The sequence below is a fragment of the Xenopus tropicalis genome, chromosome 6, assembly GCF_000004195.4.
Source record: "Xenopus tropicalis strain Nigerian chromosome 6, UCB_Xtro_10.0, whole genome shotgun sequence".
NCBI classification, from domain to species: domain Eukaryota; kingdom Metazoa; phylum Chordata; class Amphibia; order Anura; family Pipidae; genus Xenopus; species Xenopus tropicalis.
In genome coordinates, this window is record NC_030682.2 from 95435594 (window position 1) to 95507682 (window position 72089).

A 72089-nucleotide genomic window follows, 5' to 3' on the forward strand; every position below is an offset into this window, starting at 1 on the left:
AACATGGAGTCTCTTTTGCCACAGGAGGTGCACGACGTGGAACACATTCTCACCCAATATGAGAATACGCAGCAAGCCCGGAGAGTAAGTTCCTTGGTCACTGTCTAGAAGGCTTTTCTGTGTGATTTGTTGTTACATTTTACAGGATACACTCAATGTTGGTCAGGTTATAGGGAACACTATGTAGTATTGTGTGTGTGTTGAAAAAGAAGCTTAATGGACATCTGTGCAGGTTACAGAAACAGGGGGATATTGTAGACAACGGCAATGCCTTAACTCATAGCAACCAACTGCTAATTACATAATTTGGATGAGTATTCAATCCTTATTTGCATACTGCTATAGGTTCTGTTATCTGGATACCTGTTATACAGAAAGCTCACAACTAATTGAATAATAGGACAGTACTATATAAAGAGTCAATGACTGTCAAGCACCATCTTGGCCCCAAGTGTACAGAAAATGCCATAGGGTATGTGGGCATATGCACCACCTTCCCCAATACTGTTTATTGTAAGTTAATGCAGACCATGGATACATGGATATGTACCAATGTATAATTTCTTTCCTCCTTTCTCCCCCTGCTCACAGATTTTGGGCCCTAAGCTCGAAGCCTTGAACAACAAGATCGTGGCAAGGCAAAAAGAGCTGGAAGAAGCTGCGAAGTATGTATTTTACATGTGACGCCTATTACAATTTTGACACACAGCAAAATAAAGAAAAAAGTTTCAGCTGCCTGTATACCTGTAACCAGAGTCTTACAATTCCCATAACGACAGAGCAAATAGCTAAGCAGAATTTTGGAACAGCAACAAAATGTGCCAAAGCCCCAAATTTTAGACATTGAAAATCTCAGTCAACTCAGAAATACAAGCAAAATAAACATATGCAGCATCTAATATAACTCAAAAATGGGATAAAGAAACAATTGTTCTCTGATCTAATTGCATTATGTTCCCATCCTTAACAGAGAACTGTTAATGCTGAAGCCTTTATATCCTTCCACTGAATAACAGTTCCATGCACTAAAAGTAGAAAAATAAGACTGATTAAAAATCCTTATTGGAGCAAAGTGTAGTTAGTAACCACTAATATCAGCCCCATGGTCTCTGACTCTCAGAAGGCCAGTCCCTATCTGTACTTGTCAGTTTAGCTTTCCTTATTATTAATCCCTGGATCCCAGTGAGCCCCTCCATCTACTTTCTCAATGCTATGAGACCCATTCCTACACCAGAACCTGTAACCTATAGCACATTTATTCAGCTCAGTAGTTACCCACATTTGGTACAGAGGATACAGATTTGCTGCATGTATATTTGTAATACTATGGTAAATGTCTAGCAGTGTATACATCAGTGATAATATCCCTAGTCTAAAACTTTTTGAAACAGAAAACAACATTAGCTCATTATTCTTTTTTTCAGGACGACACAGGAAGAACAAGAAGAAGATCCTCCAGTGATAGAGGTGCCCAGGCTGAGCACCAGGAAGAGGCTTGTAAAAGCCATATCGAGAACATTTCGGAGGATTTGGGTAATGTCTCTGTAATTCTCTTTTAGACAATCTCAATAATACCATGGGATTCACTCATAGTTGCATAATTATATATAAAGACTGAAGGACCCATTCTACATATAAAGGCTTTTATAAGGGCTTATTATTATTTACTCAGTATACTAAGCCGTATCTTAAAGGGCCACTGTAACGAGGTGATTAATATAAGAATGCACAGTGCCATTCCAAATGTTGTAATGTAATGTATTCTCTTTTTTAACCCTTTAACCCTTTTTGTTTTCATTTTTTCCAGCGTTTCACCAGAAGACGCCTTCCAGGTTTTCTCCCTCCTGATCCATGATCCCCCTTCCTTTCTCCCACCCCATCTCCAAAACCCTCCTGCTCCCTGATCCTCCTCCCTTTCTCCCACCCCATCTCCAAAACCCTCCTGCTCCCTGATCCCCTCCCTTTCTCCCACCCCATCTCCAAAACCCTCCTGCTCCCTGATCCTCCTCCCTTTCTCTCACCCCCATCTCCAAAACCCTCCTTCTTCCTGATCCTCCTCCGTTTCTCTCACCCTATCTCCAAAACCCCCCTGCTCCCTGATCCTCCTCCCTGTCTCCCACCCCATCTCCAAAACCCTCCTGCTCCCTGATCCTCCTCCCTGTCTCCAACCCCATCTCCAAAACCCCCCTGCTCCCTAATCCCCCTCCCTTTCTCCCACCACATCTCCAAAACCCTCCTTCTCCCTGATCCTCCTCCCTTTCTGTCACCCCCATCTCCAAAACCCCCCTGCTCCCTGATCCTCCTCCCTGTCTCCCAGCCCATCTCCAAAACCCTCCTGCTCCCTGATCCTCCTCCATGTCTCCCACCCCATCTCCAAAACCCTCCTGCTCCCTGATCCTCCTCCCTGTCTCCCACCCCATCTCCAAAACCCTCCTGCTCCCTGATCCTCCTACCGTTCTCCATCCCTGATTCCTCTCCCTGTCTCCATCCCTGATAATAATAAATGGTAAATGTCATAGCTACACATGATTCAGGGTGTAAAACCGATTGCCATTTGGAGTCAGGAAGGAATTTTTGCCATATAGTGCAGATTGTCCCCTTAGCGCTAGATGGTTTTTTGCCTTCCTCTGAATCATTGCCTGTTTATGGCCCTGTGCATTCCATAAAGCCAGCTGCTGGTCCCGGCATCAATTCAGCTCCTTCCATCGTACAGGCCTAGCCAGAAGTCCATCCCTAGGGCAGGGCTAGAGAAAGGGCAGGAGGAGGGAGAAGGTTGGTTTGTTATGGGCGCGATACCCAATCCCTGCCCTTTGGTTGAGCCATGTTTGGGAGCTGCACCTGGCATTAGGGAGTGCACAACCTCTATTTATTTATGGCTACTGATTTCAATAAATCCTGTGATTCCAACTGATTTAACCATAACCACGTCTCTGTGTTTTTCTTTAATACATATGGTAAATATTAAGGGGGTGAGGGAGGGCTTCAGTGCCTTATTGTGCTAAAGGTGACTGAGCTAATGTGTGACAAGGGTAATTAATACTTCTAGGAGCTGATCAAAATAGACCAAGCTACCTGCTTCTGGTGTCATTCCTCTGTCTACTGAATTTGGAGCCCTGGGAAATTTCCAATAAATATCCATTTGGGTGTAAGTACTCTCTGTATAGAATCCTTTAGCCAGTTCCCTTTCTATGCACAAAAATGAATTATCTCCAAGACCAACAGACACACCTTAGTTTGGAAAGGAATAATTCAGTTGGCACTACTCATGCTGGTTACTACACATGGTGGCATTCTCCAAGTCATACTGCTGTGTAATGTAATTGCTACAGAAAAACCCTCATTTAAATATCCCAGTACAAATGTGATAACAGGCCTAATTACCAAGGTACCATTAATTCTTCTGTTATTTTCAAGACTTTAAGTATCATCTTCCTATAGGAAACAACTCCTTTCTCAACGGGATTTCTAGTGAGAAAACTAATGCTAAAATGTTTAAGTTCCTGAAAGAGGGACAAATAATCCAAGTAGTGGATATGTTAGGCAGTGACTGAATGGTATGTGCACTACTCGGATTGTTTGCAGAAAATAGGAATCAGTTTCCATACAGTAGGAAAATGGGCACAAACAGCTGCATTTACTGCAGTTAAAAGATATTCTAGTAAAAGCTTGTGCCACACGTTATAGGGCAAATTAAATTAGGGCAGAATACATTTGAAATCATATTTTCATATGGGGAATAAAAATTAATTTAACATGACTGAAATGCATGTTTATCGGGTACATTAAAGTAGCAATGTGGCCTATGGGGGAAGTAGAAATTATTTGGCTCCACAGAAACATCATTTTAGTACTAAAAGCCAGGAATAAGACATTCATTTCATGAACATGTATCAACACTACATATTAGTCAGTGCCCTACTGGGCCCCCAATACCTCCCGGGGCCCCCAAGCAGTTGCAGGGCTTGTTTTCTCTATGTAGCACAATGAACCTCAGTACAAGGTGAGCTTACAAGAATGCATGGAAGCCTTTTAGTTGCCCCTTATCCCTATCTTTGTATTGGAAGTGGAAACTGATCAACCAAGGGGAAACCACAGACCCCCTTTTTCCCCCCACTCATTGCTAATGGAGAAAAAGAAGGAATATTAAGCCTGTAATTGTAAGCTGTAAAGCATTTACGGCAGTGATCCCCAACCAGTGGCTCGTGAGCAACATGTTGCTCTCCAACCCCTTGGATGTTGCTCCCAGTGGCCTCAAAGCAGGTGTTTATTTTTGAATTCATGACTTGGGACGGGAGCCCCGGTGGGCCCTTCATACCCCAGTCCGACCCTGGAAACAGATCTTCTGAAAATGCCTTCATATTGGCACAAGTTTGGCAAGTTATCCGACAATCCTTAATCGTTACTCCTTAATTGTAGAAAATTGCTGTGAGTAATGTGTTTAACTTGTGGTGATTTAAATGTTAGGCAATGGGAAGGCATTTGCGGGAGATTTGTTGCCCCCACAGATTTTCCATCTGCTAGGAGCCTTAAATGTGTGGTGCTAGAAAAGGGCAATACAGTGACAGACAATGAAGTCTGCCTGTCTGAGTGATCCTTTGTTCAGTCATCTCTGCTTTGGTCAGTGTGGTCAAGCATTTATCATTGTTGACCACTGGATACAGTGTCCAGACCAGGCCAGGAGGAAACCAATGAAAAAGCTGGTGGGCCCCGCCCACCTCCCACTCACAGCCAGGTGCTCCTCCCCCAACTCTAATCACAGCCGCAAATAAGCAGCGTGTTTTCTAGGTGTAGGCCAGTGGCAAGTTTCAAGAACTGTGCAAAACGGGGGGGGGGGGGGGGGGGCTTGGGGTGCATTAGCGCAGGTGTAGGGGAGAGGTAGCCAACCGGGTTGCCTAGGGCGCCAGGTCCGCCAGGCCCGCCCCTGACCCTTGGTCCCGAGCATTCTGGATAACGGGTCCTATACCTGTATACCTTTTTATGAAGTTAACATTTGATAGATATTGCATTCCCCCAGGGTGGCTCAACTAACTGTTTAGCTATTGCCTGGCTACAGGGAAAAGGAAAGGGGAAGAGTACATCTAAAACCTTTATTTGTGATGTGTCATATTTACTGCAAGCATAATTAGACTGGGATATTTTTAGCTATCATTAGAAGATTAGGTTGGTTAGATGTGGAGCTATGGCTAAGTAGCCAATTTGGATTCCACTTGTATATTCTATTTATTGACACTAAAGTATAAAACCAATTGCTTTTACCTTTTTCCTTGTGTGAGTGTACATTTCCAGTAATGAACAATATATTAAAAGAAAACAATACCAAGATGTTTGGATAATAATTCATGCACTCCTCAATATATCATTTTATTCAAAAATGATTTGATTATTTCAGTAGCTGAAAACATTTTAATCAAATAATTCAGATTTAAAAAAATGATTTCCTTTTTCTCTGCAGTAATAAAACAATACCTTGTACTTGATCCCAACTAAGATAAAATTAATCCATAATTGGAGGTAAAACACTCCTGTTCGGTTTAATTAAGGTTTTAATGATTTTTAGTAGACTTAAGGTATAGAGATCCAAATTACTGAAAGCCTGCTGATCCAGAAAACAACAGGTCCCAAACATTCTTGATAATGGGTCCTATACCTGTGTTGTTTAATATAAAGTAGTAATATTGCCACACAACTGGTGTCATTTTATGATGATTTTAAGGCTGTATAGTAGTTCCATGAGCAAAACACAATCAATAAATTGCCTTGCTAATAGCTTTTTGGATTAGGAGATCCTTTTTGCCCCATTGTGGATTTTTATCATATTCTGACGGGAAGTCACTGAAGAATAGCTAAAGAAAAATCCTCATAGACTGCCAGACCTCTTAAATGAGAAGCACCATTGATTAAAAATAAACTCCTAACATTGTGAAGGCTGCTTGAACAATCTAATTGATTATAGGGCTTTTTTTCCCAAGTGCTGCCAATCGCCAATGGCAAAGAAATGACAAAAGAGCCTTTCAATAGCAAAACCTTAGGCTTCAAGTCATAATTATTGTCTGACCCTATCTAGGTCATTACCTGCTCAAAGGTCATGCACCACCATGCACATAATCTATCACTTCTTAAATATACTGCTGTGAAAAAGTCATCTTTCCTATGTTATGCCTTTCTCAATGTTTTTATTGATCATATTAAAAATTATTATTTGTAGGTGGAATTATATAGAATGAACATATTACCTTCCACTTCAAGAAACAAAGATGCATCTTGTCGACTCGAAGATGTGGTTTTTGTTTTATATCTCATACATTCTGTAACTATAAATTAAACCAGGCAAAACAAGGGGGTAAGTTAAAATGGCAACACAGCTTCAACTACACTGAGAAGCTTTTCTCTGCCACTGTGTTTTGGTACCATGTGGTTGGTTAGAGCCAGTAATAAAATGCTGCTAAAATTTATGCTGCACCACTGGTGGCTTGGAGTAGCAGACCAGTACTCTTGATATTGGAGACAAGATGGGCATACACCAGTGATCCCCAACCAGTGGCTCAGGGGGAACATGTTGCTCACCAACCCCTTGGATGTTGCTCTCAGTACCCCTCAACTAGGTAGTTATTTTTGACTTGGTGGCAAGTTTAGGTTGAATAAAAACAAGATTTACTACCAAATAAAGCCTCCTGTAAGCTGATAGTGTGCATAGAGGCTGCCTAATAGCCCATTGTAGCCCTTATTTGGCACCTCCATGAACTTTTATGATGCCTGTGTTGCTCTCCAAGTCTTTTTACATTTGACTGGGGCTCACATGTAAGAAATGTTGGGGACCCCTGGCCTACACATTTAGGGGTATATTTATAAAGGTGTGTAAAATAATTTACACCAAGCTGAGTAAAATTTACTATGTGATACAAAGCATATTTACAAAGTTCCATTGTAGTCTACTTTCACTGTTTTTCTAGTTATTTTTGATTGGGTGCCTTATATCTTTCCTATTTGTTCTGAAATAGTTTTTTTAAAGGGACAGTAGACACAAAAATCCTTATTAAAAATTAGCCCAATAAATAAGACTTATTGAAATACTCGTGCTATTGTTTTGATTTAAAAAGTGATATTTTCCTAAGTTTTGCCATTATAAAGCTCTTAAAAGTTGTTTTTTTTTCACTGAACTTTTTCCACCCTTTCTATTTATAAATAGTGCCATTTGTTCAGAGTTTCTTTTCTGCTTTTAAACAAACCTCACCCTTTCGTAAGCTGCAGCCTTTAAACACATAATTAGAGGGCTTCAGCTTCTCCATTGTTCAACAAAAGCATGAAGTGACAGGAAGTGGTAAAGTGAAACCATTTTCATTTCCTGGTTTAGAAGTAACAAAAAATCATACCTATTTATTAAAAAAAAAAATAGGCAAAAAATATGTGCAGCACAAACCCTATTAATTGAGATCATGTTGAAAAGGGATCTACTGTATACTGTCCATTTAGGAAACCCACTGCAATTGTAACATATGCTGGAAGGCTAGTCATCATTTATAGATTGCAGTGCAGCATTCCTAAGCGCCATCTTTGCTTTTGTTTTCTAACTTGTAGATGCCCGTTCAAATGTAATGCCGTGATGTCAATGTCAATATAATTATTCTGCAGAAACCATTACCATACCTGAGTAAACAGCTTTAGAAGCTTTCTCCATTTGTTTAAGATTGCAGCTGCCATTTTAAGTAGCTTCCTGCCTGCAGTCTAGTCATTATAGCTGAGATCACACATTCCTAAGGGAAGGGGGAGGGAGTTCTTAGCATTCTGGTGGGAGGGGGAGCAGGAGAGGGGAGAGAAGAGAGAACTGCGCAGACTCTGGCCCAGGGAATCAAGGAGTTTTCTGAGAGAGGAAGTCAGACAGTGGAACATTATGTTTACAAAAAAAGAAACAAGAAATCCTGTGTTTCTTTTGATAGCGGACTCAGTGCAGCATTACTGTAAGTGCTTTTGGCTGTATTTACATAGACCTTTCTGATAAAGCTTACTTAGTTTTTACCTTTCCTTCTCCTTTAATGAATATGCCCCTTAGGGTACAAGGTACAAATGTGCAAACCTAGCTGCAATGTGCTATATAGAGGCCTGTGCTTTGTCACTCTGAGCAGTAAAAGTCTATTCTTGGGCATTATTTTTTTTGTTTATTGCAATTTTGCCGTTGGGAGAAGCCTGGGGCAGTTTTAGGTGTTATTATCCAAAAAGGAATCCAGTGCTCCCAATGCTACTACTCTGGCAGCTAAATACACCAGCGGAGAAAGCGATCTGCATACCTTTTGGTTATGTGGCTTGCTTGGGTCAGGCAAAATTATGCTACAGGGCTTATTTATTAAGCATGACTTGCACTGAAAATTGCACTTAGCACACTGCACTTACATTCATAAATGACCCCTAATTTGCTTACAGGAAGATAGAAAAAATTTGTGGCGACTCCAAAATGCACAAAATTTATGCTATGAGAAACCTCTATAGTGCATTGTGCCCAGAGCAAATGGCAACTCTGGGCTGTATATGCCCTCTTCTCAGAAGCACCAGTAAAAAGTTTTCTCATCTCTGTCACTTGTGCCCCCTCATGGCTTGCAGGGTATGGGTAATCATTTTGTGAAATAATGGAGAGGGGGGATAAAGAATATATATTTTGTTCTTATTCCAGTTTTATTGTCCAAATGTAGTGAAGTCACAATGTATATATCTACTAATATAACTAACTCTATGCCATAACTAACAAATGAACTAACTAACTAACTAACTAACTAACTAACACTATTAATCCCTCCAAATTCTCTCAGCAGCAAAAATGGTTCTTTGTTGAGCCCAATTAATTCCCTCTAAAAGATCTACCACATACATTACTTGTATAGCAACAGCTAATAAACTATAGTTCCCCCAATAACCTATAGCTAGGCTAATCTCCATCACATTTTCAATTTATACACCTCCATGTAAAGGGACATTGTGCTACTCAGAGCTAAATATACAACTTAATAAGGTGTTACTAAAAGTGTATCAGCATATCAATACATATATACAGAAAGCAGCATTGAATTAGCTACTGCAGATTTTATTTTGCTGACCATAAAACACCCTACAGTCCATCAAACTACATCCTGTAATTAAGCCACGGAAGCATATTTCTAACAATATAATCATTTACTTCACATGCAGCACACTGCAGCTCTGTAACTGAGCTAAACAAGTCTTAATTCCAACAATTGTTTACAAATATAGATTGATCAATATCTACTGTAAGTAACTTATACATCGAAATATTGTAATGGCAACACAGGTCATTTTTAAAGATATCTCAGTAAATGTGATAGTGGCAATGAATTATTAAACCACAAATACTGTAGTGAAATGGCACCTTCCAGTCAATATTATTGATAGATTTTACAGTAAAAACAAGTTGTGTTACTTTATATCATGTTTTAGATTGGATGAAATGTAATTTTCTAAGCATGATGATAAAAGTACAGGTATATATTTATATATCTATGTATTTGTGTGTGTGTATATATATATATATATTTATATAAATGCAAAAAATAGCTGCACTCACTTATTGGAGAGAAAGGAAGCCCTGAAGCTATAAACGCAGGGGCTGCATGACAAGGGATCCGAATGACCAGCAGCCAGATTACACTGGTTTATGTTTAAAGATTGAAAAATTCAGATGCAGCTGTGATTGGGTGAGAAGCAGTATGTTAAGGAGGGGGAAAGCTGGGCTGGGGGTGGAGAAGGATAGGGATATGATGTCACAAAAGAAGGAGTTCACTTCCTATCTTCTGAACAGGTAGAAACATCCCACCCACCCTCCCCTCTTTTTTGCATATTTTGTAAAATGCCAGGATATTTTCTTCTTTATGCTCTCATATTATCTGTTGATAACAGAATGTGAATGTTTTCCTATATGCACTGTTATATTGTGGTTTCGGTAACACTATACAGTATGAATGGGAGAGTCTGCATGGTATTATTTATGTTAAATAAAAGTCAAATCCTTGATCCAGGGAATTTTCCGATCGCCAGGTGGGGTCAGGAAGGAATTTTTTCCCTCTTGAGGCATAATTGGCACAGGCTTCAGGCTGGGTTTTTTGCCTTCCTCTGGATCAAAACAGTGGATATATGTTAATGTATTTTAAGTTGTTTCTGTCACAGCAGCAGTAGGACCTTGCCAGAGTACTGCACAGGAAATTTTAGAAGAGGGAGAAAGGAGCTTCTCTCCTTTGACTGCACGGTGGGTTGATTGATACAGACGCTACTACTGCTTGTGCTAGGTGACAGCCTGCTTGGATTTCCTATCATCGAGGCACTGCAGATTCAGGACCGGCAGCAGGGCTGCTGAACTTCTCTCATGGTGGGAGATGCAGCTCCTGCTGGTAGCAGAGTTTGGGGCCATCCTCTCTGTAGGTAGAGGCAGCCTAATACTCAGTGGTGGATATAATGACATAGTGCTGATCTCAAGTCTTCAGTAAGGAACAGCAGAGCATAGTAGCGATCTCTTATGGAATTCTGGCTTTGAATATTGCCTTGGGGTGAGGCTGGCAAGGTCCTATTTATTTGATAAAATGTAAATAAATGCTGTGGCCTCTTTTTACCCATTTCCGTCTCCTGGTGTTTTATTAATGTATGTAACAATGGGGTTCAGAGGGATGGCTGAAGGCGAAGGGAAATTGAGGAGTCCCCTTGTCATGTCTGGGTGCACACTGCAAAAAAGTATTATAGAACGTCATATATAAAGCAGGGCACTTAAAAGTATGGTGAAAAAGAAATAGTTTATTTGTTATTCCAACGTTTTGGTCTTCCAGCCATTGTCAAAGTATATATATTACACATAAAGCATAATAAAGAAGGCATTTACTATCGTTTGTACTTTTTTTCACAATTCATGTTTTGTTCTAAAATGCAAATTTTTCAAGTAAAAAAAAACCTGTGATTTATTAAGCGTCAAAACCACAAAACCCACTAATACAAAACTTTGCCACCTAAAAGCTGTTGAGGTCATGTAGAAGTCAATAAAAGTTGTCTTAGGAAAATTGGAATAATCGTTATTAATTTTGTTCTAGAAGTTTGGGGGGGGGTATAGTTGTATGAAAGTCCACAAAGATTCATGGAAAAAAAAAACACAAAACATTTGCAGTTTTCATATTCTTTTCATTTTCCTTCCACAGTTTAATTAGTTTGTGCTTTTTCATTTTGGATCTTTTAATAAATGACTAGACATTTTGTGGTTTTAGTGGAAATCAGTTTAGTTGTGGTTTCAAAAACCTCTAAAATAATGAAAATGAGAATGTTGAGAAATGGTCCTCCCTGTATTTGTAGTTGTTTATGTATTTATTTATTTTTTAAGGTTTTTGCAGTATTTGTGAGAATTCGGTCTTCACTTGGAAATAATGCCCTCTTGTGCTGCTCTAAAGATCATCATCAGCAACTCCAGTAGCCCAATGACCCGTAGAGAAACGTAGGGAAGCAGGGGCATGACTGATTGCTTTATATGTTACTCTGTATGTCCAATGTATGTAACCCACATATTGTACAGCGCTGCGGAATATGTTGGCGCTTTATAAATAACTGTTAATGTAATGTAATGACGTAGCTGTAGGACAGACATAGCCACTCCCAGTTTTTTATCTGATTGGTTGTTTCGTATTGGAGTATAAATAGCTGGAAAACGTTCCCGCTCCTCATCCATTTTAGGCAGCATAGGAAAACGCCCACCCTCCCTCCCTATAGAGGTGGAGGCAACGAGTGGTGTTGGCGGGGTGATTCAGTTGGGGGAAAACAATGGTTGGGTTAGGAAGGGAGTTTGTTAATTGTTTGGGGATGGCATGCCTGGAACCTCAGGGGTAAGTAAGTGGATTAGGAGGTGAGTTTTGTTGGGTAGGGGGTTCCGGGCTGGAAGGGCAGCTGGCAGCGCCAGTTGCGCTGCGCAGTTATTGGCTTGTTATGGTGTATGTTATGGTTTATGTTTATTCAAAGTTGGTTGTTTGTTGGTGTTCATGAGTTGTTTTCTATCTTATTTGTTCTTATGATATGTTTTAAATTAAAACTCTAATTGTTATTAATAAATTTTCTGCGGCCATTTTATCCCAAGAATTGGTGTCCGTGTGTTTATTGGGTTGGTAAGTAAAAACAGGCAAAGGGGTTAAGGTTGGGAGAATGGCGGGTCAAGATCCGACGTTGCTCACGTCATGGCACTTAGCATTGGTTGATGGCAGCTGAGTAAGTGCCAAAAGATATAAGGGCTAATTTATCTCTCACAGGGCAGGGTAAAAAGTGTAAAAAATGGCAGAAGTCACCATGTTTTTTGTACTTTGCAACCTTCCCTATGGATTCCCTAGAGGCACAGGTACTTGTGATTTGAAATGACGCTGCATATTGGACAACAAGGACCTGTGCTACTGCATTATGTACAGTGTTGCCTACATTCAGCATTGCTGTATTCATACAGCGTGGGCTGAGGCAGGTATGTAGGCTACCCCTTAACTTGCACTTTATTCAGTCATACAAGTTAGGCAGGATGTGAGCAATATAGCATCCGAGGCATTAATAAATCTCTCCAGAGTCAATCAAGTTCAACCCATACAAGTAAACCCAACACACACAACCTATACTTACCAATCTATACGCTCACATACATAAACTATATATACAACCACTAATATTAACTGTAGATATTAGTATCACAATAGCCTTGGATACTATGCTTGTTCAAGAACTCATCCAGGCCCCTCTTAAAGGCATTAAAAGAATCTGCCATTCAAATGGAAGCTCCTTTCCTCTAATCTAAAGGGGTGACCTCTGGTGCGTTGATCGTCTTTATGGGAAAAAAGAACATCCCCTATCTGCCTATAATCCTCCCTAATGTACTTGTACAGAGTAATCATGTCCCCTCGCAAATGCCTTTTTTCCCAGAGAAAACAACCTCAACTTTGACAATGAGGCAAATAACGCAAAGAGTGCTTTTTGGATGCCACCAGGTGTTTTCCCCCCACTATGCAGCATCTTAGACCTACTGTATAGGATCACTTTCTTGCTATGCTCCACTAGACAAAGCCTTAAGCCAAAAATCTTAAGCACTTGTTCAGACATATTTTTACAAGAAACTTTACATGGACTTTAAGGCAATGTCTATATAGGCAGTTTCTCTACTAAGTGCTCAGTTTTCAGTTCTGTTTTTTTCTCTGGAGCAGTTTTTGAAGGGTATACTGCCCTCTAGTGAAGTTATAAAAACATGTCTGTGGCAGAAAATATTATAAGTCACGTGACTTTCTGATTTATTAATGGAAATTGGCTGCTTTACCTGACCACACACCATCTTAACACACATTTTCCCAAAATAATTGTTTTTCTAAAAATGTGTTTTCCTGCTTATCATAATTTAGTTCTGGTTGTAAAACGAAGTCCTGCAGGCCAATAAAGTGCAGTGGATACTGTTCAAGAGATCAGAAAAAAACTTGTAGGAAACAATTGTTATAGTATATAAAAAGGATAGGAAATGATACGTAAATAAGCAGGAAGAGGAAGAACATGTCCCATTCCACTAAAACAATAAAAGCAAATGTGGGATACGTTACAGAAGGGAATTTACAAACGCCTACATAAAGACATAAATCAAATAAACAACTTATATACATTGTTTTGTATTTTAAGTCTATAACAAAGATAGATTATACAAAGTTTACACAGTGAGAAAGAACAGTAGTGTATTTAGATACAGCGCTGTACATACAATAAGCAAATAGCAATAGTAGCAAATGAATAGATAAATGGGGTCATGCACAAGTGTCCTTGCTCCAAAACAGATGCAATGGAGAATGCTGATGAAACTGATTAAGGTACTTAACTCCTGCACCATATGCATGCATCCTAACTCTTATAATGAATGGTGTCCAAGTGTGCCTATTGATGCTGCTGATCCCTGGAGCTAATGCTACACTAAACCTGGCAATAGCTTCAGTGTGCACCAGGCTGGTACCTAGTCACTAGACCTAGACTTGTTAGGGAGCTGCATAGGACACCTGCACCCTGGGACACTATGCTGTGCATCTCACACTGGATAAGAAATGGTACAAAGTGTAGCCATGCCCTGGGCAGAAGTGCTCTGTGGATGGGCACAGAAAGGGTTGCCACCTGGCTGATACTTCACCAACCTAGCCAGTAACAACCAGCTGGGCCAGTACCAGTATTAGAAATGTATTCATTTGCCTGCAAATTTGCAATTATTAGTTATTCTGCCTCTGACACACCTTCAGTCCTTTCCCGTTACACCTCTATCCTGCCCAAAGAGGAGAGGGAGAAGGCAGAAGAGGCAAATAATTCTAAAACTATAAAAAAATACAAAATAACAACAAATTGAAAATTTAATAAGAACAGGACATTTTCTAACATACTGAAAGTTAAAGGTGAGCTACCTCTATAAGTGACAGGTTCATTAGGACAAAACAAAAAAGTCCACTAGTAAATAACTGTTTTACCAGAAAGAAATAACACATTATATATTTTGCCAAGGAAAATATACACTGCATGTTCTCATTACTAATATTACTTCAACCAGTTTAGTAGAATCTTAAAGTAAATATTAGGATACAGGATTTTTTTGCCAAGAAAAGTTTACATTATTTTTGAGGGAGCTGAACAGTAACTAATAAATAGGGAAAGGACCTGGATATTGTCACATGTAATGACTTACAATTGAGAAAATGCTGGGGGCATACAAGGTTATGTAGAAACAAATGTTTATCATGCAGCCATTCCTGTAATATAACATTACCATTCACCCTTATCTAAATGTATGCTGCCTCATTCTGCAGTTGAAAACAACTTGTTTTGAATAAGATAGGCACACCGATTGATTTTCACATTTAACTTTCCCAGTGCATTTTCCATTAACACATCAGTAAACTTGTTTTCATGAATTCTATGTTCATATTTCACACAAAACAAATTTTGATATAATGAGTGACCATAGGTGAGCATAGGGTAGTCCCATTAAAGTTATGTAAGGCGTATGAGTTGGTCAGAATTTCCTATAATACAAGTGACCCCCTTATTACAAAAGGGAGGAGGAGGCAGGAACCCAATGAGCCAAAGTGGAGATGCAGCAGCATTACAAACTGGTAATGCATGAGCTGACTCAAAGGAGTATTATTAGGGTGGTATAACCAGCATAGGTGCATACATTTTAAGCTCAGGGTAGATATTATTCTCCTAGAAGAATTCTATATGTATTCCAGAAAGCCAAGACACTGGGTAAATGTTTTTGAGCACTATCCCCTGTATTACCTGTAATTAAACATGCAGAGGTGCCAGAAGAATCAAACTTGTACCCTATTTTGGTACCTTTCCCCCGGTATCCCGGCCCCCCATGGCATTCTCATGATTTTTCAAAATTTTTCCCAAAGTTCTGTGCAATTTCTGGGTGCGCCTGCACAGTCAAGACATCCTAAGGCACTGCACATGTGTGGGTAGCAAATTTTTTGCATATTTGCTCATGTGCATTATGTAACTTTCAAGGGTGTGTGCTTACATGTGACATCACTTCCCCTGGGTGCCGCACCTTCAAGGTTCACAGCTCTGTGTATGTATAACCTGCACTGTGTTTTCTTCTCCATTTTTGTAAGAAATTGACAGAAGGTTTGTATATAATTCCAACATGAGATGACTTAATGGCAAAAGGTGCTCAAGGAACAGATTTTTATGTAATATTATATAAGACATTACAGTTTAAAAATATGATGAATGGGAAGGGTAATCACACATAAGGTGACTTTTGTGGTCATAGAGGTTCTCTCAGTATTGTTAGTAAGTGTGTACAGGTATGGGATCTGTTATCCAGCAATCTCCAAATTACAGGAGTCCATTTTAATCCTTTTTCTCTGTGATAATACAACAGTACATCATACTTGACCCCAACTTAGATATAATTAGTACTTATTAGAGGCAAAACAATCTTATTGGGTTTATTTAATGTTTCAAATATTTGTTAGTAGACTTGAAGCATGGAGAACCAAATTATGGAAATATTCCTTATCAGGAAACCCCCAGGTCCCATGCATTCTGGATAACAGATCCCATACCTGTATTTAAAATCTACGGGTATAAACCAGTAGTTAGTGTTTGTTGGAAAAGGGAAAGAGGCCAATGAAAGGCATTCATGTTTTTGAGGGTTTAGATTGTAACCTTAGATGATAAAGTGGGTTTAAATGGGTGCTTGAAAGCCTGAAAGCTATTGGAATGTCTAAGGGCTCTGGTACACGGGCGAGGGCGATTTCGGGAAATCGCCGAAAAAGCCTCGCGAGTCTTTTTCGGCGATTTGCGCCGCCGCGTCTGCCATCCCGCCGGCGACTTACATGTTCGCCGGTGGGATGCCAGGGGGAAGGCAACTCGGGGAGATTAGTCGCCCGCAAGCAGGGAGTTTTGCCGCGGGCGACTAATCTCCCCGTGTACCAGAGCCCTAATGCCATAAATTCCAAAGACCTAGAGGTGGGCAGTAATGAATGACGAGGAGAGAAAAAGATTTGTGTAAATCAAAGGTTTTCCAATGGGTGTTCTAGGTAAATAAAGAGGTGATATATGGTGGTGCAATATTGTTTAGTGTTTTGTAAGTTAGTAAATGAACTTTAAAGTAAATTCACTGTATGACAGGAAGCCAGTGCTGGGACTGATAGAGCAGAATAACATTTTAGAGCAAGTGAAGAAAATATATGATTCTGGAAGCAATGTTCTTGATGGACTGAAGGATGGTAGGTTTACACACAGAGCGGTGTAATACACTTATCTACTAATATAATAAGGACATGGATTTGGTCTCCTGTGTGTGGAAGGATTAAATACAGAAATAGTTTCTAAGGTGACAGTGGCAACATTTTGTGGTGTGGGGAGTGAAGGAGATAACAGGGTCAATAATTACTCCCAAGTAGCATACCTGGGTAACTTGGGATATGTGGTTATAAAATTCAGAATGTGGTTTAGATATGTGGTTATTATCAACACAAAACAAGTGTTTTCCATGTTGAGCTGTAGGCAATATCAGGGCATATGCAAAGAGACTGCTGTGAGACAGTCAGAGAAAGTGATCTAGCAAGAATAGATCTGGAGAGAAGTGGTAGATTTCAGTCCAAATCCAGTAGTATAGACTGTCAACAGAAGTTCTCCAAGAAGAGCAATTTGAAGCACTAAATAGATTGGAGGGATTAGTTTCCTTAGTCCAATAGCCACCAGCTACTAATCAGCTGTTTGGTTTCATTAATCAAGTGAAATACAATATGAAAAAAACAAATGCTATAATTTACAAGCTTGGTTAGTCTTGCTGACTTATGACTTATATGTGCCATACACACAAATTTGATGCCAGTTTAAAGATCATATTTTCTACATATTGTATATATGTTTCTTATAAATTTGCTCCAAAATGCTCTTTAGACTGAAACTGTAATGCACAGGAGTAATTTAGCACTTGTGCTTATTGATATGTTGGTATTATGGGTGATATCAGATGTCAGAGTGGACAAACAATCAGAACAACCCTACTGTTTATAAGGAGAAGAAATATTTGGTCAGCACAAAGGAAAATATATGGTCCTGTTCAAGCTGAAACAAAATCCAGGCCATGGCTTGGACATGGAAGGAATAAGACATTCATAATATTATATTGTCATCCTATTCTTTTACTTAAATAAGATGCCAATATTAACAGTTTGAACATGGAAATATAGCTGTCATTACTTACACTGATATTATACTTATGACTGGTATAGAACACAAAATTGCTTGCAAAGTAACAAGATTTATTAGTAGTCAATAAAGTGCAATAAACATACTGCTAGTAATAGATCATGGGTGGTAGTATTTCATCCCTTGGTGGTTGTTTTAATGCTCAGTGAAACATTTCTTTTTTCCCTAGTTGATAGGTTCCCAGACCATCGGGCTGCTGTCCTATGGAGACACAAAGCAATGGATGGAGTGCCCAACCTGCACTCTTGAGGTTTGATTGAACACTCATTTGCCATTTTGTTGTTGGGATGGCACAACACTTTTCCAGTGGGTCGTAGGTGAGTGGCCCACTTATACCCTTGGCCACAACGGCAGCATGCTCAAGCCTTCTAGTATTCTTCCAGCCTTGGGTTATATAGTAGTGTGTGTCCCACCCCTCTGGTGACATTAGCGATGGTTGTGTTGCGCACAGGTATATAAGCAATAACAGCACAGTGGATCTGATTGGGCCCAGGTTTGATTAGAGCTGCTAGAGTTGGACCGCTTCACTACTACTATATATACTAGAAACCATAGCAGAATTACACCAAAATAATTTTGTATTTATGCACAACAAAGGGGTCATGGACACTGAGAGTAAAAATCGTTGTAGATTAACCTTTATTTTTCTGGCCAAGTCATTAACTCATTAGAGCTTTCATTTATATAATGATATAATATATACAAAGTTGATTTACCATTAAAAAATGAACTGCAAGAACTGAGAAACCTTGTTTATGTATTATAACAACTAAAAAGATTTCATTTTTGAAATCTCACATTGTTGTTTTTTTTCTATTTTTTTAACCCCCACGTTACGTGTGTCTTATAAAACAAGGCCACTGTTTATAAGAAGAATAAATATATTGGTCAGCGCTAAGAAAAATGTATGGTTCTATTCAGGCTAAAAGAAATCCCAGGCCATGGTTGACATTGAATAATTTATCTGACAACAAGGTATGCAGAACACTTCCCCCTCCCCCACGCCTTCTTATTTTTAACAATGACCTCCCCTATAAGTGATAACGAGTATGGAGCTAGGGTGCATCTGAGGACATGGTCCTTTTCAGATTTCTGTCAAACAGGCATTTAAATTATTATATTTTCCAACATAGCTGACTAATGAAGTCAGTCTGCCTGAGTGCACTTGAGGATATCTCCCTGTGTGGAAATGTACATGTTCCAGTGCTGTCTCTCACTTTCTGTATCCTAAGCTGAACTTCTGTTCAGTCAAACCTGTCTTGCAGCTATACTGTAAATTGCTGTACTGTACATTCTGACAGAAGGCTAAAATCCATTTAGGAGGGAAAAAAAAAATAAACTTGCACAGACGTCACACAGGCATAAGTATTATAATATCCATTTAACTGTGAGCTGCTAGTGGCAGTATAATCTCTCACATTTTGGTGAAAGGTTAATAAAACTGTTTAGACAGCTCCATAGGCTTTGCATCAGTCACTTGGGTCCCGCTGATTAATATGTCTGATTTCTGCCACAAATCCCATTAATCACCTCCAATTTCCAATTGTTATACATATATATTCAGCATTTTGAACAATTAAATGATGGTTTTCCATTGCTGGAATTAGTGTAGGAGGATTATGGAGTAGGAAGCAATAATGTATGCAAAAAAGAAGCAAATATACATGCTTTCTATTATTGCTATCTCTAACATGTATGTTGTTACTTGAAGAGGAATAGAAATATGTTCTCAGGGACAGACTGGGCTGGCAGGACACTAGGCCCAATGACCAAGGCCCGATCCCTGCTAGCAACTTTGCTCTCCACCCTCACCCCCTATGAATGCAGTGTGGGGTGCAACTTGATGGGAGCCATACCATAGCACCACCCCATGACATCACCACTCCACCCCATGATGTCACTGACCACCCCTCCCCACCCCTTATGACATCACCGCCCACCCCCTGCATGGAGATTTAAGCCAGCAGAGGTGGCAACCCTACCCGGTTGACCCCCCAACACCCCAGTGTATATTTTACAATCTTCACTACACAGCAAGCACTATAGGTGACTCCCATAATCAGATAATAGTCAGGATTGCAATTTGAATATAAGTAGACAGTAAAATATACATCTAAAGTTAGGACTACACAGAATACCAGACTAACTATAACAGCAATTCCTGTGGCACAATTAAATGGGTTTAATCTATCCTTTCTGTGTTAAAAAAACATTCCTGTAATAGCAGTTCTGTCCATTTTTATAGAGAGGAGCTGCACTAAAATCCAATCTGCAAGTTCATCAGAGCATTGGACCACTTTGGGCAAACAGTATATTGCAAGGAAATATCAATTTCTGCACTAATTTTGTGGTCCTTTAATAAACCCAGGCTTTATTAAAGTAACATTATACTGTATTATGGATACAAGAAATAACTTGAATGGGCCCAAATTCAAGAATCTTACTGAATCTGAGAAACACATATTGTTTCAAAACAGACATTTATACTAAAGTAGAAGTCCTGCAACCTAAAACAATATTATATTCCTAACTACTGTACAGATTAGAAACAGATGACACCTCAGTAAATATCATATTGTAAAAATTACACATTATATCAGTGTGGTGGTTACCAGTGTGTCCCTATAAAATATCAATATAGTTTTATAAATTTTAATCATGAGTCAATCTAGAAAATTCACAAAATGCGGCCACCAAACAGCTTTTTTTTATTTTACAGAACCGCAGATTTTTGCTGCCACTGTGACTTTTTTTTTTACACAACCGTAAACTTTTTGATGCAATTGGCGCCAATGGCAAAAAAAGGAATTTTGCAGCGAATCCATGTTTGGCGAAAAAATTTACTCATCACTAGTAACGGCATTGCTTTTAGATATTAAACCTAACTTTTCAACTAATGAGGTTTATGGTTACTCCAAGTCCAACTGATGAATGTGTGTTTATTTATTTGCTCCTATAGGACCTGAATGTTGTCATTATACATACTGTGACTACCTAATAGCCAGTCTTAGCCCTTATGTGGCACCTCCATGAACTTTTATGATGCTTGTGTTGCTCTCCAAGTCTTTTTACATTTGACTGTGGCTCACGAGTAAGAAAGGTTGGTATATTTATTTTTGCAGCAACTAAAGAATAACATCTCACTACACTGTTTGAGTATTACAGTGGTGACAGTGAATGTAATAACATAAGCAATCAGGCAACATGATAAAATAGCAGGAAACAACCTTCAATATAACCTTTAACAAAGAATATGAGCAATACTCTATGGTCTCACCCAGCCATCTGCTGATGTACACTGCTTGTAGAATGGGAATCCTTTCTATAAAGAAACACCCTCCTTATCACTAAGGCCCCTATTCTGGGTTGCCAGGCATCTACCTATGTACAACCAGGGAACTAACCTGCTGACCTCCTGTTGGAGCTTTGGGCTGCTCGGCTACCCTGACTGGCACTAAATGGGTGCTGACCCACTCCTATAACACCAGATCGCTAAATCTAACTAAGAAGTGAGGATTCCCTTTGGGTCTTGCTCTCTATGCAGGTAAACAATTGATTCTCATCCAATGGCTGTCTGTAGCAGTCTCTGAAGCTACCAAAAAACACAGGAAGTAAAAGTCCAAATCTGGAAGAAACGATTCTTTCCCCAGAGACAGGGGTATTGGTGTCTCAAACTATTCACAGATAGGGTTTTTTTCTCATACATGAACTAAAGATATAGTGACACCTACTGGTAAGGTGTCAAATAGCTTACCAATTTAATTAGGTCAGCAGAATATTTAATTTCAGTATTTGATAAGTGCGACCCTAACGGTTTTAAACATCTGAATTATTTAGTTAAAATGGAGTCTATGGAAGATGGTCTTCCTGTAATTTGGAGCTTTCTGGATAAAGTGTTTCCGGATAACAGATTCCATACCTGTAATTTCATTTCCACCAAGTTTTGTGGGTCTGTTGCAGTCTAAGCTTATTTATTAGGTCTTTGCAAATACAGAAAACAGAGACACTTCATAATCCATGCAAAACCAGGAAACTGCAATCACTACCAATGCCACAACTGTAAGACGCACAATAAGGCACAGTGTTCCCGAAAGCAGGTTAAAAATGTAAATTTCATATTTATTTTAAGGTAAAGTGTCAGGAAAACTGAAACTTGTCCAACTTATTTATGTCCATAATGTAAGATTTCCAGAATACACTAGTAATTTTATTTATGTTTACAGGCAGGGTCTTTTGGATCATGTATGTAGTCTAATGTTAGGTTATAGAGAGGTATCCATAAACAAAAATGTTGCATACAAAAATAGTGATCTGTGTTTAATAGTAAAATTTGGGCATATACAAAAGCTATACTAATAATGTATCTAGTAGAAGTAAATCTAAAGCAACTGGACTTGCTAAGTAATCATTAAAGATGTTTCACTACTGGATTGGTAAGTAATCACTAAAGACATTTCACTACTAATTGGAGCAGCTTCTTCAGTTCAACTGACAATGGATTAGTGGAAGAGTTCATATGCTGACGACTTCCAATACCAGTCAGTTAACCTGAAGAAGCTGCTCAGATTAGTAGTGAAATGTCTTCAGTGATTACTTACCAATCCAGTTGCTTTAGATTTACTTATAGTAGATATACCATGACCTGCATGAATAAAAATGTTGAATGGTGAATGATTAAGTAATTATAATGATTCTTGGGCAAAGGCTATGGTGTTTGTTTAGGAGTCTCAGCCATCACACCTATGTGTGCTTGTTGAATATTTAATTTCAATATAGAGAAGGTCACCCCTTTGCTGCTATAGCAGCCTTTACTCTTTCAGGAAGCCTTTCTACTAGATTTTGGAACATGGTTGCATTAGTGAGGTCAGGAACCTGGTGCCTGGCATGCAATTAGCTTTAAAAACATATTTAGTAAGGTTCAGGTGTAGACTCCGTACAGGCCATACTTTCTTTATAGACCTTGCTTTGTGCACAGGAGAATTGTTAAAGAGGGCCCTCTCCTAACTGTTGACACAAAGTTGATAGCATACAACATTCTAGAATGTCAGTGTATGTTGCAGTATTAAGTTTTGCCTTCACTGGAATTAAGGTGCCTGGACATAAGATGATAAAAAAGCCCCAGGGCAATACCTTCATGCGGGCAGTAATGTCAAACCCAAATTTGGCCATCAGACTGCCATATGGGGAAGTGTGGTCATTACTCCAAAAAACTAATTTCTGTTTCTCCAGTCCCTTGGCCCCATTCCTTACATATCTCCAAATGGTGTTTGGCTTTGCCCAGCGACCTTAGGCCTGTGTATAGAAGCTCAGGCACAGAAAAAGTTCATGAACCTTACTTAACGTTTGAACTTCCAGGTTAAACATGGCAGAAATTTCACAAACAAATTTGTTTAAAAGGTGGCATCCTACAGTACCAAATGAAAGTCATGGAGATCTTCAGTACAATCCATTCTAATGAAGATGTGAGATTGCCTGGATTTATGCCTGCCTTTATGTGCCTGTAATTAATTGGTGTGGCTAAAATATCTAAATCTATTGACACTCACATTCGTCTTCATGTTAAATTCCACTTTCAGTCTTCTACTTTAGCTAACTCCCCATAAAACAGAAGAATGGCACCCTTAATATAACTGCTTTAAATTCATAGCACTCTACACTTGACAATCTATTAAACAGGCTTTCTAAGATAACTAGAGTTATAGGGTATCTACAAACCATTATCTTCTTAACCTTTTTATAGCTTTTTATTGTACTCTTCACTGCAAACTCCTTTGTATAATCCTACAACCTAAGAACTTAAATTGGAAGGCCAGCCTGTTATGATCACAATCTTGTCACAAGCTTCTCTTCTAAACTTAAACCCTTTATCCCAGATTTTATTGTATCTAGTCTATGTTTTTGGAACTGGTGAGCTTTATTGACAGTCCAGCATACCTGCTACCCAAGCCTCTATCTATATTAACTCATGCTAGCCTCTTCCAGGGTCCCAGTTGCAGGATCCTTTCCCAGTGGACCCAAGATAGTGTGTCCAGTACCTACATAGGGTTTTACATTTTTAAAGCAACATTTTCCTTCCTTAGCTGGGATCCTAGCTAAGGAATGGAACCCTGACCTTAAAGGGGTCATCCATCCAAAATCTTCTTCATGAATAATGTAATTCTACACAGCTTTCCGATATACATTGATTAAACATTATCAATGTTTTAATGTTATTTCTAAATGTAATTGCATTCAAATCTGTGTTTGTTTATCCCTTTCTGTTCTCTGTGTTTGACTCTTAAAACAATGTAATATGAGTCAGGTCTCTTCCAGTTATTTTAATTAGCTTTTATAAATTGCTTTGCAATGGTGTCTTAGGAGTTGGAGCCAGGAGTGCACAGAATGTAAACAGCCAGAGACTGCTTTCAATTGAAAAAAACATTGACAAACATTTTTAAAACACACTTTATGCATAATTAATGTATGTTTAAAAGTTAGAACTTAGAATCTATACTTTTTTTACAAAAAATAGTTTTTGGGTGCAGTATCACTCCTCTTTTCACCCTATCCTTGGATCTAGCCCCTGTTTCCTTGGTCCTTTTAATTCACTTACTATAAGGATGGTTGTGTCCAGACATGGAGAATTTGTGCCTAAACTGGCATGATGCTCCTCCCTTACATTGTCTGTCATCTATCAACCATGCAACACCTTTTTGTGTTCTTCTGACGGGTCTGTGTTCTGCCCTACGGAGACCCTGGGCAAAGGTTTTGTGTCCCTGCTGTCTGCTGTGAAGCATCCCCGTTAGCCTTTGTTATTTAAAAGGTGCATCCAGAGCCCTATGTACCTATGCTTCCATTTAAACTCTGGTCAAATAGCCATTCGCTTCCAAAATTGCGTGTCATATCTTAGCTAAGCTTCTATACGCCCAGAGTACCTCTTAAATAGCAAACAGTGCAGAACAATGTTCTGAGTGTTTTCTGCCACTATACCGGCTAGAATAGTAACAGCTTGTATTTATTTCCCCAAGGTCTTGGTATAAGAACCTTCTCTTCTACTCATTCTCCTCTTTCCCAAGTTCCTTCCCATTCTCATTTTTCTTGATGTTGAAATGCACTAGTTCTGTGCAGGGGGGGGTGGGGCTGTGGGGGTACTGTTTAGGTCCCTGTGTACTTAAAATGCCAGGGCCTATTTTAATTCCCAGTCTGCACGTAGCTCTGATTTGCCCTGCTGCTATGTCCAGCCGAGGTGACACCTTCAGGGGTAAATCAGCAAGTCTGCCTCCTGCCTTATGACCCTGCTGCTTAGCACTGCCATAGTCTTCCTGATGTCAGTTCCCTGAGTGGTGCTGGAGCTCAATAATATGGAGCTGTGTCAACCCACTCAGTTCCCTGATGCTGGCCAGCAGACATGCTGTTCATGGCAGGATGCCACTGCTCGCTTGTCTGATCCTGTGCTAAAAAGTGCCACGCTGTGTTGAGGGGGACCACTCTTGAGGCCTGTCAGACTTTCATCTGCCAGGTTGCTGCTGAGCCTCAGCTGTGAGTTTTTTGAGGTGGTGGTGGACTTTTTATTGCCATCCCCTGCTTCCTGCTAGGTGGAAAGGAGCTTTATTATGACCATCAGTGTCTTGGTTGGACCATCAGTGTGCCATTTACATAGATACTTAATTCCCACAGTTATTTGGAAGCAAAAGTTTTGGGGTAAGTAATTCTGGCCCATTTTCTAAGCATATTTGCTACATTATTTGGGTTAGGGTTAGTCACACATTCTTAGCTGGATTGAGATCAGGCTTAGACAGGACAACTACAAGATAATCACCATATGTATGTATGTATATATTTATTTATAAAGTGCTACTTATGTACGCAGCGCTGTACAGTAGAATACATTAATACAAACAGGGGTTTATTAAGATAATAATAGATAAATACAAAGTATAACAATAAATACAAGAACAGTTGCGATAAGTTAAGAGTCAAAGACACAAGAGGATGGAGGTCCCTGCCCCGTAGAGCTTACAATCTATATGGGAGGGTAACTTACAGACACAAGTAGGCAAATATAAGTGCTGTAGGTCACAGTGGGTGACAATATAATATAAGTGCCAGTTCCAAGATCAGATGCTGTGCGAGATTTTTACATTTTTATTAAAACAATGTCACACTATTACAGTGTATTTTGTTTCATTCTTTTTTTTTTTATTATGTAAAATAAGAGAATCGCAAGCCACTGCAAGCAAACAATCTGAGTATATGCCCACAGCATGCCTTGCTGCGAGGGGCGGTTTTATGTTTTAACTGATGCATTTCTGCCCTTTGGCTTTGTAACCATGGAGCAGTTACCATAGCTAAATAAAAAGACAATCAAAAGGCAATCACTCTTAAATATAACTTTATGGCTGCAACTGATATGCTCACAGTACAGTGCATTTTTTGGAGTTTCCCCAAGAAACACGGATGATTTAGTCAATGCTGAAGGTCGATGTTCAAGTGTTACCTCTTTATTTTTGATCAGGGTGAATTTGAAAAACCTATGAATTTAAAATCCTGCTTTGGCACTTTTTCAGATCTAGAAAATCTTTATAAACATGTTTGTATATTATGTATAAAGGATTATCTTCTTACAGTATTAATTTCAGCTGAATAAAATCATGTGAAGTGACTAAATAAAATCTTCTCTTACTCCCTGTTACCATAGCAGGTTGGAAGAAGTTTTCGATTCTCTCCTAGCGTGGAGCCTAACAATAGCCTTTTTGCTGTGTTGTTGGGGAGAAACAGCCAGAAGCAGGCATTGGAATCAGCAGCATCAGCTAATCCTCTGGCTTCATTCCAGCAACAGACTCACCCAATAAACTCTCACAGATTTGAATTCCTGCCGTCTGATTTGCTTCCTTTCTGTCCCATGGTTTTTTGCTTTGCACAGAAACAGTTCAAATCCAAATGCTGCTTTGACAACTGGAGAGAAAGGAGAAATAAAAAAGAAAAAGAGGAGGAGGAAGAAAGCACATATAATAATTATAATCAGCAGTTTATATCCATTCTCAGGAAAGGGGAAAAGCAAAAAAAGTGCAGGAGAAGGAAAGTTAATCAGAGTAAGATTACTTGACAGGAAATTACAATATATAAAGAAAAGAAAATGCATGTTTTTAAAATGGTAGGAATTCTCATGTTACATCCAGAACACCAGAGAAAGGCTACAGATATCCTTATTTGAAACAGCTTATACATAGGATGTTTGATATCCCAGCCAATACTCTAGAATAAAATGACAGGCAAAACTGTTCTTTATTTAGAAGCCATAACTGCCAAAAGTCTTAGGTTTGCTAGGAAAGCTACTTCAACTTGCTATTCTAGTATATTCGTAGGAAATGACTCCATTAACTCTGCCAACATTTCTTCCACACAGTGAATGACAGAAGATTATTATTCTTCCATGTACAGTATATATTTAATGCAGCAATTTAGAGAATAGCATATAGTAAAGGCACAGTAGGCATCTATCAAGGGGTTTACCTTTGTAAATTAAGATTTAGGAAAGAGATGCAAAGTGGTATGTAATAAGGAGGATGCTGGGGTGCAGAATTCTTGCCACATTTGTAGCACAGTCTGCACCACTATTTTTCAGATCTAAACTGATGTGTTTAAAGACTGATATGGTAGGGCAATTTCTTTTATATGAATAGTGTCCACAATAACAGTTTTGAGTCTGGACTTGGTTATGGGCAGCTGCTTACCTTCAACTAGAGTTCTGCATTGGGTCATGTACCTGTAGTTACCTGTAGAATACCTGCAGAGCAGTGAGATTTTGTGCAGGAAGTCCCCTATTTACTGAGCAAGTAGATGGTTCATGGGTACCCTCCATGGGAACCTGGTAAAGTGCAGGCCTCCCCAAGTTAAAAGTTATTTTTCCCCCTGGTTGATCCACATCTGGAATGACATAACTTCTTGTTTTGCAAGTGCACAGGTTGAGTTAAAGGCACAGGTAGTGAAGGTAGGGTCGGGTAGTGTGGACAGGGCAGGGGGTATAGCAGGTCAGTTATCCAGGCTGGGTTGTGAGTCATTGGTTCTGCCCAACCTGACCCATGCAGGACACTACCTCCAGCAGTGTGGGAGATAACTAAGCCAGACCCAATAGCCATCAAAGGCATTATGTAAAAGGCTCTCCTGTACTTCACAGCTCTCAGGGCTCCCTCATCTGCACATCTTAATGGCATGTGATACAGGGGCATGAGAGGGAATGGCTATGTAGCTACTTTCCATCTCTACATATGCAGCTCTACCAAACACTGCCAGACAGCATACAGGAAAGCACCGCAACTCTTTGCACTTGGTGAGCACAGGGTTGTTCATTTAAGCACAACATGAGAATAGTATAGATGCAAAGTATAAAAAAAGGTGCACTTTCTGCCTGTATTTTGTACTTTGCACCTTGCCCAACAGTAATTAACAAACTCTATAAACTCCCCAGACTAATGTATCTTAATGTAATATATCTATATTATATAACTGGGTGGTTAGTATAAATACAACTTCCTTTCATTGTTTCACCAAGTATAATTTGTGGTTATTGTTTTCCACATTCCACATGTTAAATAGAGTAATTTTTAGTTCTACTTTTGTAGAAATTTCTCTTTTTAAACAGATTAATCATGACATAAGACACAAGCCTTGGAAATCTTCTATGAAGACTCTTAACTGCACTCCTACTCACGCAATCTCCCGTGGTGCTACAGTTCTTTCGACACTTGGCTAAGAGTCACTAAAAATGACAGCAGACATAGGAGCGACACTAACTTTGAATTACAGACAGATTACCAATGTATTACTCCACAGAGTGACCAATGTAGCAGATTCTGAAATGTCCCTGTCTCCAGAGGCACCATAAAAATATGGGATAAATATGGGACTCATTTAACATCAAAAAATTCTTGCTTTCTTTTAAGAGTAAAATACATACCATTTTAAATTGATGACCCAAGGAAAGGCATACAAGGAATACAAATATGTCTGCACACCAATAAAGAGCAGTGTAAACCAAAATTTACAGTAACTGTGCCAGGGGCTATCCAATTGTAACATAAGCCAACCACGACAAGAGGGATACATGTGGTCAGCAAATCTATCCACACTAATGGCTAAACATAAGGCATGAAGAGGGGGTAGCCTCCACCTGAAGGTGGCCGAGACCCTCCAGGGTCAACTATTCTAAAGGCGTTTTAGATTCAAAAATCAGCTGTCAAGTATACGGCATCCTGTACTGAAAATTTGTGGAAGAGGCCACTTGCTGGCAGAGCACTGGCTGGTCCAAATTATTTTGTGGCATATCCCATTTAATTATATTTTCTAAACAAAATTCATCTGGGTGAATTTGATCCACTTAATAAAACTCACCCCTAAAAATCTATCTTAAAGGTAAACTAAACCCTAAAAATGAATATGGCTAGAAATGCCATTTTTTCATATACTCAACTTAATGTACCAGCCAAAAGGTTCAGCATCTCTATAGTAGTAATACTATATTAGTAATGATCCAGATCTTTACAGTTGTCACAGGAGCTCCCCATCTTGGATTTTATTAGGGATGTCAGTGTGCTCTGTGCTCTATATTGTGTGTGGGTCCCTAAGCTCAGTAACTGACAGCAGCACAAAGCAGGTGCAGAGAATTCACATAAAAGATTATGGGGATCTTTGTGGGCACAGATCTTCCCTGCTAAAAGGTTGTAGTTACCTTGGGCTGGTACAGGAGCCCAGAACGTAATGCGCAACATTTCTGACCTACTTCTTTAGTTAAGCTTTAATTCTCATTTAAAGGAGACGTATCATATAAAACTTAAGAATTTGCCAGTGAATTATACTCCTCTAAATATAGAAGGATTGTGCTTAAAAAAGTTGTGTTTTGGACTGATTTATTGAGAAATTCCACCAAAACACCACTCGTCCCACCCATCTGTTCCACTTCCTGCTGGCTGAATTCTCTGGTGCAGGGGAGCCGGCGGCACTCAGTACAGGCACTGTAGGATAGGAACCAATCAGCAGCTAGGCTGACCTGATAGGGAACTGAAGCCTGCCTTTGCTTGTGTAAGTGCAAGGCTGTGATTGGCTCTCCCCCTCCTGCTGTGCTTCTGGCAGGGACCGTTAGGACACGCCCACCCTTCATTTGAAACATGGACATGATAGGATCTATAGGGAGCTCCAATAAAGGGGCAGACAATATTCAATTTTAGCCCAAAGTGAAACCAGCACCATATATTATTCATTATTGCCTACAAAATTAGGGTTTTTTCCAGTTATCCAATATGTCTCCTTTAAAAAATCTTAGTTGAAATATAAATGCCAAGGGTCTATCTATAGCTTCAACCACAGATATAAGTCATTTAAAAGCATTCCTTAGGGGATTTATAATGAAAAAAAAAAACACAGAAAGGGAAATAGATTTCCTGATTTTCTCACTGATTTTGGTGAATAATAGAGTCAGTTCTTGGCCTGTTATAAGCATTTATGTTTTATAATGGCCTTATCCATGGATTAAATTGTCACCGGGTCACACAGGTCCATTATTGTTTTATGGACAAAAAATGCCTGGAAACAATTTTTGAAGTGCGGTATTATTACAGACTTGACATGATGCATGCCTTATTCTGTCAGCTCTGTGGTATTCAGGACAAATCATGCATATTGTAAACTATCGACATAACAAGAACCACTTTACCTGCTTCTTTAGATTAGATGGTATTAGTACTGTATCTGGAACACATTACAATATGCATCTTGAATTGTTTCCACTGACTATTTCTGCCTGTGCTCTTTTATATAAATATCATTTACATGCTATGCAGAATCTCCTTTGCTGAGATTATTTTCTCACAAATGGAAATCTGGGTTTTCCTGAGAAAATGTAAGGTTTTACTTTAGTTGAGTTATTGACCTCCCAAACTATTGGGCCATGTCCAAGCTACATCCTTTCCTATTCTGGTACTTGTGAGGACACAATTTCATTATTTTTTTTAACTGCACTGTGAGAAATTCAAGCCTAAAATTTGATTCAGCTCATAAACACAAACCTTCGAGGATGAGTTTTGAATTACAATGGTGTTCCTTTAGTGTTTTTACGTGGTACTAAAATATATAAAACTGTCAGATGCCTCTAGGTCCTGGAAGGTTATTGCAATATTAAACACAGTATTCTCAATTTTCAGAAAACCACGAGTATTGAATTTCAACTTAAATATTATAACATTGATCATGTAGTTTTTAAGCATATATCGCACCTGCAAAGCTTTTCTTCTAATTTTCTCCTCTGAAATCTCATGAACATATAAGCTGAATGTGGAAGAAAGTGCACGGAGCCAAGAAAGAGACATTCTTAGAAGCTCAACAAGAGTACACAAGAGGAATTAGGTTACCATCAGATAATAGGGTACAATAGTTATAAAAGTCAATGATGAAGGGATTCATTGTAATCATATCAGGCAGTAAAGAATAAGGACTATTCATGGATATTTGAAAAGATTCAGTCTTTTGGTTATTTTAATAAGGCAATTTTATAATGAAAACACTTTTACTGACTTTAGTGCAAGATTGTAGTGCTTTGATAACCTATGGCAACAATAGGATTTGCATTCTAGATTGTTGGTCGACGTTACATGTACAGTAAGAGACTACATCAAAACTACAAAATCCCTAGGAATGGTGAGACTCTTCTATTTTGCCTATTAATGACATATTTTCTTTTTTAAAATGTGCAATTAGGTAGCTGGTTGGGTGTGGTATTATAAAGCATAAGTTCAGTCTGATTTACTAACAGTATAGTGCCATACGGAAAGCATTTTCAACACACCACTTAGCATTTAGTGCCAATATTTTAGTCCATGTAATGCATTAGTGAATATTAGTTGTGATAAAGGCACAAGGCGAATGTGCAGCACTTTTAGCACAAGGGAACCCTACACCAGGCTTTGACCATCAATTAAGTCGAAGCGTTCCCTTTGCTCACTGCTCCTTCATACAATGGGGCCGGTTCACTAAAGGTTGTTAACGCTTAACGCATAGTTTTACGCGTTAAAAAGTGTTCAATAATTAAGTACCGATTCATCAAAGTCATTTCGCTTGCGTTACTACTCATATCGCATGCGCAAAAATCCTGATTATCGCAAAGCGTTATTTCCATCGCGTTGAGGTAATTATCGAATAGAAATAACACTAACGCATAATTCACAAACATATTAAAAGCATAAAATGTGGCGATAATTACTGTGAAACTTAACGCCTCCCAGGAGTAGACGTTACTAAACATAATTGCAGCTGGTGATTGTCTGTGCTGACAACATGGAGTTTGCAGTCGGATTTTTTCAAGTATGGGATTGCCCTACTTGATGCATCCTCCAATTTTCAGGGAAATGGTAATTTTCAGAACAGTAGTTTTCAGAAAGTAACGATCTCGTGCTATGAAATAGCGCATAAATATATTGCATGGTTTAAAATAATGCTTAAAAATATGTCATCGCCAGATAAATAACGACAATAACATCGTTTCTTAATTCAGACAAGTGTCCTTTTAGTGAACCGATCGTTATTTCTCCAGATATAAGAAATGATAATATTTTTAACGCATGCTACAAATATCACTCGTCTTTTTTGGACCTTAGTGAATCGGCCCCTATGTATTTAATACATTACATGTTAGAGAACACCCAGGAGCGCTTCTGCCATGAGGCGAGTTGAGAAACTCGCCTCAGGCGGCAGAAGCGCCCCAGTTACAAGGGGCGGCAAAAAGCCGCTCCTGGTAACTTTAAGAGCCGAATTTCCGGTTTTTAAACCGGAAATTCGGCTCTTCTAGTGCAGAGAGCGCAATTGCGCTCTCTGCACTAGTGATAAGACCGCCCCCGGACCCGCTCCTGCGCTGGAGAGGTAAGCGCTGGGGAGCGGGGGGGGGGGGCGGCATCCAGGAGCCGCCTCAGGCAGCAAGAGGGGCCCAAACCCCCCTGAGAACACCCATAGTATGACCATGAGATATCAATACTAATGTTCTCATTACACTAGTGCTATAAGGGCAATACTGGCCTGTGCCTGCTGACGCTGTGTTATGCAACTTTATTTGGTGAGAGGTGCAGAGCACAGCCAGACCTGAGGCACTTTCTGCATGAGCACTAACTTTTCCCCATTTCTAAATAGTAATTAGTTTACCCATTGGGTTAATTTATAACAAAGGGATCAAAGAGCAAGCTACAAAAAAACCAGAGCAAGGTACCATTTTTTTTTAACTTTCACCAGGCCCCATTAAAGGAGTTCACCTTTGACTTAGCTTTTAGTATGACATAGAGAGTGATATGCTGAGACAATTTGCAATTTGTAATTTTTTGTTATATGTAGGTTTTTTAGTTATTTTACATTTTATTCAGCAGCTATCTAGTTTGGAATTTCAGCAGGTATCTGGTTGCTAGGATTCAAATTACCTTAGCAACCAGGGAGTGGTTTGAATGAGAGACTGGTAAATGAATAGGAGAGGGCCTAAACAGAAAAATAAGTCATAAAAGGTAACAATAACAATAGAACTGTAGTCTCATAGAGCAATAGTTTTTGGCTGCTGGGGTCAGGGTCTCCCATTTGAAAGCTGCAAAGAGTCAGCAGAAGAAGGGAAATAATTAAAAAAAACATAAAATATAAATAATGAAGACCAACTGAAAATCTGCTTAAAATTGGACTTTCTATAACATACTAAAAATTAACTTAAAGGTAAACCACCCCTTTAACAGATTTTATCAGCATCTACTACCGTTTCATGAATTGCTTTTAATAATATTGAATTCTGATTAAATTTCAGAGGGAATGTTGTTTTCACATTCTCACTACACTGTATTGTTTGTTTCGAAGGAGGTGCATTCATTTGGGAGCATTCATGCAACCCTTTCTAAAGGAAAAAAGTGCCAGTTCTTCTGTAGATTGTGATCTCAGGAACTGTAAGTTATATTGCTGTTTATTTTCTCCTCTGTTTTCCACTGGATAGAGGCTATACAGTAATTTGACTATTAACTTCTTTAAAACAATATCCCAGTGTATTTTTGTTCCATGTCATTAGCTCATGGTTGTGAAGCAGCATTGTAGGAAAGGCAGTCAGCTCTTTTCTAGGTAATAAAAACGTTCTCTTGTGGATTTTATTGCTGAGGGAAATTCTAAGGGGAACTCTGAAATTTGAAACTAAACTGTGTAGTGGATGCCAAGATTTTTGATGTGTTGCTTAAAAACCTTAGTGCAAGTGCAACCTACAAGCAATATCCCCTGCTTGAACAGGCTTAACATAGATTCATATAGCACAGTATGCAAATCTGAGAGATGAATTTGGCAGTTAACAGCAACAACTTTATATACATAATAAAACTATAAATTGCTATAAACTGTGATTAAAATGATAAAATACCTCATTTACATTTGCCCCAAATCCAAGTGCTAGAGCAGTAAGTGGTGCAAAATTGCACCCATAGTGCTTATTCATTAAACATTTGCATCAGGGACACTCTGTACTTCATGCTGGATTAAAAATGGGGTGCAAAGCACTGGTGGGCGCAAAGTAGCCATGTCCTTGCAGGCAATAAGGTATGGACTCCTTTGCAAAAAATATGGGGGTGTTTGCCAGTAAACTATATATATATATATATATATATATATATATATATAAAGCAAGAAAAAAGAGCTGCACTCACCAGGACTTGGCAAAATATAGTAAGTTTATTTAAGCAAAGAGATCCAACGTTTCGAGCACTAACTGTGCTCTTCCTCAGTTTTTTCCCTGAGGAAGAGCACAGTTAGTGCTCGAAACGTTGGATCTCTTTGCTTAAATAAACTTACTATATTTTTGCCAAGTCCTGGTGAGTGCAGCTCTTTTTTCTTGCTTTATATTTTTTAGCCAGCACCCTGGGCATTTGAATTTCAATAGGGTGTGCTCCGTTTGTTCTTGCTATATATATATATATATATATATATACAGGTATCGGACCCCTTATCCGGAAACCCATTATCCAGAAAGCTCCGAATTACGGAAAGCCCGTCTCCCATAGACTCCATTATAAGCAAATAATTCAGAATTTTAAAACAGGTTTTCTTTTTTATGTAGAAATAAAACAGAACCTTGTAATTGATCCCAACTAAGATATAAATAATCCTTATTGGATGCAAAACAATCCTATTGGGTTTAATTAATGTTTTATTAATTTTTTAGTAGACTTAAGGTGTGGAGATCCAAATTATGGAAAGACCCTTTATCTGGAATACCCTTGGTCCCGAGCATTCTGGATAATGGGTCCTATACCTGTATATATATATATATATATATATATATATATATATATTTATATATGTTGGTATTTTTGTTGCATTAACAAAGGCATACATTAAAAACTAAAAAATTAAAAACTAACTTGTATTAACTGCTGGTTGTAGGTTATGAACATAAGAAAGAGAAATTATAGGAATAATGCCTGCAAACCATACAATTACTATAGGTTCTGCTCAGTTGGAAGTGGTACAAAAAAGGATTGTGTAATGGAAGAAATTGTTCAGGTCAGCACAGAGGAATGGGGGATTTTTATACCAGACAATTTGTATGTTTCCATCATTTCCTAGGAGTGAACAAACTGGCAGCAGATCAAATTCTAATAGGTAAAGTCAGTTCCCATGCATAGAATATCCGTGCTCTTGCACAGTGACCAAATGTGAAGCCAGAAGGTGCCAGTGACATCATAAGCCAGATACACATTTGGACACAAGCGACTGCCATCTTTATGACAAATTCAATCTGAATGATGAATGTGGTTCTTCTACATAATTATTATTTCAGTGGACAGTCCCTTAATTTTCTGGAATCATGTTAATGGAAAAGCAGAATATTGAGTTTTGTACATTGTGTTAGGCCTTGGCCTGTGCCTGGTTTAAGCTTTAAAAATATCTTTTCTTTTGTTTGTGCTTTTCATCTTGGGTGCCCTGGAAAACAGTAAGGCAAGTGAAAGAGACAGGGCCATGATGGCTAGGAAAGAAGCTAGGAAGGTGTTAACTGCAAGGGATTATGGGAAATGTACCATAGATAATTGGCTGGAGGTGGTAGTGAAGGGTATAGAACAAAAGGAATCAGTCACCATTTTACTTTTGCAGCCCCCTAATCAAGGGCGAAGATAGCAGAAAGTGTGTGGAAATAATAGTCACAGCCAATGGTGGAAATGGTTTAGGTCTGAGGCTAGCAGTTACAGATATTAGCCAATGTCAATAGGGTTTAAATGGGGCTGGATTCCCGATATTGTAAGGAACAGTGGAAGCCTTCAGCGGCTAGTGTCGGAGATCCAGTTGATATATTATAAGGTTTATTATGTTACATAGTTACATAGTTACATAGGGTTGAAAAAAGACCAGAGTTCATCAAGTTCAACCCATCCAAGTAAACCCAGCACACACAACCCACACCTACCAATCTATTCACTCACATACATAAACTATATATACAACCACAAATACTAACTGTAGATATTAGTATCACAATAGCCTTGGATATTCTGATTGTTCAAGAACTCATCCAGGCCCCTCTTAAAGGCATTAACAGAATCTGCCATTACCACATCTCTAGGAAGGGCATTCCACAACCTCACTGCCCTCACCGTGAAAAACCACCTACGCTGCTTCAAATGGAAGTTCCGTTCCTCTAATCTAAAGGGGTGACCTCTGGTGCGTTGATTGTTTTTATGGGAAAAAAGAACACCCCCCAACTGCCTATAATCCCCTCTAATGCACTTGTACAGAGTAATCATGTCCCCTCGCAAGCGCCTCTTTTCCAGAGAAAACAACCCCAACCTCAACAGTCTCACCTCATAGTTTAAATCTTCCATCCCCTTAACCAGTTTAGTTGCACGTCTCTGCACTCTCTCCAGCTCATTAATATCCTTCTTAAGGACTGGAGCCCAAAACTGCACTGCATACTCAAGGTGAGGCCTTACCAGGGACCTATAAAGAGGCAAAATTATGTTCTCATCCCTTGAGTCAATGCCCTTTTTTATACAAGACAGCACTTTATTTGCTTTAGTAGCCACAGAATGACACTGCCTGGCATTAGACAACTTGTTATCTACAAAAACCCCTAGATCCTTCTCCATTAAGGATACCCCCAACAAATTACCATTCAGTAGACAGTAGATGTTGCCAAAGTGTAAAGTTATATAATGTTTAACTTATGGTTAACAAACTTGGCTGTGTCCTTTTCAATGCATAAAAGTGTTATCTGCTTGAGTGTTTTAATTCAAAAAGGTGGTGGGAGCAAGGGTCCAAGACTTGATACTACCCATGTCATGGCTGTATGGCAGCATTGGGTTTGTAGCATTGGTATAAGTGATTGTTCATCCTATATAATTTGCTATTTTGATCTGTGCTGTAAATGTTTTTGTTTGTTGCACAAGGTCTGTTGGCACACATTTCCTTGGTTGAAGCCATCTGGTTTCGGATCAGACAGTCCAACTTTTACATGGGCTGCTTGTTCCAAACTGCCTGAAAAAAATGTAATTCCCCAATCCCCATGTACCCCATCATTAACACTGTCTCTGATATAATTGCTAATCAATAAAGCATTTATAGACATATTAATTTTAATGATTTAGTTCTCCTTTTATTTGTTCTGCATCAAAATAAATATATTACAGTTATAGTTAAAGAAATAATGCAACATTAAGCTTTTTAATCCACTTTCTATCATGTTGTACCAATTGTGTATATCATTCTTGTGCTATTGTATACATAATTTAATGTGTAAATGTCAATTTTAGCTGATACAAGCAAATTATTCATATCTAGATCTTTATAAAAGAGGACTGTGCTGATTTGACCTTCATGCAAACTGATTTTCACATCCAAAATACTGTATATATTTTATCCTCAGATAAAAGTAAATGTTGATAGGTATGGTTAGCTTCCTATATCATTGCCTCAAACTGTTCTCTTGGTTTGACCACAGAACCTGGATGTCATCCACGAATCGAAAATATGTACAAATGAACTTTCTCTTTTTGTAGAAACAATGTTTTTTCTAATTGTACAATGTTTCTGGAAGTAGAAATCTGTGGCTATTGTAGCTATTGAAGTAGCTGCGGCTATTGTTTTGTCGCTCGCAGCTATTGTTTTGTCGCGCGGATATTCTTTTGTCGGCCGTGACAATTTTTGGACGTGCGGCAAATGGCGAAACGCGGAAATTCACTGCGAATCCATGCCTGGCGAAACATTCCGCCCATCACTACTGCCTGAGCATTTTGACGCAAAGCTGAAGTAAATGAGTGGAAGTGTGCTGTGCCTATTGACACTGGGCCCATAGGAAACCCTGGAGGTACAGCCTAGTCAAGAGGTAGCTCCAAGGTTTCTACACTTTATAAGGCAGAGCAGCGCTCAATTCGAAGGGCAGAAGGGACAAAGCCACGCCTAGTGAAACTGCACAGAAGTGCAAAGTGCATTTTGACTGAAGTACCTAATGAAAGTGGTTTTACATGCAACTGACTGTGGGGAAAGTGTGGGAACCCCAACTTGCAAGCATACAGTATTTATATCTATTAGTTCTTGCTGTTCTGAGTGCTCCATCCAAATGAATTTGGTAGTCTACATACACCTTGGGTGAGGAAAGCCTAGTAGTGTGAGAATATATAGCTATTTTTTCCTGCTGACACATATTACGATTGATATTTATTTGTTTAGAACTTTTTAGTCATCGGTCCCCACACACATACTGTTTCAATAAGGCTATACAAAATAATTAAAAGAGGGAAACTCATGCAATGTGGTTTCAACATATTCCTACACAATGCATTTATATATAGAAAAATTAGAGAATGTATGTACAATATAAGGTTACCAGATGTTTAAAGCACTAAAGATGCGAGCTGGAGGCTACAATGATTTCTATGCAGCTATGCTGTAACTTTAATTATGTATGTTTTGTATATATGGCGAAAATTATGGTTCTAGCATGCCACAGAAGTCTTTTTAATTGCATATATTCACTTAGGGGAATCTAAACACTGTTGCTCAACCATTCTTTGTTATGCCATTTGTAAGCTATATTTATAATATCTTTATATTATGTAATAAAATGTTTGGATGTTTGCTGAATTTTGTCAGCAAAGACAAAATTGTACCTAGTAAGTCAAAGCAGCCCATTAGTTATAAACTTTATCTACTGTGGCTTAGGTTAGAACAGGGAAAGTATTTGATTGGCTACTTGGCTTACTGGACAGGATGACCTAACAACAGAGGGGAAATTAGAGGGGATTATAGGCAGATAGTGGGTGTTCTTTTTTGTGCACCAGAGGCCACCCCTTTAGATTAGAGGAACGGAGCTTCCATTTGAAGCAGCGTAGGGTTTTTTCACGGTGAGGGCAGTGAGGTTGGGGAATGCCCTTCCTAGTGATGTTGTGATGGCAGATTCTATTAATGCCTTTAAGAGGGGCCTGGATGAGTTCTTGAACAAGCATAGTATCTAAGGCTATTGTGATACTAATATCTACAGTTAGTATTGATGTTGGTACAGTATATATATTTTGTGTATGTGAGTGTATAGATAGGTCAGAAAAGGTTTATGTGTGTGCTGAGTTCACTTGGAAAGGTTGAACTTAATGGACTTAGAGGTTTTCTTTTCAACCAACCTTAACTATGTAACAGTGGATAAGAGGCAATATAGTAAATGGGTTGAATTAATAACAGACAATAAACAGACAATTACAGGCTTTTTAAAAAAAAAAAAATATTTTATTGCACTATAATCTTAATGTAGGGTCACCTTTATAAGGAGTCAATTAAGCAGCCTGTGTGTTTTTGGAATGTGGGAGGAAACAGGAGAAACCCACACAGACAGGGGGAGAACATACAAACCCTTTGCTCCACTGTGCTGAACCACTGTGCTGCCCAAATGATCAAATTTTTACCTGATTTGCCAACATAAGTGGTGGAGTCCGATCAATTTACCCGTTATTAGAGCTTATGCAGCTTGCGTCCACATCTTTGGGTAACAACATTTTGCATTTGGTTTTACTGACACAAGGGGATGGGCCAGTAAGCACCAACTTATATAAGAGAGACTAACATTCAACATTTGCATGTGTATAGGCATTTTTTAGGATATTAATACTTATAATAAATACTATATAAATTGCTGAGTGTTCTACTTGTGAGGTCGAAACTGATCAACAGTTTTATAGAGGCTCTTATTCTAGGTATAGGATCTATTACCCAGAACCCTGTTATGCAGATCTAAAATCCTGTTTAAACATGTAGTTTTCTTTTTTCACTGGTTTGCTTTTGCACTTTTTGTCATAATAAGATGATGGGGCTCATTTATTAAGTGAAACTGCAGTTGTGGTCAAGCAACTTTTGCGACATAAATCACCTGCATTGTGCTACAACTTCCTCAAAGCAGCCAGTACCAATGGATACAGCGCATTTGTGCCTAGAGAAAGATGCACAAATGTCATTTTAAAAATGTTATATCCTCATGTCAGAGATTTGGCGCACACTGCACATCACATGCAATTTAATAATAATGCACCCGCTATTATACTGGAATTGTGGGGGAAAAGGCAATTGCATTGTTGGTGAAAACATGAGAACCATATAATTGCACTTTGCACACAGCACTTGTATCTTAAGGGAACAGTAACACCACAAAGTGAAAGTTTTTTAAAGTAATCAAAATATAATGTACTATTGCCCTGCACTGGTAAAAGTTGTGTGTTTACTACAGTAACACTACTATAGTTTATATAAATAAGCTGCTGTGTTGCCCCGGGGGCAGCCATTCAAGCTGGAAAAAAGGAGAAAAGGCACAGGTTACATAGCAGATAACGGATAAACTCTCTAGAATACAATAATATTTATCTGTTAATTGCTATGTCCCTGTGCCTTTTCTCCTTTGAATGGCTGCCCCGTGGCTAAACAGCAGCTTCGTTTATATAAATTTCTAAGGTAAACACACCAGTTGTACCAGTGCAGGGCAGCAGTATATTATATTCTTTTTACTTTTATACACTTTTATTTTTTTTTAGTGTTACAGTTCCTTTAGGGTGAAGACACACTGGGCTACTAGTAGCAGCTACTTTTCAAGGCTACCAAACTCCAGAAAATCCCCTGCCATAGACAATACTGAGAATTGCCTCTGCTAAAACACATGAACAGACAATTATCAGTAAATGATTAGCATTGTCTTTTTTAGTAGCTACAACAAGTAGCTGCTACTAGTAGCTCTGTGTGTCTTCACCCTTAAGCCCTTATATCTTATGCTCAATGTCACTATTGCCTTTAATGTTTACCATTTGGTAGCCTCATGTTGCTTCAAGTACCCTTTATCATGAAAACTCCGTATGCCAAGCATTCTGGATAAAGATTCTATATCTGTATTTTAAAGCATTCAGTGAGTTAATGTAAATTACAACTTCTCCCAAAATACATGTGCTTTGCACTTAAAATGCATTTCCTATTAACTGAAATGCCCTCCTTCTTGATGAATTCAGTGTCATCATCTAACACCGCCCATGCCAAAGAACCAGTACAGAGAGATCACTCTTGTATGACTTTTTAATATGCTTGGAAGTTAAATATTTGCAAATGTCTCAATGATTTGTTATATTTAAAATGCTACCGTTTTCTGGATCAGAATAGCTTAGCAAATTTTTACTATGTCATGGCATTTCCATTTGTCTCCATACTATGAACCCACATCCAAACGATGCTGCTGATTTCAAGCATAAATTAGATTTATTGAAACAGTTTAATTATTCATAAGATTTTAAAGATTCTTGTTTGTTAAGTCTGCAGGTTTCTTTAATAAATCTACAGGGGCCCCATAAACTTCTCAAACAACACTGGACCCAACCTAACCTGGAAACAAACACACATGCACCTCTGATCCACCAAATTGCAGCTTAGATATTAATAATACACATCAGTGCTGTCCAACTGGTGGCCCGCTGCCCCCCTCTGTGTGGCCCCCCACTGCTGTGACTGCTTATCTTTGTGTAAGCTTTAAATGGTATCAGTACTGCGATTGATTGTCCCCCTGCATGGTTATCACCTCAGATTCAGGCTGTTATCCCCTGTATTGTTTAGACCTGTAATCCCCTATATTGTTCACACCTTTTAATCCCTGCATTGTTCACTCCTCAGATGTTAACTCCTGTATTGTTTAAACATGTAATCCTCTGTATTTAAATCCATGCATTTTTCACCCCCTGCATTGTTCACACCTCAGGCTCAGACTGTAGTATGGCACGCACAGAGGCAGCATAGGGCAGGCAGAGTATGGCACACACAGGGAGCGTAGGGCAGGAAAAGTATGGCACACACAGACAGCATAGGGTAGGCAGGGTATGACACACACAGGCCATACTCTGCCTGCCATATGCTGCCTGTGTGTTCCATACTCTACCTGCCCTATGCTGCCTGTGTGTTGCATACTCTGCCTGCCCTACCCTGCCTGTGTGTGCCCTACTCTGCCTGCCCTACCCTGTCACTCGCATTGTGCAGTGTATTAAGCAGAAATTCACATGTTAACCTGTCAAATGTATTCCCCTAAGAGCGATGGGTACACAGGCAGTTTGGGAAAGCCAGATTAAATGTGAGCCTTATGTGTATGCACAAGTATTTAATTGAAATAACTATATTCCATCTTTGCTGATCCTGTAAATAGCCAAGTCATCTCTAAGCTCAAAAAGGCAGTGATTCAGTCAGTACTTGCCTGCCTTGTTTTTGGGAAGAATTTGGAAGGGAAGGTGTTAGAAGACCCTCCATCCTGCCCAATAGCAAGTCCTTGCTTAGTATTCCATCTACGAAATCTCTCAATTTCACCTTCACACCCAAACGTTTGCTTCTAACCAGATACAGATTATACACTAAGGGGCAGTTTTACCAAAACACGAATTCGAATCCCAAATGGGAAAAATTCGGATTGGAAACGAAAATATCGCGACTTTTTCGTCGCCATCACAACGTTTCGAATTTTTCGCAACTTTTTCGCCGCCGTCGCAACTTTTTCGTATTTAACGATCGTAAACAGCGGGAAAACGTTTCCGACTTTGTATGATTTTGGAAGCCTCCCATAGGAATAAATGGCACTCTGCAGATTCAACCTGGCCCAAGGAAAGTCACAATACTGAAGCTTGAATGAATCAGAAACTTTCGTACTCGGCGCAACAATATGATTTTTTTGCGACGGCGAAGAAAAAGTAGCTAAAAATACGCGCAAGCTACGGAAAAGTCGCGATGGCGACGAAAAAGTAAAAAATACAGATCATTACGAAAAAAATGCATTCAGACGCATTCGGAGCGTTCGTGGATTAGTAAATGTGCCCCTAAAGGTTCACTGACATTTTGGCTATTTCCCCCATGCTATCTGGCCTGGTTACTGGACAAGACCTATTTTTTTAGCATAACTTTAGCAATCTAAGCTTTCTGCTGTCCTGACATTTACCCTGCTCCTGTCAGCAATTTTTTAGAGCCCAACCTGCTGGGTTCACAGAAAAGGAAAACAATAACAAAGGGTATCACTGATTAAAGGGCTCAAAACCAAGGTATTAAATACACCACAAACCCTTGAACTCACGTTGAATAAACTAAACTAGTGCCAATCAAATGAGTGTGAGTAAATGTATTACATTGTCCCTCCTAGCTCCCTCTTTACAGCCCATGGAAAGACTCGTCCTGTTCCACTGCTCCTCTCCTATCCACTATCCACCTATATCACCCAACTCTTGTACTTCAAAAGACCCTACGAAGACCCTACAAAGCAAAACCATAACTTTATATCCCTGTGTCCCTGTAAAGTCTTTTTGTAAGACTCAAGGATTTGATTTGGGATCTGTCTGAATCCCAGTACTCTTTGCAGGATTTGACTAAGAGGAATCCTGAGTGCCTGATACAAATTCAAACCTTAATATCGAGACTTTACAGCAGTGGTCAACTGAAGGTTACATTTTTTTACCCAAATTTTTGGTGAGTTTTGCTCAAATTTGCACATGTAGTGTATGGATTTAGTTTAGTATTTATTCAAATCTTTTGTGCAGGATTTGGTGTTTGCTGATTCCAAAAAAGTGGGATTTGGTGTGTCTGTAGATAGATTTGCATACCATCCTTCAATAGATGCCATGTGAATCTGGAATTTTAGCTTGTACCAGTACAGGTACGGTATCCCTTATCCAGAAATCAGTTATCAAGTAATCTCCAATTATGAGAAGGCCATCTCCCATAGAGTTAATTTTAATCAAATACTTCAAAATGTTAAAAATGGTCTCCTTTTTCTCTATAAATTAAGTAGTACCCTGCACTTGATCCCAACTAAGATACAATTAATCTGTATTTGACTCAAAACAGTCCTATTGGGTTTATTTAATGTTTAAATCATTTTTTAAATTAGTCTTAAAGAATTGTAATCTAAATTACAGGTCATTTATCCAGAAACCCCCAGGTCTCAAGCATGCTGCTTAACAGGTTCCATACCTGCACTTGTAATAGTTTGTACATGAACTGTAGAAATATATGTATGTCTTTATATTTCACTCATTGTATACACAGCACTGAACCTTTTTATTATACATTGATAGTATAAAGTGGCAAAATTACAATAAATATAAATAAGTCACTTTATGAATTGAAGTAGCCACAAGTTAGGATGCACAGGATGAGAAGGTCACTGCCCAAAGAGCTAATTCAATAATTTCCAGGGTATCGTACTGGTATTGGACCCTATATCTGGAAACACATTATTCAGAAAGATCAGAATAATGGGAAGGCCATCTCTCATAGACTCCATTTTAATCAAATCATTCTAATTGTTAAAAATGATTCCCTTTTCCTCAGTATAGTTTTGCACTTGATCCCAATTAAGATACAATTAATCCTTACTGGATGCAAAACAATCCTATTGGGTTTAGTTAATGTTTAAATCATTTTTTAGCAGACTTAAGGTATAGGAATTTAAATTTCGGAAAGGCCCCTTATCCAGAAAATCCCATGTCCAGAGCATTCTGGATAACAGGACCCATAGTTGTACCACTATTGAACTAAGGTATTTTCACTCATTATTGGTCACTTTTTTGCAATGGTATAAAATGTCTATTTTTGAGCCAATTGATGGTCTCTGCTGAGTCTGCCCCATGACTTCATTTACTAGATCATCAGTTCAGCAGAGGGGAGGGAATTCGAATAATAAATGATGCACTTTTGCTTTGCTTGGATTTCAGCATCAACTTCCTTTTAAGCTTATGAAGAGAGAATATTTCACTGTGCTGCCTAAACTGACTTGACAACAAAATTATAAATTACTAAAAAGAATCAATATTTACCTAATGTAATTATGGTACAATTTGTGAAATTGGATGGAAAGTTAAAAAAAAAAAAACAAGATCTGTCAATAAATGTATTTTCAGACTTCAGCCGGTTTTAAAGGTGCTGATATTTATGTAACATGTTTGTTCAGATTTCTTTCCAGGCTGTTTGGCAGTTCTTCCTTTATCAGCTGGTATGTTTTACTTAGAGCTGCTTTACCTCAGCATGCCCTGGGCCTGTCAAAGCCTCAGACTTTGGGACTCCAGTGTTTTTATTTAGGCCTTTTTTTTTCTTTACCTCATTTGGGAAGGGCATGGATTTCGGTTACTTGAACTACTGAAATAAAGTTATCAAGCTTGCCAGATGTTCCGAGTATGTTTTGGCTTAAGTGAGATGAAGTGAATAGCTGTATTACCACATGTAAAATAAGAAACTGTGCATTTGCATTTGTGTTTGAACTGAAATTGTAAGCAGGAAATCTTTTAACACTAATGATATTGCAGCTATTTTCTTTCTTTTTATTCCAGTATGTTTTTATGTATAGCACAGATTAATCATTTGCATTACTCATGGGATATGTTTACAGAGGCATATATATATATATTTGATGTTTACCTAAAAGGGATGTTTTGTATCATATGCAATTAACTCATCAATGTTTTTAATTATAAATTTATTTTAGTTATATTCTCATTTAATATCTGTGTGCTATTATTTTATGCCTTATGTTACATATGGTTCATAAGATGGGAGAAAGGGGGAATGAGGGCATGACACCAGCTGGAAGGGACATGTACATTTTCACATTTACAGTACTTTTAACAGCACCAATGAAAATAAACAATTAAACAATTGTCAGGCTACTTAAAAGAAAACTATACACCCGAACAATGTAGGTCTCTATATGAATAAAAATATTATAGAAAAAAAAAATATTATATAAAACAGCTCATAAGGGAAACCCTGCTTCATCTAAATAAACCATTTTCATAAAAATATACTTTTTCAGTAGTATTTGCCAGTGGGTACTCCCAATGCTGTTTTAACTACTGTTCATATAAAGATTCCTTCCGAATTTTGCCTGTTTTGGCTACATTTTGGCTTTGTTGGGAGGACTGCATCCGCTGTTTTTAAATCCATGCCTGGTTGGGTAGGCCATGGAGTTTTCTGAAACATGGGCCCATAATTTGCTGAATTATTAGTGGAAGAGTCAGCAAGCAATAACGTATGGAGACTTCCTAAATGTGAATATGTTTCAATTGCATGTCAGTCAATATGGGCTGTGGGAATGCATGGCTGCCCAGGGCATCATTGTGGAGGGGGGTTCTAGATAGGTTTTTATAATAACAACAACGTTTTTATTTTTTTTCAGCCCATTAGTATGCACAGAAGGGGCAGGCGGAAAGATGAAGATGGAGCTCTGGATTGTATATGCTTTGTACACAGCTATTCAAAGTTTTGGGGTGTACACAGTTTACTATTTTCCCTGATCTCATTGGCTGTCTTAATAATATTATTTAGAACCTCCATTTGCAGACTTTCTTGAACCTAATGTGTGTTAATAACCTTTAAAATACTGCAATAGTCAAAACTCCAGGTCTGTTACAACTGGGAATCTTATCTGTTTCTGGACTTCACTATCTGTGGAGTACAGAAAAAGCAGGTTTAATGTTGCATTTGGGACAGCACACTGCAAAATGATTTCTATATGAAACCCGCCCCCACTTCATTGGCAATTGGCATCAGGAAGGAATATATGTTTTTCACATTTTTTGCTGATCAGATGGGAATAATCTTTGTAAACTGCCTCTAACACATCTAACAGGCATTTACAAAACTACTAAGTAAATGCAAATGACCCATTTGTGAAATATACAGAAAATGGAAACATTAGAATAATGTCCCCTATAAAATTGAGCAATACAATTTATAATAAAAGAAGCACTGTGCATGGTTCCTGAGTTAATGAAGGCATTAAAACTCTTTTAGGCATAAGGTCCTGCATTAAATAAATGACTGGCCCCTTGGTTTTGGTACCTGAACATTTGTAGCAGACCTTCTGATATCACATCACCAAGACAAGACATTGAATTTCCATACTAGTAAGATATCTGTATCAGCTGCTACAGAAATAAAAGGGGTTGTTTTGGTAAAAACGAAATATTTATAAAGGTTCACAATCTCGTTACTTATGAAAAAGGTTTGTGGCTTTATTAGTGTAGGGATGCAAGGGGAAAAACATAGTCGGCAATGGGCCACTAGAAGAAATAGTACGCTGCTTAACCACAATAACCAATGCAAAACAGGTAGTAGATGATTTTTAGCAGACTTAAGTTATGGAGATCCAAATTACAGAAAGATCCCTTATCTAGAAAACCCAAGGCCCCGAGCATTCTGGATAACAGGTCCCATACCTGTATATATAAGGGCTTATAGACTGCCATTTGTCTGCATTTTGCATCCTGCCCTCCAGCCTAAATGAATTGCCAGAAATCCTTGAGCTTCGTTTTAGAGCATATGGCCCTGCTGATGCCCCTATCTTAGAAGATACAAAATGCAGCATTGTCATTGGTTAGTTAATTTAAAACTGCAATTAAATGAATAATTTACCGTTAAATGAATAATTTACCGTTATTAATTACTTTTTGTATTATGTAGACAGTGTTTTTCTAATGCTATTCTGAGACAATTTGCAACTGGTCTCTTAAATTTTTGTGTTTTTTTTAATTATTTAGCTATTTGTTCATCAGGTTTAGAATTTTAGCAATTTGGTTTCTAACACGTGGAGGCAGATTTACTAGTAAATTCTGACATTTCTAAGTTTTTTCTTTTTCAAAATTGTAATAAAATCATTTCTACAAATGCCTGACTTTACTAAAAATTCAGAAAAACGCATGAGAAAAAGTCACAGAAAAAACACCAAAACCTCTACTTTTTTTGGATTTTTTGAACGTTTCAAAGCAAAAGAAGGATCCTCCAGGAAGGAGAAGGGATATCTTCCATTGACCTCTACATGATCTCTGCAATTTTTAGCTAGGGAATTATCAGATTCGGATTTTTAGCCGTTTTGACGCATAGTAAATCTCGAAAAAGTCACAACTTTTTATTCTGCAACTTTAAGCAATAAAAATTTTAAATTGAAAAAAACAAAAAACAGTTTACAGTTCGTAAATGGTCCCCCTAGTTTACCTTAGCAACCAGGCAGTAGATTGAATAAGAGACTAAAACATGAATAGAAGAGGACCCAAACATAAAAATATGTAATAAAAAGTAACAATAACATTAAAATTGTAGCCTCTCAGAGCAAAGGCAAACAATTAAAACATATTTTTAATTATACAAACTTTAGGAATAGGGCATATTATTATAAACATTTTCAGTTTTTGGTCAACTCTTTCAGAGAACGTATCATTTAGTGGGACAGTTTATAAACCGTTTATATATATATATATATATATAAATATACTTGCAGAAAATAGAACAAGTTGATATTAAGTGGGTACTTTCTCTAAAACTGCTTGTTGCGATTTTTTCGTCTCCGTTACGATTTTTTCGCAAATTGTCGCGACTTTTTGAGTACGAAAGCAATCAATATGAAAAAGTTGCGACAATTTGCCAAAGTCGTAACAGCTACGAAAAAGTTGTGACAATCAGCGAAAAAGTCGCGGCGGGACGAAAAAAAACACAAAAATACGAAAAATACGCAAAATGTTAGTTTCCAATACGATTTTTTCCCATTCGGGATTCGGATTCGTGGATTAGTAAATCTGTCCCTAAGGGTCCTATTTATTATGCTGTGTAAAAAAACAGCAGCAAAATTCGGCACATTTCGTCAGGCTTTTCAACGTAAAAAACGGCGTACTTTCGGGTGCCAAATGTGGCATTTATTTTACAAAGTTTTTTACACAATTTTTTAAGCAAATTTTGTTTTAATAAGTAGGCCCCTTTGTTTTTTTATAAGCATATATAGTATATGACAAAGCTAACTTAGAATTTCTACCACTAGCAACAAAACATCAAGTGGTGGTAATTTCCAGTTACCTGTAGATTTTCTGTGATTGAGTTTTACATCTCTTCTGGGTGCTCACCCAATATGATATGAAGACACTTTATGATGGTACAGGTATGGAACCTGTTATCCAGAATGCTTGGGACCCAGGGCTTTCCAGATAAGGGGTCTTTCCATAATTCGGATTTCCATACCTTAAGTCTACTGAAAAATAATTTAAACATTAGATAAACCTTACATAAAAAGGATTCATTATATCTTAGTTGGGATCAAGTACAAGGTACTGTTTTATTATTAAAGAGAAAAAAGAAATAATTTTTAAAAAAAATGTAATTATTTTGTTATAATGGAGTCTATGGGAAATGGCCTTTCTGTAACTCAGAACTTTTGGATAACAGGTTTCCGGATAAGAGATCCCATACCTGTACTTTCTATTTTGGACATTCTGTGTAGATACATATTATAACCAATATTACCAAACTATGTAAAACTGACTTGGTTATTTTCAAAGTATTACCACAAAGTATATTTACAATACATATATTTACAATACATATATTCCACAATTTTAGCCTATGTAGAAGTAGATAATGGAGAGTAAGTTCAGACTTACCTTTCTGGTGTTTGTGTATTCACATCATGTAACATCTGAAGTTCTTCAAGAGCAACATTATAACTCTGATATTTGATGCCTGGGATGATTCCAGAATTCAGTGATGTCTGAATGAACACATTGTTTTTTGGAAAATGAACAAGACACATACAGTATTCCTTTGTGTAAATAGGCATTCATCTGTAAATTCATTTTGCTAGGAAACATTACTTTATTACCTGAGGCTACATTGCATTAAGAAAGTCTGAAATGACCCTTCAGCGCTTACTTTTAATATGTATTTGTATCTAATAATAAATAAAGGCATTCTTTTCAAAATGAATGTATATACTTTCAACATTTCTTTCCATGAATGTCAGTACCAGTATGGGATCTGTTATCCAGAAACCCATTATACAGAAAGTTCCAAATTCCGAAATACTTTTTCTCTGTAATAATAAAACAGTAGCGTGTACTTGATCCCAGCTAACATATAATTAATCCTTATTGGAGGCAAAACAATCCTATTGGGTTTTATTCATGTTTTAATTATTTTTTAGCAGACTTAAGTTATGGAGATCCACATTATGGAAAGACCCCTTATCCAGGAAGCCCCAGGTCCCAAGCATTCTGGATAACAGGTCCAATACCTGTAATATTAATATTGTGATAAGCTTTCTAGTTTCATAGTTACATAGTTGAGTTGAGTTGAAAAAAGTTTATCAAGTTCAACCCTTCCAAGTGAACCCCAGAGCACATGCCCTTACCAACCTATCTACTGTATACTCTCACATACATAAACCGTATATACCAACATCAATACTAATTGTAGATTTTAGATCCATTCCTCTAATCTAAATGGGTGGCCCTTGGTGTGCTGATCATTTTTATGGGAAAAAATAACACCCCCATCTGTCTAGAATCCCCTCTAATGTACTTGTACAGAGTAATCATGTCCCCTTGCAAGCGCCTCTTTTCCAGAGAAAACAACCTCAACCTCGACAGTCTAACCTCATAGCTTAAATCTTCCATCCCCTTAACCAGTTTAGTTGCACGTCTCTGCACTCTCTCCAGCTCATTAATATCCTTCTTAAAGGACATGTAAAGCCTACATTTGCCTACAATGTATATCAGTTGGGCATGTCTCCCCCACCCAAATGGCATTATTTGTACTGCATATATCCCCTCCGCTTGCCAGCACCATTACATTTTCCTAAAGCAAATAGCAGCTTTCACCTGGTGGCCATTTTTCCTCTGATACATAATCAGATACATTTAAATCTGCAAACAGCATACACACACACACAGACCCTTATTCAGCATACATTTCATCAAGAATACAGGCTCACACAGTCAGAAATGTCATTGATAAAAGTTCTGCTTTGTTTGAGCTGAGCTCAGGAGAGTTGGTTGAGAGAAAAAAATTAAAGCAGACAGCTAGAGCTGAGTTTCTATGGGAACCAGCAATGCCATCTCTTCATTGGCTGCTAGACTGGAGGGTGTGTTTAGTAATCTGAGCTTAGAACAACTGAGCATGCCCACAAGCCAACAGCCAAAGCAAATTCCTGAGGGTGGGGACTGAGTGGGTTACAGGAGGAGAAGGAAATCTGAGTGATTAAGGGGATGTTGCAGCCTTACTATTAACTTCTGGACAACCAGTGTGACAGGTATTGAAAGATTACTTAAACTTACTTAAATTTTTGTGTGTGGAGTTTACATGTCCTTTAAGGACTGGAGCCCAAAACTGTACTGCATACTCAAAGTGAGGCCTTACCAGAGACCTATAAAGAGGCATATAGCTACATTATTACTAGTTCACTAAACACATGAGTTGTCCACTAAAGCATTCACTTTCACAATACATTGCACATTGAAAATATTGTGATTCAATAACCAAAGGAATTCTGCAAAAGTTTTACCTTTAATTTCTTAGCTTTCTTATCTCGGGAGATGTAAGCTCCAGGGAACGTGTAAGCTTCCCGAAAATTGGTTGGATTGAAGTACAGGGATCACCCCCAGCATTAGTGTCATTAGAGGCCCAATAGAGAGATAGACAAATGTGTTGAAGTGCCTGGAGGGCAGTTATTTTTATGGTTTATGATTGGTTTGCTAAAACAAAACATGTGCTTTAAGCACCAACACATTTCAGAGTGCTGTAAGTATCATGTAAATATGTTATTTAATAAAAATAAATAAACAGAAGGATAAAGGCCTTGCTCGCAAAAGCTGAAAGTGATATACCTGGAACACAATAGGGCCCATGCACAATGCCCCACACAGTAGGCAAAGTGCAAATAAAGGCTGCAACTGGCCATTTATTTCATCCCTAGCAGCAATTCTTATGATCTCTGAGCTGCTTTTCTCTTCTATCACATGTAGCTGGTTAATAAAGAGTAAATGAAGTTCATTTTGCCGTATCAATTACTTTTATTACACAGGTATACTATGTCAATTCCCATAGCTAAAAGCCATATCCAATGGACATCCAGCCCCCCTAGCTACTGAGACATAGATTGATGCCCATTTGCATTGGTAATGGGGTACTTTCATTTGCTGGTTAAGCACCAACTCAACTAAATGAAATGTATTCTTACTAGTGATGAGCGAATCTGTTCCGTTTCGCTTCACCGAAAAATTCTCGAATCTTTCAAAAGATCCGCGAAACGGCGAAAAATTAGCGAAACGGCGAAAATGTCGTGCGACAAAAAAAATTTCGCACGCGGCTATTGTTTTGTCGCACGGCTATTGTTTCGTCGCATGCGGCTATTGTTTTGTCGCACGGCTATTGTTTTGTCGCACGCGGCTATTGTTTCGTCGCCCGCGGCTATTGTTTTGTCGCACGGCTATTGTTTCATCGCACGCGGCTATTATTTTGTCGCGCGGCTATTGTTTCGTCGCCCGTAGCTATTGTTTTGTCGCACGGCTATTGTTTCGTCGCACGCGGCTATTATTTTGTCGCACGGCTATTGTTTCGTCGCCCGCGACTATTGTTTTGTCGCACGGCTATTGTTTTGTCGCACGTGGCTATTATTTCGTCGCCCGTGGCTATTATTTTGTCGCGCGGCTATTATTTTGTTGCCCGCTACTATTCTTTTTTGACGCTGGCAATTTTTGGACGTGCGGCGAATTTTTCCGCGGCAAAATTTTTCATCCGCTTCGCGCAACAATCCGCCAATGGCGAAACGCGGAAATTCGCCGCGAATCCATGCCTGGCGAAACTTTTCGCCCATCACTAATTCTTACACAACAATTTTGTCATATTCCTATTCTATTATAATGTAATATCCCAATGTATAGTTTAATTTAAGGACTAGTAGTTGAGTGCCTGTTAATTCATTTCTGGTCTCTTGTTTCATGTTCATGTAAAACTGGATAAACTTATATAAACAACAGAATAATAAATGTTTCCAGTGCAATTTCTTCTAGCCTTTTCACCATCCTCACATATTAGAAACAGAAATTCAGTGTAAGCTATTGTTCAATATCACTCTTTAAAGGGGCAGTAAAACCTTTCAACATGAGTTTAACATGAGTTCAATAAATAGGGCTTGTGCTAAACATACTTTTTGCTTATTGTTTTAATCATGAAAAACCTATGGGTATTTCTTGAGTTAAACAGTGCAAACGCCATGCTTGGTCATTGCAAGGTAGATCATTAGACTGCCATATTACAATTCCTTCCCCCCTTGTTGTGCATTATGCAAGTGGATTATTTGTGCACAGGGAATCTAATTATCTACCTTGCAAGGATCAAACATGGCACTTCAGTTTCCCTGTTTGCACTGCTTAAATTAAGAAATTACATAAAACATAGATTATTTCAAATTAAAACAGTAGACAAAAAGTATGTTCAACACATGTTCATTTTACTCATTTTAAACATGTGGTTCTACTGCTCCGTTAAATAAAAATTCACATTAAATTGTTAACATACAGTTTTTGCAGTTATTTTAACAGTTAATGTAGAATGCACCAAGTAAACTCTTTCATAATGATTATGGTAATACCAGAGAAATACAATAAAGGCTTTGCTGACAATACAAAATTCAACTTGGCAGTTTATTCTGAAATACCACTACAGAGTTCATTTCATCCACTTCATAAGATCTGCCAGAATAAGTCATAATTAGAGAGGGACGCAGAGAAAATAGAGGCATTCTTCAGCAATTGTGATTTAGAAGTAGATTATTTCAGAAAAAAAAGACTCATAAAAAAAAGAAAATCTTTCTATTTGCGTTACAAATATGCAAGTGCTCCTCTCAGTACGAATCGTACACATTCGACTAGCTATTTTCTAAGTGCATATTAAACACATGTTCTGATGCTGCTTGGAAGTCTCAAGAGAGTAATAATTTGATTGAAGGCTCTACGTTCTACTGAAGTGGGTGGCCAAAGAACTGAAACAGAATGGGAACAGCTGCTGTAAACTTGCTGAACTTTGTCATGTATGAATTATTTTGTATACCATCTGGAGCAAGAATTTGCTATTGGTTATCAGAAGGAGGGAACAGATTCATTTTCAGATTCTTTTTTCAGTTATACAAAATCACTCTTATTCCACATTACTTCTATTCTTGAATACTGTATAAAAATGTCAACACAATGTATATGTTTACAATATAAATGTATAAGATATATACACACCCATATATACGGTATGTCTCTGTTTCTTCAGCTCAGGGCAATGCATATTTTATTGTTAAGTATTTTCTAAAATGATCTATTCTCCTAGAACTGCCTCAGAGGTTTCCTTTTCAATGTAATATGCCAGCTGGACCAAATTCTCTCTCTTCCTCTTGTTTGTAACCTTCAGGCTAAATTTTGCCAAAATGAATTGTGCTGAACTAACCACAAGTTTCTGTGACTGATTGTATCGTACTTTACAGGGTAGAACATGTGCTTGGAGTTACTCATGCAATTAAAATATGGCTATCATTAGGAGCAAGTCTTCTTATTCATTATTTTAAAATATTATGCAAAATAAAGTCTTAAAGAAAAATTATACCCAGTTCATCATTATCAGCATCAACATTTATTTATAAATCACCAGCAGAGTATTTAGCAGTAACTAATAATGAAAGGCATCTTTATAGTATATACAGAGCTCATTTACAAGTGCAGTAGGCAACCTGTGCTATTCCCTGCAGTCAGTAGTGCTTAACAAATTTGATTAAAGATATTTACATCAAAATGTGTTTTTTGCACTTCTGTATAGTTGCTATCGGCACCACTCAGTCCTTCCTGCCTTCCATTATAAATCAGGCCCTGCTGAACCCATTGATGTATGGGAACCTTGTAGCTACTGCCACCTCCTGACCAGGCAGTAGGTCTAGGATTCCATCAGCATCCTGTGCCAATAGGCACTTAAGCCCAAAGCACACTTGCACTTAAAGAATCGGACGTCACTCACTTGCTGAACACTGGTAATAATGCCAGGCAAGCTTAGAAAATGTTTGGCGCAGCTGTTGCATTCATTTTGCTGAACCAGATGCAACTGCGGTCGGTGCATCACAGTTGCATCAAGAGAATCCCCCATTTATGTCTGCAGTGATGTCAACATTCTGGGGAAAAGTGCTGCATTGTTGAAAAAAACATGACAATTGGGCTTGAAGTTGCACTTTGCTCAGTGTGTCAAGGTAAGAAAATGTGCCCTATATATATTCTCTGCAAATTCAAATAGATTTTTCAGAGAAAGCTGTATTTATGAGATGAACGAGTTTGTATATATAGTTTATGTATGTGTTGGTATAGATTGGTAAGTATAGGCTGTCTGTGCTGTGTTTACTTGGAAGGGTTGAACTTGATGGACTCTTTTTTCAACCCTATGTAACTATGTATGTAATGGCTGGAAGGTTGGAAGGGCACGAGCACACAGATAATTATATGACTCTAATGGATTTGTTGTGCTTTAAAGAAATGGCAAACACTGAGGGTATAACTAACATATCACCTGTGGACAGAGGCTGATACTTGTGTCAGAGGCAAATAGAAGTTGTTGTGTGTATCTGTGTCTGATGCATGTACAAGCATTAAACTGCATACCCAACTGGTACACTTGGTTCTAATGGTTCTTCATTCTAATGTTAATTACACCAAGATAATTGGTGCAAATGGACCAAAGCCCAGCCTGCATATGAATGAAGCAGTTCATACTACAGATACAATTAATATTTGCAGTAAAATTAGCAAATGTGTAAAATGTATGGTAATGCTTATATACATCCCGCCTGCAAACTATGGTGCCAGTTTAGTTATTGAACAGAGGTGCAGCAAATTGCATCTGTAGTAGAAAATAGTTAACAGAAAAAAGGAACCTGCCAGAAACCTAATCCTTTCTGAAGAATGGCTCTCTTCCTCCCATGGGAGGTGCTATCAATGTAATACAGGTGTGATATCTTCATCTACTCTTCTCTCCTTAGGTACATAAGATATTTAAATCATTTGATCTGTAGTATAGCTGTTACATGTCCTAGATTTTCACCAGATTTAGTGCTGTGAAACCAACAACACTTCAGCTTTTGATGACCTACAATTCCCTATCATTGTGGTAGAAAAGTACGTGCTCTTATGCAGCTCAAGAATTTATATGGGCATATTTAGCTTCAATGTCATGGTTTAGAGTTTGGCTCAGGTAATCAGTAATGGTCAGAAGATTGTCTAGAAGTTCTTCCTACATTTATCACTTTGATGGTACCACCCTTTCGTTCACATGGGAGAATAAATGGGCCATCCTCCTAAGAAAGCTACTAGGTACTAGATATCTGCAGGGAGCAAGTTTATCATGTACATGTCAGTATCAGAAATAGATTGTATCCACTGTCATAACAATTTTGAATTGAGGAAATAAACATATTCTGGCTAATATAATCAGATCAAGCTTGCAGCAACTTCAGCTGTTTGAGCTGGAATGTGTTGCACACTCGGGGTTTTCATCAAACTTCATAAGACATCAGTGGATGTTATTTCTACATCCAAAGTAGGACACAATTATCCATGCTCTAACTATGCTAGTGAACATGTACTGTAGATGTTTTCGATGCCAATGTATACATAGCAGACAGTTTCCCCTGTTCTATTTCAACCCATTTCTATAAGAAAAAACAGTGTATAATGACACTTTATAGTAAAAGGAGTGCTATCACCAAGTGATGAATCCTGTAGTGATGGTTACATACTGTGGGAAAAAAGAGCCCTCTTGCACAAAATGAGGAGTGTGATCAGGGAATACTTTTAATGAGGACAGAGCTGTGATGAAATTTGTCAAGCCCTGATTAAGTTATATATTATAATCAGTAGTGTAACTGTAAGGAAGCAGGCCCTCCATCATCTATAGTAAAAATATCCACCCTCCCCAGCTGTTCTCCTACCTGTGAGGGGTGAGGAGATGGGGACACTAAAGGGCAGGATAGCGGGGTAGTGGTTCCAGATATGGTTGACTGTGCATGCTGGGCCCCTCCAATGTTTTTTTGTGGGGGGCCCACTCTGCTGATTATAAGCATCTTATATGAAGAGGAATTCCTGTTAACTGTATTATGTTAGTGATGATTGTTGTTTCTGTTTTTTTATATGGATGGGAAGAAGGAAGGAAACGGAAAGAAAGCAAGGAAGGATAGGATAATATTTTCAATCTCCAGCTTTCATTAAGGGCTCTGGCACACGGGGAGATTAGTCACCCGTGACAAATCTCCTGTGTCTCGGGCGACTAATCTCCCCCAAATTCCATCCCACCGGCGAAAATGTAAATCGCCGGAGGGATGGCATACGCGGCGGCACGATTTCACTGAAATCGCGCAAGTTTCCTCTCGAGGCAACTTGCGCGATTTCAGTGAAATCGCGCCGCCACGTATGCCATCCCACCGGCAATTTACATTTTCGCAGGTGGGATGGCAATCCGGTTAGATTAGTCGCCCGCGAACAGGGAGTTTTGTCGCGGGCAACTAATCTCCCCGTGTGCCAGAGCCCTAAAATGGCAATTGTCTATTGTTTGGTGACACTACACATCAAAGGGTTCATAAGCATGATATCTTGGGCAACTACTGCAACTCTGCTGCTATAATCTTTGTTTTTATCCTGCTGTCCGTTGTATGGCATTTTCATAAATGCATTGAGGGACTATAGTAAGTAGTGTGACCTCAGTGTTACAGGCCATATATTGGACACCAAAATGCAGTATCATGGAAATAAATACACAAGAAAATAATAAATAGCTCCCTGCTTTAAATCTCTAGATTTAGCAATTCTTAGTTGTTGGCATGCAATACTCAGTCAATCATAGGCCGGTGGGTATATCTACACGAGTGGCCACATAAGTCACATCACCAGATGCTATCATGCTAACATTGATGAGGGAAGTTTGCATTTATAGACAGTTTTTGCATGCATGAACAGTTAAAGACAAAAGGTAGATATAATCTAGGACGGCAGATGAAGTGCTTCAGCCCTAAGCATCTTATTAATCTGAACTTTTAGGTCTATACAACTGTTCTTGTCCATAGTAAAGGGAAAGTACTTCTGAGCAAGACAAATTAATACTTGACAAGGGCAGTGAGAAACTTGTTCAACATGTAATAGTGCTGGGGAGCTGAGCCTACTCAGTTAATATAATTGAATAAGCAAGCTGAGAACCTGAGGTGGTGCCATTCCATTAATAAGGAAAAGGCTGCAAACATGCTCTGGACTGGACCATGCTGGGCATCTATCAGCAAGAGCAGGTCTGGATGGCAGAAAATATGAATACTTGGGCACTTACAGATTGATTGGCAAAATCTTTCATAGTATAACTCTTTTTTTTATAAATCGTTTTTTGTTTCTTCCTTAGATTTCTTCAATAATTACCCACTGTTCTTTCACCCTCTTTCTCAAGGACAATTTTACCCTACATCCACCCCTTGACGCATTTCTCTTTATCACAACCATTTAACACGTTTATGAATATCCTTTAGCAATTACATTTCAACAATGTTTTTTTTTTTTTTGTTAATCTTTTGTTAATCTTTGACAATGATAAAAGGGACTGATTTATAGATTAGTTCTGTCCTACCTTATACTAATCAACACGACAATAGCAATGATACATTTAGTATTTTAGGAATTTACATTTTCTGCATTCATTTCATCCTACTTCGTGTTTTTATTTATAGCAGAAATCTAGTGACCTATACATATGCTTTAAGACTGAGAGCATTGTTATTGTGAACATCATTGCTTTACAATTATTTCAGCTCCTAAAAAATGTGCTTTTGGTTAAACATTGCAGTCATTTATTATGCTCAATCCATGCTTTTAACAACATCCACCTAAAATCAATGAAGTAACAGTAATTATTTACAAATCAATTAATGGACCTGTGCTGAAGCATCCCATCAGTCAATGAGTAGTGTATGCAGAAGCCTGAATGTCATTTGTAGGGATATACAATATACAACCTCATTTCTGTTTCTTATTTTTAAAAAAGGCATTTCATTTACAAACCCAGAGTGTAAAATGAAAACATTGTGACAAATATAAATTGGCGACAATGCGCTTATTTACTTTTCTCTGATTATCTCAGTCCTGGAAAGTTGACAATTTTCATCTCTATCGATTTGAAGTTCTTGTAAGTAAATGACTTGGTCATTGATACATGAGTTGTTATGCAGTTTTTTGCCTCTATAAAGTCATTGTGGTAATTCAGAATTTACTGTGTCTTAAGTGACTCTATGAAAATTGACAGGACATCTGCTTAATCAAATCTATTCAAAACTGTGCAGACAGCAATTCAAATGAACTCATGACCTTTTTATATTATAACCCTTCCCGAAGATGGGATAGTGCCATGCAATCGCAATTCAGCCTTGGATTTTATGAGATATCCTGTCAGAAAGCTAATTTACAAATGTATATTTAAAGGGATGGAATACTTTAGAACGATATACACTTTATTAACACATTGCTGAGTGGCATTATTTTAGTGAATGCATCATGTTAACCAGTACAACAAAGAGGAAATAAAGGAATGCTATCTGCTAAACAAATTATCCAAGTGCTGGGTATGTAAAGTACTATATGAATCATTTATGTAGGCTAGGCACAAGAGCTAGTTGTGCTCATGGGTGCAAAATTGTGTCCAAAAAAATTCATAGCCTACTGGCTGGTGCAATAACAGGGGTATGCTTGAAAAAGAGTGGCATTGTGAACAAAAACACATGCAATAGCTTTCTACACTATTTAGTAAATGTTAATTATGAGAAGTACCTTATATATTTAAAGGCAAAGTCCTAGGTTTAGTAGCTGATAGTTTCCTACTGAAGACTTGGTTATTGGCAAATACAGTAATTTTGTGGTGGTGCTACTACCTGAAAAGTCGTAGAAAGTGTATGATTGGACGATAATATAACAATATCTTATAACCCTCATTTGGAAGAACCCAGCCCCCTAGTCTTACTAGACTGGCACAGAGCACTCACAGCAATGTGCAACATAGAAACATTAGCTCTCATTAAAAGTGGGCAACTACAAAAGAATTAGACGAACTGGTAAACATGATTGGACACAATTCCCACAAGAAGTGGCCCATTCGTTTAGCCACCTGTACAACCACCACCAATCAGTGTAACGTTAACCCAATGCCTAAGGTCAGTTGTAAGATATGTCTCTGTATATCTGCACTATACGTACAGTAAAAGATGTTGTGGATATGTACTGTATACCAAGCACCTGACTCCGCTCTGTACCTTGTATCTATGTTGTAAACATGAGCCATTAATAAAACTTTTTTTTGAGTAAGCCTAGGTAATTGAGTAGGTTAAGTAATTATAAATGAAATCCTATTTTTCTTTTTTTTAATGTAGTTGTCCATTGTTGGACCCTTTTAACCCCATGATAAAACTCAAAGCTTTAATCCATACTTTAGATGGGGGACACTTGTTCTTTATACCATGACTGAATATCACTGCCCTCCTCTAGTGTTATTTCTTTTATCAGACAATACCATGTTTAACTTGAGCCTGACTGTTGCAGAGTAGTCATTTGCCGCAGTCAGACATGTTACACATACACGTAGGTATTGTAGATTTGCATAGTCCCACTAAGGGTAACATGCAGGTTTACATTACAAATATACAACATTTTTATTTTAGCTATGCCGAATGTCACATGCCCCTGTTCATTTATTTGTCTAGGTCCCGACAAATACAGCTGTGAGTTCTCAGAATTCATAACGGATAAAAAGCAATTTTTTAAATACAGGTACTGTCTTTTTACTTACTCTAAAGCCACTCTAAAGAGCTATTTGCTTTGGGATGAACTGATGGGTAATGTGAGCCTGCTAGCCAAGTTAAAAAAACTTGAGATTGCATTAAAGTAAGTAATGGAACAAGATCTAAACAGCCTTTAGCTGAATAAATAGTAGACAGCCCAGAGTCTGAGCAAGACAAACAAATACACGAACCAGAGCATATCATAAGGCAGATAGCAGAATAAAACAAATCACACAGTGGCCAATGTTATAAGCATGAAGATTCAATATTTAGACTGATGTAATGCGTTCATAAAATAGCTCTGCCCTATGCCAACCACAACCCTTAAAAGGGATCTTTATCAAAAACTTTCTTAATGCAATTCCATAATACATTAATTAAAAATGGCTTTACGTTGATTTGTAAAGAACTGAAATATTTGAATATGCATACATTGGAAAGTTGATTAGGGAACCCCTTTCAGAAGTACCACCAGGAAGCGCCACAGGATTAGCCTGCTTATACGCAAGGTGGTAGCCAGATGTAAGAAGCTTGCATAAAACACCTTAAAAATAAGAACTCAAAGGATCAAGGTCGATGTGGAATACAAAAGTTGTCAGAAATGAGTTCAGAGCACAGACTGCTATTTTGCAAAGGTCAGCGATACAGCAAGAAATTGATGTCATTGTTAAAATTTAGGATGGGAATGTACATATGTGACCTGCATGTGTCATTTACAATGCTTGCAGTCCTTGCAATACACTAATATGACAATACATCAGTGGAGAACACATGTTCACTGAGGTGACATTCAGAATAGCAGTAAAATCATTTATGTTGCTAGGTCTACATAATGTACAATCTTACACAAAGGAGCTATATATATATATATACTGTATTTGAATGTGTGTATTAGAAACTGAAAAACGAATATAGAAAGTATACATTATAAGTAATCATTAGTGATGGGCGAAAAAATTCACCAGGCATGGATTTGCTGCGAATTTCCGTGTTTCGCCATTGCTGGATTTTTTCGCGAAACATACGGCAAAATTTGCTGTGCGCCCAAAAATTTACACCTACATCAAAAGAATTGTCATGAGCGCCAAAAGAATTGTCAAGCGTCAAAAAGAATTGTCTCTCATCAAAAGTATTGTCTTGTGTCAAAAAGAATTGTCTCTCATCAAAAGAATTGTCTTGTGTCAAAAAGAATTGTTGCGCATCAAAAAAATTGTTGCACGCTAATTTTTTTTTTTTACAGGAGACATTTTCGTCATTTCAGGAATTTTTCACCATTTCGCAAATCTTTTGAAAGATTCTCAAATTTTTCTGCAAAGCGAAACGGGACAGATTCTCTCATCACTAGTACTCATAGTAAAAAAAAGCAATAATGAAATTTACAACTTTACTGTATAAATACAGTATATTTGTGTGTGTGTATACATACAGGTATGGGGCCTGTTATCCAGAATCTTTGTAACCAGACTTCCAAATAAGGGGCCTTTTCATAATTTGGATCTCTATACCTTAAGTCTAATAAAAATAATTTAACTATAAGATAAACCCAACATGATTGTTTTGCCTCCACTAACGATTAATTACATCTTAGTTGGGATTAAGTACAAGGTACTGTTTTATTATTTCAGACAAAAAGGAAACATTTTTCACATTTTGAATTATTTTCTTAAAATGGAAGATGACCTTCCCATATTTGGAGCTTTCTGGATAACAGGTTATATTTATACAGTATGTATGTTTTTTAACTGTCATTTTATTCTATTGCATTCCTTCTATACAAATGACATAAAGAATTTCATGCAGAAATCAGATTATGAAAAGAAATATAATTTGTAATAATAGTTATTTAGACACAGGATGTCGGACGTAATTGTGATATTTCAGTGCCGAACATAATGTAGAAAGGATAATAGAATCCATTGTGTCTGTATATTAACTGTACAACTGCATAGTACTCTATGCAAATGGATTTGAGAAATGAAGCATGGCAAATAGTGTAAGAGTAGAGCCTAATAAATTATATGCAGAGATTACTTTTCTGAATAATATGTGAAAAAACAATTCAGCCGCAGTGTAAATCAGCGAATAATGTCTGGCATTTAATACATAATAAAGAGTATTTATGTAGCAAACCTGTCAAATAACAATATACAAGGCCAATTAAGCTGAGTTTCTAGAAAGATGCCTATATAATATGCAATAAGTTCACAAATGGTAGAACACACAAAGCCACTGTCAGCAGTGCCCTACCTTAAACTATAACTTTTATTCGAATTCCATTACAAATATAATTGCCTAATGCCTTTCTTTCACGGATGGACTTTGAATAAAAGTTTTATGTTTTATGGTAGTGCTGGCAGCATTTGACTTGGTTCCTATACTTATTTGCTAGTGATGAGCGAATCTTTCCCATTTCGCTTCGCTGAAAAATGTGAGAAAATTCACTCATTTTGAAATGATCATGCCTATTTTGACACATCCACGCTCAATTTGATGCACCCGCAACTTTTTTTACGCAACTGTGAATTTTCTGGTGATGAAATTTTGCATCCACTTCCGGGGTCATTTTCCACATTTCACAAATTTTTTGCAAATTTTTTCACCGCTTTGTTCATTTTTCGGCGAAAGGAAACAGGACAGGTTCTCTCATCACTAATTGTCAATCAGTCATAGCAGTTGTAAGCAGCAAATATGACAACATGTCAAAGAGAATACATGATAAGGCTTAAGTTAAGATAAAGGTAGGTGATCTAAGAAGAAGGAAGATAGAATAGATATAGAGGGAAAGGAGAATGAGAAAGTAACCATCATATATGATAATATTAATGCAGGGCACTGCATCTATATGTGTCATGATACAATTTTTCAGTAGAGAAGGAGGGGGAGGCGAGCTTGTTACATTTACTCATGGTCTGTTGGTTGACAAGCAATTTCCCTTAGAAGGGAAGCTTCTGCCCACCACTTAGTGTATTGAAAGGGAGCTAATAATTTATGTTGTTTCTGACATTCCAATGTGTTGAAATATTTATTCCAAATAGCACAGAACTAAGACCCACTGTATTTGTATTGTGTACAATAGTTTACATTCCCACAGTCATTTGGGGTAGTTTTGTGGCAGTCCAATATTTCAAGATAGTTTAAATTGTTATAAAATGTTCCCTAGTCTAATATTGCCTTTAATATTATTGTCTGTGGGCTTGGGATATAGCCCTAGTAATATTTTTGGATTTGGTTGAGATACAGAAATATCCCAAAGATTAATGATCTGTGATAAAACTTCTTTCCAAATGACATTTAGTTTAGTACGTGTCCATAGGGCATGTTTTAATGTGCCATCAGGATGATTGCATTTTATACATTTGGGTGTAGGCTAGGCCTAATTTATGTGCTATCTTAGGTGAGAAATACAACCCATGGAGGACTCAAAGGGCCACATCTTGAAAGTATATTGCTGATCGTGCCATTGTTCATTTAGCATATGCTGTAGTGATTTGAGTAGTAATGATGTTTGGGATCAGAGTTAGCTATCTAGACATCCCTTCCACGGAGGTTGTGGTCTGTTTGATTTGATAATAGCATACACTCCAAATGCTGTGAGTAATTGTTTGTAGAATGGTGTCAGATCAGCAGAACACAAGTTGGATGCAGTTGCATAGGTTAAAACATAATGGGATTGAGGGAAATATCTGATGTGTGAACTACATGAAAGCTTTGCCATCCTATGTGACACAATTGTCGGAAGGGAACACTGCATGCTGCGTCCACATCTGATCAGATAAAATCTGATGGTGTCTGACCAACTTTTTCCTCTCATTTAAATGCATTGACTGTCAGATGTAGATGCAGAAACCATCACCATCCAACTTTATCTGATCCAACTTGCCTTACAGCTGTGGGGATCTGATTTTGAGGGATTCTGTAAAACCTTTGTTGTTGCATGACAAGATCAGATAAAATGTGCCCACAAAATCTGATCAACATCTCCCATGTAGTTTAGACCTTAGGGTTAAACTACACAGGAGATTACGACCAGATTCTGTCATGCAACACCACATAATAGCAAAATTTTATGCCCTGGGTTCAGAATTTGTAGGACCTACAAAATCTCTTGTGTAGTTTAGCAGTTAGTTAACGAGGCTCTATTACAGTGGTTCTCAACCTTCCTAATGCCGCAACACTTTAATACAGTTCCTCATGTTGTGGTGACCCCCAACCAACCATAGAAATATGTGTTTTCCGATGGTCTTAGGCGACCCCTGTGGAGGCAAACCCATCCTATTGGGTTTATTCAATATTCAAATGATTTTTAGTAGACTTAAGTTACGGAGATTCTTATCTGGAAAACCCCAGGTCCCGAGCATTCTGGATAAGAGGTCTCATACCTGTATATATGTAATGTTTTAACAAGCATTAGTTACTAAGCTAATTGAATATTCTACCAACTGTCTTGCCTCTCCAGCAACAGGTAGATATGGGCTACTCCATAACTTGCTTTAGCAGGTATGACATCTGTTATCAGTAAACCTGTTATCCAGAAAGCTCCAATTACTGGAATGACAACTCCCATAATGTTCCTGTTCAATAAATAATTCTAATTTTAAAAAATGATCCCCTTTTCCCCTGTAATATTAAAACAGTACCTTGTACTTGGTATTTATGTAAGATGCATGAATCCATATTGGTCGCAAAACAATCATATTGGTTTTTTTATGTTTAAATTATTTTTAGTAGACTTAGGGGCCCATTTACTTACTCACGAACGGGCCGAATGCGTCCGATTGCGTTTTTTTCGTAATGATCGGTATTTTGCGATTTTTTTGAAAAATTATCGCGACTTTTTCGTTACCAATACGATTTTTGTGGAAAAACGCGAGTTTTTCGTAGCCATTCCGAAAGTTGCGATTTTTTCGTAGCGTTAAAACTTGCGCAAAAAGTTGCGATTTTTTCGTAGTGTTAAAACTTGCGCAAAACGTTGCGCCTTTTAAGTTTTAACGCTACGAAAAAAGCGCAACTTTTCGCGCAAGTTTTAACGTTACGAAAAAATCGCAACTTTCGGAATGGCTACGAAAAACTCGCGTTTTTTCGCGCAAATCGTATTGGTAACGAAAAAGTCGCGATAATTTCCGAAAAGTCGTAAAGGCGCCGAAAAAATCGCAAAAAATACGGAAAAGTCGCAAAATGTTCGTTTTCCAATCGGAATTTTTCCAATTCGGATTCGAATTCGTGGTTTAGTAAATCAGCCCCTTACAGTATGGTGATTCAAATTCCTTTACCTGGAAAACCTCAGGTTCCAAACATTCCAAATAACAGATCCCATAACTGTACCAATTATTTGTATAAAGTTGTGGGTGCTAAGGAACCCCAACTGTAGAAGTGCAGCCCCCAGCCCATTGTACTCTGTTCCACTACACTGTTCTACCTGCTTTGTGTTGCTCTGCTTTATGTAAAGTATACAGTACTTCCACTTTACATGTGCAGGTTTAAGTATGCCTTGCAATGCATGTGTGGAGTATAAAAGTAACTGTTGTATTGCATTTGAACAAAGCAGAATTGTAGAAATGAAGAAGGGTAAGAAAAGAAATGGTCTTGCAAACCATTGCCTACGGTATTCCCGCTTAGCATGATGATATTCCTTTACTTACTATAAAAACACTCAGCCATTTGTGTCTTTTTAGGACTAGAATTCAACATCTGTTTTCAAGATGGAAAAAGAAATCCAGAGGATTGGTAGAAATACGCAGCTTCATTAAATTAAATAAATCTTTGAAATACATTCATATAGAATCATATTATATTATGATCAAAATGCACTCTAAAACTTAATAGCAAAACTTTATAAATAATTACAAGTCAGATCTATAACTGTACTGCACATGAAATAGCCGACTTAATTCTGTAGTTTTTATTGAAAACAAACTTAAGACCATTAATATTTCACATGCTATACAAATAATAAGAAAACTCTGAATAAGGGTCCTAAAAATGGTCCTCATAGTTCAGTCCTGCAGTCCTGATGTATAGACACTAATGCTTTTCAGTTCCTCTAAGCCACATGTGTCAAACATAAGCCGAATACAGCCCTTCTGGTTGTTTTATATGACCCCTGGTGACTGTGCCTGACCGTGCAGCACCAATCGCTGACTGCAATGTGACTGTGCCTGACCGTATAGTATCTTAATAAAAAAATTGCCCGACAACTTAGCCTGTGTTTTAGTTTTCAGCCCCCTTATTTGATTGAGTTTGACCCCCCTGATATTTAACATAATACTGAAAGATTATTTTGGGGTGAAGTCAGTTTGTTACCTTGAACTCCTGATTTGTCTATGGAATGTGTTATAAAGTATAAGAATTCAATAACAGCAGTGCACACACAGGAACAGGCAGGGCCCTGAGCCATAAGCTAGAGTGCTCTGTGGATGGGCCATAAGGAACACAATTTAACGCCTCTTAGAGCTCCAGGGCTTGTCCCTTGGGATTGATAAATGAGGCTGTTATGTATACATATATATTTTGTGAAATTGTATTTTTTATTGTATTATAATTATTAATGAATAATGAACATTAATGAATGTGATTACAGTGAGTAACTGTAATGTCATAGTTCTATGTCCATGCAGTTACTTCTTAATCAAATCAAATTTATTTTGCTATGTTATTGTTGTACATAGTTGTGTTTTACAGTATTTGTGCTACAATCTTTATTTCCCAGGTTACTATTATAATAGAGCTAATATTTGATATAATGCCTATAGGTATACATACTGTATATAGAAAGGCCCCAATGGGGACTAAAACGTAACGATGGCTGTTCATGCATTTTTTAATACACAATTTTTTTTTGTATGTATATATATATATATGTTTTTGTATATACATGTCCATTAAGTTTTCTCTTGATCTTGCTCATCAGTTTTCCCCTTAAATGTTTGTATATGCTAATAATATTATAAATTCATCATTTTTTAGAAGATGTTATCTTTTTTATACATTTATTCAATTGCTAACCAAACAAAATAATTAGAATGTATTAGATTAGATACTGGTGGAACTTTTTTTTAATTTAATTATACATTAAGAAATAAATAACCCTTTTAGTATAAAACACAATATTTAATAAAATGTGTCCCATTAGAGCTTCACATTTTATATATTTATATACAGTATTTTACAAGTCAGTAGGGGTTATTTACTATGCAGAGTGTAGGGTTACCCTAAAAAATGCAAATGACAATGCAAATGATCCCTAGTGGTATCAGTTTTTGTAGCACTCCAAAACTAAGTAAAATATAAATAAAGAACAATGGAAGTGTGTTGTGTACCACTAGAGGGAGCTGCATGCCTAAATGTTAGCTCAGCTACAATGTGTTATCTAGCTTGACTTTCTGCTTGTCCTCTATGGTTAGATATACTTCCTACTTGCAAATGTCTGTAAATAGTTTGCCGTGTTGGAGCTCTAATAAATAAGTTGTTTAAGCATTTCCATTGAGTCCTGCACAACTCCACTGTGAACCCAACAAAGTGCAACTAATCTGGCCAAATATGCTACATACATACATACATACATACAAAAGCTTACAAGTTTATGATCAATAGAATTGAAATAGTTAGGACCACCATTGGGGGTCTTTTTTTTGTAAAAAATTTGGTCAGATCAGTTGCACTTCCATTGTACATTATTTATATTTTACTTTGGGGTGGTTTGTGTATTTTAGCACATTTTTATAGCATAAACATTTTATGGAAAATATGACTAAATGTAAATGGATAATTATGATCACTATATGGGTTTTACTTTGACCTGGTATGGTGGCTTGGCCATTTTATCCCTGTATTTGAAAATGAATGCACTTGCACAGATTACTTATGAAACAGGGACCTGGGAATGTCCATTGATTAATCCCCTCTATCACAGATTTAGCAAAGGTCAGAACAGTGCCAGAACTAGGGGCTGACAGCAGAGACATAAGCCTAGAATGCAGTTTGGGGGGAGCACAGTTCTGAGCAAGTGATCCAGCAACTGGTAGACATGGAGTGAGGGAGTGAGCAAGCGAGTGACCAGCAGTGGCATGACGAGTGACAAAGTGATCGGCTGAAGAGATGTACAGGTTGTGGTGGGAAAGGCTGGTGGGTGTCAGGCCAAGAAGCATTGCTTTTGGGTCAAAAAGAAAAAATACTTACTTTTCATATTTTATTACTAGTAAAAAAAATTGAGGTGTCAGGGAATTTTCCTAGTGTTTTTCTTGTGTCAAAAACTGTTTTTGTATTTTTTTTTTAAAGATTTACTCATGGACTTGCATTCTAAATGTAATAAATTTCCACAGTGTGAAAAACTTTTCAAACTTTTCACCTAAAATTAGACTGGACCTAATAACAGGGTTCAGTTTCCATTTTTTGACTGAAACTACATTTTCACCATTGCAAGTGCAAAAAGCATAATTGTGTTAGCAGTGTGTTCTGCACTAAGCAGCTGAGTTAAGCTGGGTCAGGGATGTGGGGGTGTAGCTCAAGCTGCCTCAAACTCATCAACATCCCTTGACTCTATGGGGCTGATTTACTAAGACACAAATTCGAATCCGAATTGGAAAAATTCAGATTGGAAAACGAACATTTTGCGACTTTTTCGTATTTTTTGCGATTTTTTTCGGCGCCTTTACGACTTTTCGGAAATTGTCGAGACTTTTCCGTTACCAATACGATTTGCACGAAAAAACGCGAGTTTTGCGTAGCCATTACGATTCACTCATATCTTGTCGCGACTTTTTCGTATTGAGCGCTCGTAAGCGGCAGGCGAAACTTTCAGACTTAGCATGATTTTGGAAGCCTCCCATAGGACTCAATGGCACCCTGCAGCTCCAACCTGGCCCAAGAAAAGTCACCATACTGAAGCTTGAATGAATCCGAACGCTACGAAAAAATCGCAACATTTTGCGCAACTTTCGGAATGGCTACGAAAAAGGCGCGACTTTTCGCGCAAGTTTTAACGCTACGAAAAAATCACCAGATTTTGCGCAACATTCGGAATGGCAACGAAAAAGTCGCGATAATTTTCCGAAAAATCGCCAAATACCGATCATTACGAAAAAAACGCAATCGGACGCAATCGGCCCGTTCGTGGGTAAGTAAATGTGCCCCTATGACTATAAACCATATTAACTCAGTCCGTACTTTCTGCTTACAAACACTTGCTAATCCCCTTACAATAAATGGGTAGCAGAGAAAAAAAAATATTTATTGCTATCTGAGACACATTGACAACTATCCACAATTGTGTTTGTTTTAGCCAACCTGAATAATTCTGGCAAAACTGGGATATATACAATATTTACAAAATGTTATCTTACACCAAAGCACTAAAATTCATAGGCAAATAAAAGCAACATATTAGCACTCTCTATTAGCACCAGGTAACATTAATTTAAAAAAACTATACCCAACATGGAATCCTCACCTACATTTGTTAAATGTGTCTTCTTTTTAGAGATATGAAAAATGATTTGGCAAGTGTGGGAATTTTACAGCAGCGTGTCAACTGCTAAAAAATGGTGGAAAACATATTGTTGTCTTTCTGTGAAATGTTCCTTGTAAAACATATTTCAGGGACACTTCTACCTTCCCTGCCATTTCCAATTTTGTGTAAAGAATGATATATGAGGGAAATGTCTCAGTTAAAATGGTTTATGATAAAGTGAGGTAAGGAGCAAGGACAGACAGCAGGCCATTTTGCAGTATTTACTTACCTACTGAAATACTAATCAGTAGAATCACATACCCGCATAATAAGTTATACAACATTGTACTTAGTTTATCTTCTAACTTTGCTACTGCTGGGTGATGTTGTGATGGCAGATTCTATTAATGCCTTTAAGTGGTGTGGATGAATTCTTTAACAAGAATAATATCCAAGGCTGTTGTCTTTTTAAGATCTACATACAGCTAGGTCTGTATACAGTATATATTTTATAGATCAATAGATAGATAGATAGATAAATAGATAGATAGATAGATAGATCGTACAAATACTGCTCTCACAGGACTAAATAAAAGCTGTTAAAGGAAAAACTGACTAGAAGATGCAGTGTAAAGTTACAGATATTACAGTACTTTATTAAAGTAAAAAAAGTGATTATTGAAAGAGAAACTGACCTTTAAGCTGGAATCCCAGCCTTTCTCAAAGTTACAGAGTGGAGTAGTGACCCAAAGATAAACAGTGTATGGCTGAAAAAGTGCACTGATGTCAAGGGTATGCGACATCATAAACAATCCACCAATGAATATAAACACAAAAGACATATGTTGAGATAACAAAGATCTAGGGATGCACTGGGATTCGGCCAAACCCCTAATCCTTTGTGAAAGATTTAGCCAAATACCGAACCGAATCCAAATCCTAATTTTCATATGCAAATGGGGGCATAAAAGGGTTAAAGAAAAGCGAATGCTAAAAAATTTCAACTTCTGTGTTTATGTGACAAAAAGTCAGGTGATTTTAAGGATTTGGTTTGAATTTGGGCGAATCCGAATCCTGCTGAAAATGGGAGAATCTTGGCCGAATCGCAAACCAAATCCTGGATTTGGTGCATCCCTACAAACAACCCAGCATAATAACTGCAGTGTAAATAGCTAAGTGTAGTCAAGCCCACAAGGGATAAAAAATAAAATAAAAATGATAAAGTGAAAAAAAAAAAAAGAATTAGAGAATGAAACTGTGTTATGAGTGATGATTGACTATATGGCTATATAGTGCTATGGCTATATATATATATATATATGGTCACATATATTGGCATAACAATGCTTAGGTTCACGTTAATATCAGACAAGTTTTAACTGATCGGGGATGGTTCACAAATGCAGACACAGACCACTGGCCATTGAACCAACACTACATTCCTTGGACCCTAGCACCCCATGTGTGCCCAGCAACATACAGTATCTGAGCTGAACCCACACAGCAGGCCATACTGTTGTGCAGATCCTCACAATCTCCACCTCTTTTTCTCATAAGCTGGCACAAACACCATGATTACCTTAGCTGCACGAAACGGTTAAAGAGAATCTCATTTAAAGCTGCAGATTAGGATTTCATGGGGTACAACCCTAAACCCAAAGACTTCACACATCATAAAACACTTCTAGAACGTTCCAAAAAAAAAAAAACCCTGTGGAGCTTTTGAAATTAAAGGCCACCCAGTTTTGAAGTTAACAG